General features: G+C 34.2%; 1 protein-coding gene and 1 long non-coding RNA gene across 5 annotated transcripts; both read right to left on the bottom strand.

The window, feature by feature from the left end:
* Nucleotides 1-26185: 26185 nt before the first annotated feature.
* LOC131641402 (uncharacterized) lies at nucleotides 26186-30421 on the bottom strand. Of its 4 annotated transcripts, none has more exons than XR_009295523.1 (9): nucleotides 29903-30421; nucleotides 29422-29482; nucleotides 29143-29215; nucleotides 28955-29014; nucleotides 28785-28812; nucleotides 27477-27995; nucleotides 27315-27376; nucleotides 26830-27073; nucleotides 26186-26736 (listed from the first exon to the last, which is right to left on the bottom strand). It is a non-coding gene; the product is annotated as an uncharacterized LOC131641402 (long non-coding RNA). The 4 variants fall into 4 exon arrangements; XR_009295507.1 differs by having other exon boundaries at nucleotides 29422-29486; nucleotides 29903-30420; XR_009295508.1 differs by having other exon boundaries at nucleotides 27477-27933; nucleotides 29422-29486; nucleotides 29903-30420.
* A 3909-nt stretch (nucleotides 30422-34330) lies between these two features.
* On the bottom strand, nucleotides 34331-38235 carry LOC131641394 (serine/threonine-protein phosphatase 7-like). The gene is made up of 5 exons (XM_058911698.1): nucleotides 37606-38235; nucleotides 36372-36866; nucleotides 36130-36276; nucleotides 34827-34934; nucleotides 34331-34678 (listed from the first exon to the last, which is right to left on the bottom strand). The coding sequence occupies exons 1-5, from the start codon at nucleotides 38149-38151 to the stop codon at nucleotides 34601-34603; spliced, it is 1374 nt and encodes a 457-aa protein (XP_058767681.1). The 5' UTR covers nucleotides 38152-38235; the 3' UTR covers nucleotides 34331-34600.
* Between the last annotated feature and the right edge of the window lie 33854 nt (nucleotides 38236-72089).

Genomic DNA, 72089 nt, shown 5'->3' with positions numbered 1-72089 from the left:
TACTGATGCAACCAAGAAGGGTGACGCCCTTAAGCTTAAACGTTTGAAGAATCAAGAAGCATATGACGAATGCGAGAAGAATATCAAATCCTGGAAACAGGAAATTAAAATGCTCGAAGAGAAGATAAAGGAGGCTGAGTCTCATCAAACAACAATTCAGCAGACCAATCAGCAAGAATTAACTGAAGTGGCGCAGTCAGGGATCCAACACTTCGAGGCTGCACAGAAGCTAGTGCCATAAATTGAAGAGTTAAAGAGACAACGGGCATTGCTTGATCTCCGTATGTCTTCGTGGGAAACTCAGTATTCGAAGATAAAAGATAATCTTCCTAGGGATTTTAATTAGTTGCTTCGAATCTTGTACTTTCTTTTTGTGCTGCGCACTTATCTTTTCTTTGTTTTGTAATCAGTTTCTCCAAGAATCTATGTACGTGCTATTTTATCTTTTAATCTGCTCACTCACTTTATTTGCATTGGTCATGAGTAACACTCTAGCAATTCTTCAAATCTTGCAAAAATATATTTTATTGTCACAGTAATCTTAATAAGTGCAAGCACGTGACCCGACTATCCTTCGCACTCCTTTTAGTCTATACTTGACGTTTCTACTCCCTTAGCCGTAACCATCATTAAGTGATGACGTCACTTTCTTCAAAACGTCTCTTTAAGACGTGCGTGCACCAGTTTTTCATGATTACATCTCAACTTCCCAAGGCGGGAAACGGCGGAAGCCATAACTTCTCTTTGGAATACCAAACGCAGTCTAATCAATCATTAAAATTGAACCGTTCCTTTATTGTCCCAGGTCTATATAAAGGATTAACATTACACTTTTTCCTTCACACTTGCTTCAAACTTTTGCTCAAGACTTTGTTTCTCTTCCTCCGTTTTCTCAAAACACAGAGTTTAAAAGAAAAACCTTTTCAACCTTTTTTCTTCTCCACATGGCGCAACCTCTTACCTACAATAACATTAGAGCTTGCATAAAAAAGGAGTTCAAACTCTCTGAAGAGGAGTTTGAGGAAAACTTCATAAGCATCAGTGCTCTTTTTGCCAATCAAGAACTCGATTTCTATTATGAAATCCTAGAGGGACCTGTTTATCCCAACATGCTAGCAGATTTCTGGATGTTTGCGTCTCTACGCATAGATCCGGAGGGTAGAACTACTATAGTTTCTGAGGTTCGACATGCCCACATCAGAATCACTCCTTCCACCATCTCTAACTTGATGAGATGTAACAACTCTGGTGAGACCTTTGATGACAACAACTTCAACATGACGACTCATCTTCTATTGAGGACTCTTATGGACAATGATCCTTACAGCGCCAAAGTCATCAGGGTTTGGCATCAGCTGCTCGTGGGTAACTTTCATCCACGAAACCATGATCAAAATAGCATCATGGTGGAGGATTTGGAATTTATCCTCTGTGCTCTCCGTGGGAAGAAAATCAACTTCCCCTTAATGATTTTCAAAGGGCTTGTCGAAGCCGTTTCTATGGCTGCTGCCCGTCAAGGGGTTGTAACCTGTCTTCCATATGGAAGACTCTTATCTTACATATTCCTTAAAAATGGAATAGTAAGGAGGATGCGCAACTCCGGATCCATGGACATGTTCAAGGCAGAGAGCTTGCCCCTGTTGCCCCTAGAAGGCTTAGACCAAAGGATCAACTAGGATGTGGTTTGGTTTAGGTTTTTATTTGTTTTAGTTTTTTTTTTTGTAACCTTCAATGTTTTGGAAACCAACCCTCCTGTAATGAATGTACTCTCTTAATATTAATGGAAGATGTTTTGAAGTTCCTTTGTCTTCTTTATTTGCCATGCCTGTTTGTTTGAACACAGAGCCATTTTGGTGTTAGTTCAACCATTTTGGCTTACGTAGTATACCTCAAATATCTACGTTTTTGTAATCTTTACTTCGTGCATGCTTGGTTTGAATCTCTTCAGATACTTCCCGTTTACTCTTAGGATCCTGCGATCTTCTGCTAACTCTTCTATCTCGTAAGCGTTATTCGAAAATACTTTCAAGATTCGAAAGGGTCCCTCCCAGTGTGGGGACCATTTACCAAGTGCTTGATTCTTTCGATGTATAGGTAAAATAACTTTCCAAACTAAGTCATTATTGACAAACGTTTTACCTTTCACCTTTTTGTTGTATGCTCTGGACACTCTCTCTTTTTGTCTTTTTATCATTTCTAACGCTCGAAGTCTGTCTTCGTCCAAGTCTACTAATTCGTTCATCATCAACTCCCAATACATGTTAGGAGGGATTTCTGCCTGTCTTTGTATCCGAACTGACTGCAAACATATCTCAACTGGGAGTACTGCGTCATGTCCAAATGTCAGTTGGAAAGGCGTAGTGTTTGTAGCTTCTTTTGGAGATGTTCGGCAAGCCCAAAGTGCTTGGTCCAGGGTTTTGTGCCAACTCTTAGGCTTTTTTCCCACATGTTTCTTTATGAGACCAATTATTATCTTATTCGCTGCTTCGACTTGTCCATTTGCCTGAGCATAGTAAGGTGTAGAAGTAAGCAACTTGAAACCCATTTCTTTGGGCGAAGTCTTGCATCTTTTGCCCAGTGAACACTGATCCTTGATCTGTAGTTATAATTTCTGGGATTCCAAATCTGTATATGATGTGTTTTTGAATAAACTCAATCACAGCCTCTTGGTCCACATTCGCCAGTGGTATCGCTTCGACCCATTTTGTGAAGTAGTCTATTCCTACTAGTATGTATCTTTGACCCTTAGAGGATTTAGGGTGAATTTCTCCAATTAAGTCTAGTGCCCAACCTCTGAAAGGCCATGGTTTTATTATTGGACTTAACTCATTTGCTGGAGCGTGTTGAATACCTGCATGTTCTTGACATTCTTGACACCCTTTTGCAAATTCTATGCACTCTTTTAACATAGAAGGCCAATACATTCCATATCGAAACAGAAGCCATTTCATTTTGTGCCCCGCTTGATGTGCACCACACGCTCCACTGTGTACATTTGAGAGAGCCAAATATGCTTATGCTTCACCCAGACATTTCAACAAGACTCCTTCAGGAGTTTTCTTGAACAATTCGTTCCCCATCAGGAAATATGACAAGGCTCTATACTTCACCTTTCTATCCGTGTCTGTCGAAGGATCTTTTAGATAGTTCACAATTGGGCTCCTCCAATTTGTGTCTGCCACAGAGTCTATATTTAATACTTCAAATTCTTCTTTGCAGGCGAAACCTAATTGTGAATTCTCCAAGTCACTTGGGGAAAGCTTGGTAGCCATTGCTTTTCCTCTTACTTCGATCAGTTCCTCTAATTTCTCTTTTGATACCCTATATCCTGAGGCTAACTGTGCCAGATCATTGGCTTCTTGATTCTTGGTCCTCGAGACGTGACTTAACTCCACATATTCGAATTTTTTAAGCAACCTATTTGCTATGACAAAGTACATGATCAAGTTTTCTTTGATGCATTTATATTCCTTCGTCAGTTGCTTAATAACTAATTCGGAGTCTCCTTTAATTTTGACTCTAGTTGCCCCCAATTCTAACAAAGCTTCAAGTCCAGCAATCAGTGCTTCATATTCAGCTTCATTATTGGAGCATAGGGGACCTTCAATCTTGTACTTGAGCTTTGTTGGAATTCCATCAGGAGAAATTATCAGCATTCCAACACCAGTTCCCTCTCTATGAGTCGAACCATCGAAGTATAGCTTTCAAGGCTTCAAATCTACATATTGTTGAGGGTTCTCAACCACTGCATGGTCAACAATGAAATCTGATACAATCTGACCTTTCATTGCCTTAAGAGGTTGAAATATCAGTGAGTACTCAGTAAGGGCTAAAGCCCATTGGCCAATTCGACTATGCAATATTAGCTTTGATAGCATATGTTTGATAACATCACAATGAGACGAAACATAAACATCAACTGGCTTTATATAATACTTAAGTTTGATACAAGAGAAATATAAACAAAGGCAGAGTTTTTCTATTGCGCTATACCTAGTCTCTGCATCATTGAGTACCCTACTTAAATAATAAATGGCTCTTTAGATGCCATTTTCATCTTCTTGTGCTAACATACTGCCTATTGTATTATCTGAAGCTGAAATATACAGGCGCATGTGCTTCTTCCCATTTGGGGGAGACAAGATTGGTGGATGGATCAAGTATTGCTTGATTTTATCGAAAGCTTCTTGATGTTCAGCACGCCATTCGAACTTTCCTTGCTTGAGTCGAAGTAGAGGGGAGAAAGCTTGCGTGCGTCCACTCAAATTAGATATAAACCTTCTCAAGAAGTTTATCTTCCCCAGTAAAGACTGCAATTCTCTCTTCGTGGATGGAGGCTTAGTTTCCATAATAGCCTTCATTTTATTCTGGTTAATTTCTATTCCCTTTTTATGGACTACGAAGCCCAGGAAATCTCCAGCCTGCACAAAGAAAGCACATTTAAGGGGATTCATCTTTAAGCCATGTTTTCTCATTCTTTTGAATGATTGGCTTAGATGATCAAGATGATCGTAATCTGAAACAGATTTCACAACGATGTCATCTATGTATACTTGCATGAATGTTTCTATAAAATCATGGAATATAGAGTTCATTGCTCTTTGATAGGTTGCCCCAGCATTCTTTAAACCGAAAGGCATTACAACCCACTCATAGGTGCCTATTGCCCCTGGGCAACTAAAAGCTGTTTTAGACACATCTTCTTCTGCAATGAAAATCTGATTATCCAGAATATCCATCCAACATACTTAGGTATTCAAAGCCTGCGGCTGAATCTACTAGCATTTCTGCCACAGGCATAGGATATTCATCCTTAGGAGTCGCTGCATTCAGATAACGGAAATCTATGCATACTCTTAATGAACCATTCTTTTTTATAACAGGTACAATATTGGCAATCCATTCAACATACCTTGTGGTTCGGATGAACTTGCAACGTAGAAGCCTTTCGACCTCTGCTTTAATCTTTGAATGAATCTCTGGCGCGAACCTTCTGGGAGTCTGCTTTATGGGCTTCTTCCCTTCCTTTATTGGTAACTTTAGTTCGACCAGGTCTCTCCCTAAACCAGGCATCTCGTCATAGTCCCAAGCGAAACAGTCTTTGTTTTCTTTTAACAATTTGATGACTTTTGATTTCAACGCTGGGTCTAATTTCGCACTGACGTGTGTTATCCTCTTTCGATCCTCGTCTCCAAGATTTACTTCCTCGAGTGGATCCTGGGCTAACATTTTTATGTTTGATGCCATTGGGTCCTTCTCGAATCCCAAGGGTTCTTCGTCGTAGATTGCGTCTAACCTTTGACTCGAATCTTCTCCCGAGATTTCTTCGACTCGAACTGAATCTTCAGGGGGTTGAGGGATCATGTGTATCCCAGAATCTGTTGATTCTTCCTTTCTTGGAACTGCATTAACCACCATATTTGATAATTCGGCTTCAAGAGCCATCCTTCTTTTGTTCTCGGCTATATAAGCCGAAATCTTTTCGAAGAATGAAGACTCAGACATCATCAACGTCATCATCCCAGCCTGTTGGCCGTACTGTTGGATCATGCTCTATTGGTGAGGTATCTTCTGGGCCGTCCATTATTTCTCTATTCCACTGGAATCCATTTGGGTGCAAAGATAAGTAATACAATGCATTCTTATTCGGGGTGTATATATCTTCCGCAGCATGGCAAGGCCCTATGTTTGCCAAGTTCCTATCGAAGTTAGTTTTCTTAACTTGATTAACTCCAGCCATGTAATAACTTTGATCCCCCTCAATATTCTCTACTATGCCATCTTCTCTCCAAATGGTTAACCTTTGATGCATTGTCGAAGGCACAGCAACAACTCCATGGATCCATTCCCTTCCGAGCAAGAGGTTATAATTTGCTTTCGCTGGTATGACCATAAACATAGTTGGCCTGGTAACTGAACCCACCGTTAGATTTACTTGGACAACTCCCAAGGTTTGCCCTATTTTGCCTTCGTAGTTAGACAAAACCATGTTATGTGGCCTTATATCAGTATCAAACATACCAATTCTTTTCAGCATGTATTGGGGCATTAGGTTCACCGCTGCCCCTCCATCTACCAGGACTTTATTAATGCCAACATTTTCAATCTTAGCCCTTATGTAGAGTGGTTTCAAATGATTTCGCATACCTTCATCAGGCCTCTCAAAGAAAGCATTATGCTCTTCAACTGCACCATTGTTCAGCACATAGTAACACACAGGTCTGTGTTTCGCCATCTCTTCGACGTCAGCCTCTTCACAGTCTTCGACTTCAGTTTCCTGATTAAACTCATGAGGGAGTACGGACACAACATTGCAGTTGAGATTTATAGATGATACCCCGTCAGAGTCAAAATCATTTGTCATTCTATCATCTTCTTTCCCAGGGCTAGAATGCATCTTTTCCTCTTCTTTCTCATTTTCAGAATTGAACAATTTGCGTTCTACTGGAGGTTTGCTTGACCTTGCCCCCTGTGTTGGGACTTGGTTGCTACTAGATTCTCCGATTTCCCTCGGTTTGTATTCTCTTTGAGCCTTCTTCATCCTCTGGTGTCTTCTCCATTGGGATCTGGACATAGGATTTTTGCCCTTGTAGTTTTCCAACCTGTACATCTCCCGATTTGAGGTTTGGAATTATCTCCTATACGCCATTGCAGTCCTTCCCCCTTGGTCCCAACTTCGCCATTTGTTGGTCCTTGCACCAGCTTGCATCCATCTGTCCCTAGGTATGTCTGCAGGGACCTTGAATGTGACTCTTCAAGCTCTAGGATGTGGACTGTCAGGTCTCTTCGATGGAGTCCATATATCGAAACCATACAGGTTAGGACGAAGTCCCTGAGTTTCTCTACCCATATAGCAATACACCCTTTCGAATGACCGTGCCTGCATTTCGTCATAGACTGCTCCACATCTGGGACATAGTGCAATTTCAGTGTTTTCCCTGTGGCATTTGACCAGGAAGCCCACCAAGCTTTCTTCCATCTTTGGGTATACCTTTAGCAAAGGATTTCCTCCTCTCCATGGTTGCTCCAATCTTTCTCGCAGGGCCCTTTCGAAGTTAGCCTGGACCCTTCGATTCAGCATGATCGAACACCTTGGACACATCCATTGTTTTCCGCCAGTCTTTTCATGGCAATTCCAGAGATAATCTTTTAGGGTTTCTCCTCTTGGCGGAATTTCAATATTTCCCTTTTGCCTTGTCAACCATTTTTCCAGTTCGTCTATTTCAGACAAAGGGCGTCGAACATTGACCATGTTAACAACTGCTGGGGGAACTTCAGAAATCTGAATTTGTTGAAGTTTCGCCCTAAGGTCCTCAGTGGCCTCGCTGGTTTCTTCTTTCAAAACTTCAATCATCTCTGTATTGGAGGATTCTTCAACATCAGTATTGAAGACTGTATTGTTATTTAGGCCTTCAGTAGCCTGCTTTCCAGTTGACATCTTTTCCGGTTCAGCAACTTCGACTTCAGACACCTCTACCATGTTGACATCAAGTGGTTCACACAGGTTAGTGTCAGCAATGTTCAAGGGGTTTGTGTCGACCTTCATGTGGCTTTTGGCCTTATCAGCAAATTTCAAACGTCCATCTCTGATAGCATTCTGAATTAGATCCCTGAAAAGAAAATATTGTGAGGTTTTATGGCCTAAAAAACCATGATATTTACAAAAGCCTCTCTTCTTCCGTTGTTCTAACGGAGGAATTTTAGAATTAGGAGGCACTATCATTTGGCCATCTTTCACTAGTAAATCAAATATTTCGTCACACTTAGTGACATCAAATGTATAAGTTTTCTTAGGAAATCTATCGCTCTTATCATTCTCTACTGGATTTTTTCCATTGGCAGGGGGAAGTAATTTGCAAGCATAAGGTGGTGCTTCTTTTAGTTCGGCTAGATCTATTTCGACCTCTTCTACACTATATGAGTCTTCGAAAGATTCGCTGTCAACGTCTTCTGCTTCGACGTACGCTACCCTTTCTTTCTTGTAGCCCTTGCTTGCCCTAGCCTTTTCTGCTTTTAAGCGTTCGACCTGTCGAACCCTGTCTGCCAACTGGGCCATATCTCTTAGGTATTGAGTATCCAGTTTCTTTCGAATTGAATAATCTAAACCACTGGCAGCCATTTCGACTAGTTCATGCTCCGGGACGGTCGTGAAACATCTTGATTTTAACAAACGGAACCTATTTAGGTACTCATCTATAGGTTCTGTGAATTTCCTCTTGATGCTAGCCAATTCTTTCAGACTTATCTTGGTTTGACCCATGTAAAATTGTTCATGGAATAATCTTTCCAAGTGTGCCCAAGCATCTATCGAATTTGGGGGTAAGGTAGTGAACCAAACAAAAGCATTTTTCATCAGCGAACTAGGGAAGTATTTAATCCTTAAATCCTCATTCCCTGCTAAATCTCCTGCTTCTGTCAAATATCTGGCAATATGTTCCACCGTTGATTCACTAGTGTCCCCTGAAAACTTTGTGAATTTAGGTACTTTGGTCCCTCTTGGTAATTCTGTTTGCATAATATAATCCGCTATGGGGGATGTATAATTTGGACGTCGAAGTCCAGTACTGAGGCCATTATTGGCCATAACTCTCTCTATCATGGCAGTTAGGTTATTTTCTGTAGCCAGGTTTTCTCTTCTGACTCTCTGAACTACTTCATCCGGGTGTTCGTTCCTACCTACTACCCTTAATCTGGGTCTTTCTTCCTCAAACTCTTGCTGGACGGGAACAGTTCTTTGATTCGAAGCCTCTAAATCTATTACCCGATTCCTTTCGACCATTGTTGTTCTTTGTGGAGGAATCACGCCAGCAGTGTTTGCACTAGGCGGAGGAACTGCATTTTGGATACGTTCTAGAATGGGATCCCCTTCTCGATAAGAGGATTGGTTATTTCTTCGCTTGGGTGGTTGAACTCCCATGAATTCTGCCATTCGGGTCATTTGGGATGATATCTTTTGAAAAGTTTCCATATTCTCCCGATTAGTATTAGCAATATTTGTTGCTAAAGGATTTAAGATTGACGCTAATTCTTTGGCCAGGATTCCTAACATATCATGGTTACTTGCGTCCATCTCTTGTCGGAATGCTGCTTGATTGTTTGTGGTAAAATTGGGTATTTGGGCAGAGAAGCCAGTGTTTTGTGCGCTTCGACCTACTGAACCAACATTTGGCGAAAACGCTGTCGGATTTGTGGTATATGTGGGTCCTGCCCCCCGTGTACCTGTCATGTATGGATTTGGCATGCCATATTGACTGTTTGTTCTCCATTCGAACGCGGATGATCCAGGGGTAAATAACTGGTTTGCAGCATTCGTCGAGGCAAGTTGCATTTCGCTCGCACTTGAGGATGGAGGCGCGGTAGTCGATACTGAAACTGGAATAGTCTCTGTCGTTGCTGTATTGTTTTCAGGTATAGCCTGGGAACTATCCATGGGTCTCGATCCATTCGGACCCGGTATGTTCTGCGCTCCTTGAGTAGAAGTCGAAACATGCGTAGAATTTGCCGCTCCTGTTCCTGACCCTTGTGGGGGATCTTGATCTCCCCCTGCACTGGTCGTAACGACCATTTTCTTGTTGTACCTTCGTTTGGGAATCGGTTGTGCACTGTTTGTTAATTTACCGTTCCTAAGGTTCATACAAGGTCTTGATATTTTCTAGACAAAACAAAACAATCGATTAATAACAATCTGCTTGACACAGTCCCACTGGGCGTGCCAATTTATTTACGGTGATTTCCGGTAAACAACCGCTAGTCTTCCAAACTATAATAAATATGATTTGGTTACTCGCAGGATCGACTAGATTGATCCTAGGACATAGTCAAAAAGGTTGTTATTCATGATAGTTTGAATTATGTCTATGATTGATGTGTCTCGAAATAAGAAATACTTGAACAAAGAAATAAAGATTAGCAATCACCTTGTTATACACGTAAATATAACACCAGTGAAAGGTGAGTTAAAGATAAAATATAAGACAAAACTGTAAAAGTGCAAGAATCTTAAAGTGCAGAAAAGTTAAATGCTTCAAAGATAAATGACATGAAAATAAAGAGTGCAGGAATGTAAATGACAGAAAGTAAATGAAACACAGTAATATCGAAAGATACTTGAATAAAGGAAAATACACATGTATTAAAATGGTGTTGGTGTCATACATACATTTCTCAGCGAACTCTTTCTCTTAACACTTGATACTTGAGCAATATGTGAGTGATTTGTACAAAATGAACACACGGAATCCTAATACTAAGACCCTTATTTATACTAAATTTGACCCTAACGGTCCTACACTAATCCGATGCCACGTTACTTTCGAGAATCCCTGGGATGCCATCTGTCTTTGTGCAGTTATACAAACTACTTCGAAATTCAAATCCTCCCGCCTGAATCCTCTTTCGACGCGTGGCAACGTAATTTAAAATCGAGAATGCCACGAAAACACACCAAGCTTCAGTACTTTGCATATTTCGCAAAAACGTCTAAGTCCCAAAGACCATTCTTCTCGAATTTAGCTTCGACGCTCACTATCTTTGTTCCAACTTAAACATCATTCTCGAAGCATGGCCATCAGTAGCCATTTCCTTCGAATTTCAGACCTTCGAAGGACATTCTTCCCAAACGAAATCTTCAGCTAACAGTACCACTGTGATGGCCATTAATTTAGGGGTCACCGTGAGAGAGCATTTTTACATTGGGGTCTTTCTTTATGAGCAACACACCTGTGAAAGACACATCATATATTCATTCAAAATCTTAAGGTAATAGAAGTGTGATTTCTCTCACTTATAAATGTTCAATTCTCCATTTTTTTAATCAATGTGGTACTTTCTCACACTTTGTTTCTCAACACTTCCAACTCACACTTATTTTTCTCAACACTCCCCCTCAAGCGGAAGTTCTTTTATCCACATATACTTGTACAAACGATGACATTACTCCACAACGGTGGACACCATCCACATTGATAGTTGATTTTATTCTTTTTATTATAACTACTAAATTAAGTTGTGTGAATGCACGAGTATTGATTTTGTATACGTATTTGAACACAAATATATTAAAATAGTAAAATAAATATCAAAGGGATTTGTGATTATAATTGAAATATATTAAATCATGGTTTAAAACAAAATTTAAAGTGAACAAATGGTAATTTGAAAATGATGTTATAATGAAACATTAATACAAATTGTTGTGAGTGAGGATGTTTGTGGTGTGGTTTGGAGGGTTTTGACGTAAAAAGTAATTCAAACCGCAAGAGAAAAAACATGTGATTCAGTTTGATTCAGTTGGCTTTTAAAATTAAAAATGAATCAAGTCAAATTAAATCAACGAAGTTTGGGTTGGTTCGGTTGGTTTGGTCTTTACAAGATTTTTATTGAGACATACATACACTATAGAGGTTTAAATAGTTTTATGTTTAGTCCTTCATACATTAACATAAAATAAATCTATAATTGTCAAAATAAGCTAATAATTTGATGCATAAATATAAATTGTATCTTACAATTTTATCATATGGCTAAAGGACAAAATACATAATATTACAATCTTAAATAAATTTGAAATAATATATTGTGTAGTTATAAGCAAGTGTGTGCATGTATGTACCTGTGCTAGCCTAATAACACTATAATTTCTTTTTTATTATCAATATTTAAACTTTTTCTTTTAATCTTAACCTTCTCAACGTTAACAAATTAAAATGAAAATAAAAATAAATATATAGCAATTTCATTTCAAATAAAAACAATAGTGTTTATAAATAAATAATATTTTGTTTTATATATATATATATATATATATATGTATATATATATATATATATATATATATATATATATATATATATATATATATATATATATATATATATATATATATATATATATATATATATATATATATATCATACAAAGAAGGCAAAATACTCATTTTGGTCCCTTAACTATACCCCTAAGTTCAGTTTGGTCCCTTAACTTTTTTTCGTACCAAAATGGTCCTTTAACTTTTTAATAGATGCATATGAGTCCCTTCCGTCTACTCCGTTAGTCAAAATCTGTTAAATGTCTACGTGGCAGTGACAGGTGGATTTGACCTAGTATTGTGATGGATTTATTGTCGGAAAAACCGACGCTAAAAACTATTTCTGGATTTTTTAAAATTATTGTTCATCTTCTTCCCAAAAAAATTTCCTTCAAAAAAACCCAAAAATTTGATGATAACAACAAACCATAAACCTTCATTATGCACCATTAACATGACCTTTGTCATCCTCCAACCCAAACCATAAACCTGCAAAATCTAACACAATAGCCACAAATCATCTTCAACTTTTGTCACTTTACCAAATCACAACAACAACAAACTCATGTAAATAAAACACATCAACATGACATAAACCTCACAAATTCAAAATCAACACCACCAAACTCACCTCTAAACACAATCTGATTCAAGAACCTGCACAAAAATAATAAATCCTCTTCGACCTCAATGCAAAATCTATGGATTAAAGCAAAATCAAAACAGAACAAAGAAGAGTGAGAAAAGAAAATATCATAAACGGAAACCACCGAAAGCATGGAAGCACCCTTCCACCGTCTACGGCCAAGCGTGTTCCATCCTCCCTCCGCACCAGATCTCCGTTGAAGCCCCCACCCCTCCGACAACCACTTTTTCAAGATGTTTCTGTTGCTTGTGATTTATTGTTGAGATTGCAGGACTTGATTGCATTGTGTTCATTTGGTTTTATAGAATTTGTTGTTGTTAGTAAGAGATGAAAAAGAGAGGAAGAGAGAAGTTTTGTTCACGTTTTATGAGAGAAAGAGATATGATGTTATGGGTGGAAGAGATATGATTTTATGGAATTTTTTGTTGTTAGTAAGAAATTTATGCTGCTCGCGATTTTTAGTAAGAAATTTTGAGTTTTTGTTGATATCCCCAAATTTTTAGGTTTTTTTTAAGAAAAATTTTGGGGAAGAAGATGAACAACAATAATTAAAAAAAATCCAGAAATAGCTTTTAGCGTCGGTTTTTCCGACGCTAAGTCCCTCACAATACTTGGTCAAATCCACATGTCACTGCCACGTAGACATTTAACAGACTTTGACTAACGGAGTGGACGGAAGGGACTCATATGCATCTATTAAAAAGTTAAAGGACCATTTTGGCACGAAAAAAAATTAAGGGACCAAACTGAACCTAGGGGTATAGTTAAGGGACCAAAATGAGTATTTTGCCTACAAAGAATGCGATAAAATATACACATAGTAGTTGTTGATATCTCTAAAGAATTAAAAATATAAATAATGGTGTGTAATATTTAGTAACATAATGGAGTTTGGTTTGATCCGGTTTGCAAAATACAAACCGCAAACTGACTAAACCGCGCGATTTTATTAGAAAATGGCTCATACACATATGAACCAAATGTGGTTTTTTACAGTTTGCAATTTGGATCGATTCGGTTAGCATTTTTCTATCGAGTCAGTTCGATTTTGAACACTCCTAGTTGTGAGGCAACATAGATGTATTAGTTCAACAAAATAAAAAGTAGGAAACAGTTGAAATGAAATAGAAAAGTAAAATCAGATGCATTAGTGCGTTTGAATTTTTTTGCATTTAAAAACTCCGATGGATTTACGACAGTAAAAGCAATAGTGTCACCAACTTTCAGTTTGCACTATTATTGCAAAGTCATACCAACCAACATCTATGCAAATCACATATTGTTCCTCATCTCTTGTTGTATGGATGACCTTTCAGAATTTCCAATGTGAATGAACGTCTTGATTTATGATAATAATATATTTTGATTCAGGAGTAAAACAACAATTTGTCACTCTTTTAGGTATATGCTGAAAAAGAAAAGTCAATCCGTTGATTTTTTTTAGAGTAGAAGAAAAGGTATTGAGGAATAATACAATAAATGTGAAACTTACCAAGACATTGTATCCTTTTTTGATAGTTGCAGTGACATCAAGGAGTTACATATCTTTAACAGACCTAGATTTTCCGATTGAGGAACTTGCACTTTGATTTTTCAACCGAGATAGTCAAATAGCAATGAAATGAAATTGATGTTAATAAAAAGAAAGGTTTAAGTACTATGATGAATAAAAAATGAAATTGATTGAAAACAAAAAAATCAGTAGATCATACCTAAAATTAGACATGGTGTTATTTATAAATTATTGTTCAAACAACTCTAATGAATAGTAAGTATGCATTTATGAGAGTTGTTGGTGTAAAATATTGTGATAAAATTAATGGATATGATATCACAAATTAAGCCATATTATATAAGTTATATAATAATACTTTAATTGTGAGGTGTTATATTTGTTGTTTAAGAAATGAAAATGTTAATATTGAATTTTAATAATAAAAATTTTTAAAACCACACACGCACTTTTAAGTGAATAATTCTTAGAATTCGAGGACTAAGAAACTTCCTAAAGAAGAAGAGAAAGGAATAGAAAAGGTAATTCATTCTCCCTTATATGAAAGAGATACAGTGCTTATAAAAAGAAATAACAACTTTCTAACAACTTCCACAAAAATATGGATTATTCCTTCCACCAAGTCGCCACTAACCCACTAGAATTGATTGGCTGAAACGTCTATAAGGATATTCATATGTGCAACACATAATACTTCAATTTGACTGGTGGTTGGACATTCCTTTTGAGCCTAGTATTGGGCTTGCCATTAACAAAATCACCACTGTCGTTGTCTTGAGTTATAACACACATAGAATCTAACAGACAAAAAGAATTGAGAGGCGTAGTTTGCCTTTGAATATAGAAAGTCTAAGTTAGTTAAATGGTGACTATTCCACAGTGAATCCAAGAATATATGTAATGTACCTCAACATAGATCCAGAACTACCTCCCACCATAAAGGCTACACTTAGTTAGACTGATGTGTTAACCAAAATTGTGATCATATTTTTTAAGAAGATGATTGATGACTGAGTATTTTTTGGTAGATTTTCATAAGATTATAAGATCATATGCACACAAAAAAAGGTGTGGTTAGAAATATTTGTCTTACGAATCAATATACGTGTAAGCTTATCCTGATCAACCAACATAGATGATTTTCTACTAAGTGTCTCTTTTTCATCAATACAAAAGAGCGAATGAGACAGAGGATCAAATTGTCTCACTCTTCTAGAGCAATAAAAAATATTATAACTTTCTCAACTATTATGATTAACAGTTTGGTTAAGTCAAAAATGGTAAGAATCTAATCACCAAAGTTTTGATCAAATCCAAAATTAACAAGAACTTTAATAAGATAGTCAATATGTTTGTAATGATATTAGTGATGATTTTGTATTGAAAATTTGCAAGTGCAAGATGTCTATAATGCTCAGTAGAATATGCTCCTTGTTGTTTAGGTATCAGAGTCACATTAATTGAATTGAGATTAGGAAGAATTCAACCTTGTTTAATTTATTCACTAAATTGATCACATATTTCCCCAGTATATCCGAATAGATTTGGAAAAAATATCCCTCAAATCCATCAAAGTATGGAGCAAAATTACCATCCATATTGTGCACTACATTCTTCATGTAAGTTAACAATTTGGCTGAGTCGAAAATGGTAAGAATCTAATCACAAAAGTTTTGATCAAATCCAAAATTAACAAGAAATTTAATGAGATAGTCAATATGTTTCTAATGATATTAATGATGATTTTGTATTTAAAATTTAAAAGTGAAAGATGTCTATAATGGTCAGTAGAATATGCTCCATGTCGTTTAGGTATCAGAGTCACATTAATTGAGTTGAGATTAGGAAGAATTTGATCTTGTTTAATTTATTCACTAAATTAATCACATATTTCCCCAGTATATCCGAATAGGTTTGGAAAAAATATCCCCCAAAGCCATCAAAGTATGGAGCAGAATTACCATCCATATTGTGCACTACATTCTTCATATAAGTTATGCGATAATTCTCTCTACCATATCAATATAATTGCAATTGTTTGTTTATTTCATCGTAGTTGTTACTTTGATACATATATCTCAACATTGTTACCAATAAGAATGTAATACAACATGTTATTTAATTTTAGTTCCAACAACAACGATTAGTGGTTAAATCCCTAATATCATTATTCTAGTTGAGTTTCAAGGCATCATTAGTGTCTGAAATGGTCTGATAGAATTTGAAAGGCCATTAAATTATCCTCTTCAACGTAATATAGCCTAATTGTAATAGTTGTTGTGAAATTGTATTTACAAGCCACTAAATAGGCATTCCTCGTGTGTGGTGCATCACAATTTAAATAAAAGAGTACTATATATCTTTTATGAGAATATAGATTATACAATCAAACATATATGTGATTGGATAAGGCATAAGATAATCACTACATTTAATAAACCATAACACAATGATAACATTTTATAAACAATACCTGTGTAATTGGGTATTCATAAACTATAAATTATTCATGTACACATTTTAATTAGTGTTGTAATAGAAGTGCCAAAATTAATAACTAAGTATTTGTAATAGAAATAAAAAATAAAAGAAGTATAAATTTCAGAGGACACCTTCTTTATCCTTCTTTTTTTTTGATTTCTGCATAGATTGTGTATGCTCTTAGGATTAAATTGTTTTCGAGTTTACACGTCATTAGGATTTTACTGCTTATAGTGATATAATGTTTAAGCTTATATATGTGTTAGATCTAGTCTTCTAATTTCTTTCTAGTGATTATTTTGGAAATCAATAATTCTAGATTATTGTACTAATTAATCAAATTTTATTTAAATGTCTTTGTTTGACTTTAATTACATTAATTACCATATTTTTGGTTGGTTAATTCATCACCATTTTGTCATTATTGAATTTATCTCTACATCTATTCAAACGTGAAATTCCTTTTAAAAATTGGGAATTTGTTTAAAACATAAAAATAACAACCGCTAACAAATACACCTTTACGGCTCAGACATGTCGAGCAACATGATCTCTTTAGTATAAAAGTAAGGAGGTGTCGTAGGACCCTCCTGGATAAGAGTATGCAAGTGGAGGGACACCATCATGTGCAAAAGGAGCTTCCTTCTTCTCTACGTGAGCCTGGGGTGAAAACTCATGTGACAGGCGGCTCCTAGAACTTGATGATTCCCCGTCATGAGGCCTAAGGACGATTCCCCGCCTAGCTCCGGCCTGTTCATTTTGAAGAGCCCTCTCACTACGAGCAGACGCGGTCATGGTTTCATGGACGAGTCTCATTCTGTTGTTATTGTTTACAGCCATTCTCTTAGGAAAAACGATAAAAAGACATCACTTTGCTATTCTGGTCATTTTCGGATATGCATTTTCGAAAACCAGAAAGAAACCAATTTGAAGATGCATCTCTAAAAAAGCTCGAGTTTGCATCAATGGTAGAAATAGTTACCTCTCTTTTCCTAACAATCCAAAATGCAACTAAATCATAGTGCATGTGTGTACAACTACCTAGTTTGAATTATAATACTACCTAATGCATTAAAAGTAAAGTATTTTACCTAATATATTATTCAAAAGTTAAAAAAATTTAAATGAAAAACTTACTCAAAAAAATATTGATGAAAATTAATAATGCTTAATGTATATGCGGAGTGAGTTGAGATTGGTAAGATTGAAGTAAAGGTTCTTTTGCTGTTTAAAAAAATGAGTCGAACATTGTTGCTCACGAACTACAATAAGAGATGAAAAAGTTTGAGAAAATAGAGAAGGAGAACAAGGAGGGTCTGGCGCGCGTTATATATACATTGAACGAGTTCGGAGATGCACCTTCAAAACTTTCCTTAATTTGAAAACAATCGTTGATCCGGAGATTCATCTGTGAATCAACTCTAAAACTTATACACAGATGCATCTCTGAAATATATTTTAACAAAGTAAGAAAAGCTCAACAATTTACATTTATTTTGTGTGAAAATATTGTGTCTTGAGATGCATTTTCAAAAACTGAGAGCGCTTTTTACTTTTCGCCATAGTTTAGAGAGAATGGGTAAAGATGAAAAAGAAATTGTCTTTTTCTTTATTCAAGTACAATAAACCCAGCCTGTTTCAAATTAATTTCTCTTCCATCAATCTCAACTTCTCTTTTATCACACGAAATTATCCCTCCTTCAAGTTCTAACATTTTTGAACTTATGGTCTAAATCACTTATTTTCCAAACAAAATATGTTAACACTAAAAAGTTTAAGACCCTATTTGTCATAAAAATATTTATTATGGGATTAATTCACTTAAGTAAAGGATGAAATTGAAACTGATTATGATTATTATCATTTAAGGATTAATATAAAAATTATGGTCGAGAAATATAGACACGATTTAAATATGTGTCTTGTATAGGGTGGGAATAGGCTGGGTCGAGCTAGGCTTTGCCAAGTCTGAGCCTGATTTGCTAAAATATTCAAAGCCTAAGTCTGGCCTGTAGCCTATCATAGGCTTTTTTTTTTGCCTAGATCTGGCCTTTTTGAAGGCCTGATTGGCCTATTAGCCTACTTAAAAGTCTATTTCATTTGAACATTTGTAAATAAGTCATTCAACTCGTCTTTATATAGACTAACAAATTAAAAGATCGGTGAGATTAAATGTTTGTTTGCATTAGTTTATTTAAGTTTACCTAGTAGCATAAACTTTGTGATATTATTTGTTTGAGAGAACTTATGGAAGCAACTTATGACATTGTTCATAAAAAAATTTTCATCTTATTTTCATAATTTCTTCAAGATAACAAAGATTTATTTTTATATTTTAATTCAAAGTAAAAAATATAATATAATAATAATAAAATTACTCATATTTATTTAAATAGGCTGGTCTCTTAGGCTTAAAAGGTTTTTTATGTGGCTTGTGGCCTAGCTTTTTTTAGCTAAATAGGCTTATAAAAAAGTCTAGGCCTTTTTTATTTATCTAAAAAGCCTGGTCTGACCTAGGTCTATGTAGGTTGGACCGTAGGCCCCTGTTAGTCGGACTGACCTATTCACACTCCTAGTCTTGTGTGATAGAAAATTAACAGAATTTTATTTTAAAAAATTTTAAATTTTGTTTGAAAATTTGTAAGGAAGAAAGAGAGGGAGAGAGAGGACTTCTAAAAACACCCTACGAATCTCTTAGCCACCTGACAAAATTCCATTTGTGTTCCTACTTCAGTAGATGTATCTCCGAAAATATTTTTTTATAAAGAAATTTGCTTTTTTCGTAGATGCATCTACAGAAGCGTTAAACATAAATCTTCCGTATCTACATCTACAGAAGGGTTTGAAAATAGAGTGTTCCGTAAATGTACCTACGGAATATTCTGTTATATTTTAAATCAATTACATTTCACTCCAAAACTCAATTTTTATAACAAAATAGAATATCAAATTATAGTAAATCAAAATAGTGCAATTGAGGTTTTCCAATTACTTTGATTTACTATAATTTGATGTTTCATTTTTGTTAAAAAAATTGGAGTTTAGGAATGAAATGTAGTTGATTTGAAAATATAACAGAATGTTCCGTAGGTATATATACGGAAGACACTATTTTCAAACTCTTCTGTGGACTGAAGATTTCATGAATTTAATTAATTTGGGACTTTCTCAATTAATTGATAAAATCTCAAGTTTAATTATGTTTTAACCTTTTGTAGATGCATCTATGGAAAAAAACCATTTTTTTTAAACAAAATGTGATTTCTAAGATACATCTACGAAAGCAGGAAATCAATTTTGTCAATTTACAAATGCGTGAGAGATTTATGGAGTCTAGTTAGAAATACATTAGAGTTATATGATTAAGCATAGATATTTTACAATAGTTTTAATCTATCAATTCATATAAGAGAATTTCTTTACCCACCTCCCTATCTTTTTGGTCACCTCTGGTGAAAAACCCAAAATACCCTCACTTCGGAAATGCATTTCCGAAACGTTTTTTTTTTTTAAATTTGTCTTATTTCGGAAATGCACTTCCGAAAACACGAAAAAAAAGGTGTTTTCGGAGATGCATTTCCGAAAACACCCCTTTTTTGAGTTTTCAGAGATGCATTTCCGAAAACACCTTTTTTTTTGGGAGAGGGGTGTCTTCGGAGATGCATATCCGAAATATTCCAAGACCAAATTGGTCTTGGAATGTTTCGGATATACACTTCCGAAAGAATTCAATAATTATTAAAAAAATTAAAATCAAGGTGAACCAATACAATTAATAGGTATAAAATCAAGGTGAATTAGTAAAATGAAGGTGAATCAATAAAATCAAGGTGAATCAAAATTTCCTAAACAATTTTAAAATTAAAAATTATTTTACTAACTTATATAAATCAAAAACATTTTAATTCCATAAGTAAATTTTGAATTATATAGAATTAAATATAAAATTTATTCATTAAATAAAATTAAGACAAAATTTTTTTTTAATTTTTTTAAACTAAATAAAAAATTATAACTCATTTTTAATTATGAATCAGAATAGAAATATATAAATATATAATAATAATTATTAATTTTGTAAGTGAAATATATAAATATATAATATATAAATATATAATAATTAATATATGAATATATAAATATATAAATATATATTAATTATTATAAATTAAAACACTCATTTTTTAATTTTTATAATTATTATATAAATATATAAATATATTTATAATTAATATATAATAATTATTATATAAATATATAAATATATAAATATATAAATATATAAATATATAATAATTTTTATAAATATATAATAATTATTATAATTATTATATAAATATATAAATTAAAACACTCATTTTTTTAATTTTTTTGAAATACATAATAATTATTATAAATATATAAATATATAAATAAAAAATTATAACTCATTTTGTAAGTGAAATTATTTTAGTTTTTTTAATTAAAATTATTTTAAATTTTAAAATATGAATCAGAATAGAAATATATAATAATTATTATTCATAACTCATAAATTATATCAAAATATATAATTATTATTATTATTCATTACTCATAAATTATATCAAATTTATGATATATGAATTAATTAATATCCTAAAATTAATTTTTGGGATTTTTAGATTTTTTTTTGTTTTTTCGGAGATGCATCTCCGAATTAATCAAAATCCCAATTTTTGAAATTTTTTTGGAAATGCACTTCCGAAATCTGAAAAAATTTAGAAAAAAAATATTTCGGAAATGCATTTCTGAAGCAGGGGTAAAGTGGGATTTTCGCTGGGGATGACCTAATAGGGAGGTGGATAAAGAAATTTTCTTCATATAAATAAATTATTCAATCATTTTATATCAATAATTTTAAAATTTACAGTTTGACGGACATAATATATAATAACTAGTTAACCGTATAAACTAAGTGCATATTTCATTTTCTCACAATAATAAATAAATATTTGTTAATATTTTAAATTTTAGAATAATATATGTAAGGTTGAAAAATAAAATGACAAGTATTTTTTTTTTCTTGTAAAATTTTATCTTTAAAACTCGTCTGACATAGCTATATACACGTCCCTGTCACTATTTTGCATGACAAAAATCATTATTTGAATGGGAGCCACGAGACAAGAACACAAGGGCACAAGGCTATTCATGTACGGTGATGTTTTTAGTTTGTTTGTACTTGTTTTTGGTAGCAAAATTGTATCCGTCTTTCTCTTGTTCAATCAATTTGAATTTATATTCAGAAATTCTGAAACCAGCAATTTGTCTTTTAAGATAAAGATATACATACGCATAACGCATGTTTAATATTATTGGAATCAAATTTGACGGCAAGAGTTCAAAATGATATATAGTTTAAATTTGCTTATGAATTAATTATAAAAAAATTATTTTGTTTTTATTTGTTGGCCTATCACCCGTTTTGTATGTTTTCACGTGGCTAACATGTGTAATTTTTTATTGAGAAAATCAGAAGTGAAAAGAGGTAAGGTTAAAAAAAAAGGTTTTTATATCAAGATTGATATATTTTATCATATAAACTATTTTTATAATAATAAAATAAATCTAATATAAAAATATAACATAGTATAATGATTAAGGTCATTCCCTAATTACCAACACACCAAGTCTAATAAATCCGAATTCCACGTTGAAAAGAGTATGAAAAGTTAGACTTAATATAAAGTCAAATCTGTACAGAAAGTTATGCCATGAAGAGAATAATAGATGTTGTTAGAGAGATTTTAGAAGAGAGGAGAGGAGAACACATTCGAACTTAATTTAGATTTGACAGGAAAAATTATTTTAATTGGGTTTAAATTTTAATTTGAGTTTTTTATTTTAAAATACAAAAATGAGTAGGACTATAATAAGTAGATTAGAAAAAAAATCAATTAAACTCACAATCTAAACTAAAACTAAATTGAAAAAAATCGATTATTTTTTGTTCGGTTTTAAAATCGAAGCGAACCAATAAAAATTGAAGTGATTTGGTTCGATTCTCGATTTTAGTTTTTAGAAACTGTCAAACCGATGAATTGAATCATGGCTATAATTATGCTTTAAATTTTTTATTCTACCTATCATTAAACGCAAATTTTGTATGGGTCCAACTGTTCTCCCTTTTTGTTTACACTTCCTTCCTTTCATCAAAATACATCTAGAACTAAAATTCAAAACATAGAAAGTAGAAATTATAAGTCATATAAATTTGCTTTCACCGAAGAGCTGCTCTCGCCGCTTGCCACCACTGTTGCTCTCTCTATCGTGATTCTGATATGTTTTGGTCGCCTTCTTCGTGTTCAAGTTCTCTTCATTAGTTTTCTTTTTTTTTTAACCTTTTTTTAATTTCTTCAACAAAATTCCTTCTAATCTTGTTACAATATAGTTTTTGATATGTGTTTGAGGCGTGAAACATTTTAATTTATGTGTATTGATTTTTTCTTTGTTATTATTATGTTTTATTTGTTCAGCTTTCAAATCTTTTCCTTACCTTCTAATGCTAAGTGCCAACTTTTATATTTAACAGTGAATTTATTTCATGATGCAATGAAAATCGTGTCGCTGTTTTATATGGGTTAAGAACAACTTGTAATTTATTTGAAAATAGAACATAAAATGAATTATTTTAAAAATAATAGCATAAAATACATTGAAAAACATGATATTGGATAATAGACTAACGAAGATAATCTTTGAAAAAACAGTGTAAATCGATCAACTGAATCACACCGATTAGTTTGGTTTGATTCCATTTTTGAAAAATACTAATAACCGAACTAAACAAAACCAATGAAGATATCATCAGTTTGAATTTTTTTTTGACTAAAAACTGGTCCAAATCGAACCGATAGCATCCATAGAGATGAGATGAATAATAAAGACATTAGTATTCATTCTAAATCCATTCTCAAAACTCCGCTCCATTGATAATCGAAAATTTTTATATTAATTATTTATAATATTAATTATTTAGTTAATACTTATACATTGATATTTTGATTTGAATTTTATTATTTAAAATGTATGTTAATATTGTACTAAATGTACTCATTCTTTAGATTTTAATATATTTTTTCAATGATTGGCCTTTTGAGATTCAAAGAGAGTTTGTAGAGAATGCTAATGGTATCTACTTTGTGAGAAGTGTAGTTAGGATTGTTCATGGTATAGTTCGTGAGAAAAATTGAATCAAATCGAATCAAATTATAGTAAAAATTTACTTGAATTAAATCGAACTGTTTCAATTTACTGAGAACCAAATTGAACCATAATTATTGGTTTGGTATATCATTTCAAAATTCTGAACCATATTGAACTGTTGGAAGACAATTTTTCCAAAATTGAACCGTTTATCACATAACCAAACCATTAAGCTATTTTTCAATTTCAGTTTTGGTTCAGTTCAGGTTCTGTTTCAATTTAGTTCAGTTTCGGTTAGAATTTAGTTTTAGAACTGTTTGTGCATAAAAATTTGGTTCACTAATCAAACTTAACGGTTCGATTATTTCAACTTTAATTTGGTTCGGTTCGACAATTCAATTCAGTTCTTAAATTTTTTTAACAACCTTAAGTGTAGTGTTGTAATTGTCTCTTTTGGGTGAAAGCCCCCCTTTCTTCAAAAAAACACATTATAAAAAAAATTATTTATTTAAAAAATATATTTTATATTTTTTTTGATAATATATATATATATATATATATATATATATATTTAAATATATTTTATATTTAAAATTCTTAAATAGTATTCTTAAAACACTCGTTAAGGATACGTTATAATATATTTGAATAAAAGAAGTTAAATCCTCGGCTTAAAAATAAATAAAACCACCTATAATAAACTAGTAACAAACCCGTGCGTTCGCACGGGTTCTGGTACGGGACACGCATTTAATTCAGATATATATTTTTTAATAGAAAAATTGGTTACCCGTGGAAAAAAAAATAATTGAAGATATAATTAATAAAAAAATATTTTGATCAGTAACTTTATATTCCGTTAATATTCAAAATTTTGATCAATAACTTCATGTCTCATTCGTAATTATTTATAAGCTTTAAGCATTTTTTTCCTAATAATATACATCATTTTCAAAATAAAATAAAATGCAAACTACATTTAATTTGGTTTCTCTTTGATTCGTAACTTCATGTTCTCGTTATAATTGTTTTAATTTTGTGTTTAAAAAAAATTAAAGTTATGATTTGATCAAAATTTGATTTCTATAGTTAGTAAGCGCATTTATTTTCAAAGTATAATAATAATAAATGAAAAAAAGACTAAATTGTTGAATCAAAAGAGTTTATTGTTTTTAAAGAGATAATAAATTGGTGCCTATAATTTTTTTCATATATAAAAATATTTGAATCAACAATATATTTTTTTCCGTCTATACAAATAATAAATATTATATTTGTTTGGACTTTATTTATAAAAATGTTTGAATCAATTGTAAACTTAGTCCCTTTTATAAAAATGACCTTGTTTAAAAACATTTAAATCAATAATAATATTTTTTACCTATATGAATATATTTGGATAAAAGTAAAATTTTAAATATTGATATTATAGTCATTTAAAGAGTGAATTTATTGATTTATATTTTTCTAGATAAATTAAAAAAATCGTCAATAAATTTTTATTATTTAATATTTTAATCAGTAAATTTATTTTCCCCGTTATTTTGACATTATTTACAAAATAATTTGACTCAATAGTAAACTTGTTCTCATTATTATTCAATATTTTGATCAGTAGTTTTATGTTCCCGTTATAATTGTTTTAATTTGGTGTTTTAAAAAATGATAAATTATAATTTGGTCAAAATTTGTTTTTTTATAGTTAATTAATATCATCAAAAACATTAATACATTATTCAATATTGGGATCAGTAGTCACATTTTTCCGATTTCATATAATTTTTATGCTATGAAGAAACAAAATTTATTAAAATTTTACTAACTCACTACAAATATCATGACACGTTTACAAATATCATGACACGTTTACTAAGAATATAAAAATAAAACTATTCATTAGAAAAATACAATAGCAACCATAAAATAATTTTTTAAATAATTTTTTTTGTTTGTTTTGATAAATTGATCTAAAGTTTCCTTTTATAATTCAATTAAAATATTTATCTTTTGTATGTTCAAGCACACCACAAATAATCACAACACTATGCTTACTATTATTTTTTCTATTTAGAATTAGCAGCAGGAATCGCACAAGTAAGTTGAAAATCTACAATAGAGTAGCTTGTTATGATGGAACTTTTTTGTCCATCTCAATCTCTTGAAATTTGGAACCTGTAATAAGCATTTTCATTTTTTTGATAAACTCTGGCCTTGGTTTCATGCATTTTTTTCATTCTTCTGCTTAGTTTTAATACTTGGTTTCTTCTCTCAGAGTTAAACTGATATAGCAGGGGAAACTATGTCAATGATGACTTGTACTTCACATCAATGAAATTGAGTTGGAAAAAACCTTGATGGGTCTGAATGGCGGATGCAATATATAACTCATTTGAACAACATCTGTAAAAATGACAAATCTCATTATAGATAATTTCTAACGCTAAAAGCTTCATATGATTCACCGTGAAAACGCGAAAGTGACTAAGGATTAGTAAAGAATGATAATCCTTACCTAAATAATGACTAATCATACAACTAAGTAACATCATCCCATCATGCATATATCATATGATTAAAAAATATTAGCTCTTCATTCCAACATCTCATCATGCAAATATCATATAGCTACTACAAAAGTACTATCTAGGCATTATAACTATAACTACTATTATTTCTCAAAAATATAAAACTGACTATGGTTAGGCCGAGTTAAGAGTTTCGTAACATGAGCATTCTTTCAGCACACAGCATCATTTCAGGTAATTATTTGTCACTATTTGTAATGTCAATTACAAATGAAATAACCTCTAAGAATCCTCCAAGCATGCTGCTTCAGATAATTCATTAATGCATTGGGAACACTCTGTAGAACCTCAAGGAAGAATCAGGCCACCTAAAGCATCATCATGTTTTACAGAAATAGCATCTTCACATAAGAAGAGCCAAAAAGTCTCAGGAATAAGGATCCGTTTAGCACCAGGAGCTTGCTCAGGCATCAATAGACCATGTGGACAACTAACTGAATTGCAATCCATAATGACAAACTCGATATTTGACGTTCAGCGCAGGAACATATCCCGGGTATATCAATATCTCACTGCTTATAGTGTGCTTTAGTTTCAACTGCATCAAATCAATAATATCACTCATTATAGCAATGACTTTTTTTCTCGTACTTCAAATATGCATCATGATAAGAAAGTAAAAATAAAATACCTCGACCGCACCAAATGAGTAACCATACATCTCACTGATCCACCCGGTCTCATATATGTCTCGTGTTATATTTCTTGCATAATGAGCTCTATCAGCTCGAACCTCCTCAGTTTTATGCAGCCATAGCATCGCGAATTTTTGGAGATTGTCTATATGCATAATGATCACGCCACCAACTTTGTCGCAAGCCTAGGGATGTCTAGTATGTAATTTTGCAAGTTCGTTGTCACAGCCGATAAGGTAGCTGGCAAGTTAATATTATTAAAACACAGATTACTCATTAATTCGAAAAACAACGATAAAACATATGTAAAAATAGAGACCAATACGTTTGAAACCATGAAAACTGAAGTCATCACCACTGCATTTAAATCAGCATAAAAGAAGCAGAGCCTATTACTATTAGTAATGCAGTATGGAAGATAGGATGCCACAATATTCAATATTCATCTATAATTTATGGACTGTCAAGTAAAGTACAATACCTTCCAACACTTTGATCAGAAGCTGTAACAACTGATACATCCTCACCACCTCCAAGAATCACCTACAAAATAACATATGTTAGGACCATAACTATTCATATGAGAAATTTCTACATAATGATCTATTATTCAATAGCTAATGCAAGATTTATGAATCATTACCTATTCACTACATGGAGATGCAGAATGACCTCAAAAAAATTCTTTAGTATTAACAGCAAAGCTGCTTCTGTTGGTGCAGGTTTTAGTAAATCTTCATTGCTGCCGATTGATACTTTAATGCCAGAAGATGTAGTAGCAAGTCTTCCATGTCCGATACCACCGCTATGCTGATGATCACACTCTTCTTTTCATCAAACTCTCCTCTTTAGAACTCAATCTCGGACTCCAACAATCGGGCGAATCACCAGAAGAACAATTGTTCTAGTGTTGTTGTTGTTGGCCACTATTCAAACTGAAGCTATTACTGCCAGAAGACTCTTGATCCTCACAAAGTGAAAATGAACCACCTCTCTTAACAGTAACATACTTATGCAAACTTGGTTCCATCACATCATCACTCACAACAACGTCATATTCTTCTACAAATGATGATTCAGGAACAACATTGTACTCGTTTCTAGAGAAAACATTTTTCACAAAACCGGTGGTCACCAACTATTCTAAGATGGATAGTGCCTTCTGGTAGTCAGAGATTGCAAAATTGAAATTGAAATTGCAATCAAATCAAAAATTGAAATTGAAATTGCAATCAAATCAAAAATCCACATGTTAATTTTAAACTCCATTAGACATCAGCTACTACATATAACAGTTTAATATTATGAGACTAATAGGTATTTGGTTAAAGTGTGTCATTTACTCATTTATGATCAGAATCCTCGCTGATAAAGAGTTTGTCGTAAATATTGTATATTCTGCTTCGGCTCATTAAGTTAAAATGATCTATTTAAATGAGTTAGTGTTTGTATCCTAGTTAGAACTACTTCAAAATGTATCAGAAAAATTTTCTACAGCTTTTTTTACATGAAACAAAATTGTATCAAGTAATAGGTAACGATTCGGGATGACATTAGAATCCCGAAAAATCAGCCATTTGAAAATGAAAAGCTTTAAAGCTTATTAAATGCTCCAACAATAATATCAATCTCATAGAAGAAAAGAATAGTTTGAACATCAGATATGTTACTTCTTTGAGAAATTCCTACATATGAGGCCCAAACTCTTAATCCCTACTGATCTGCTGCTCCTTAATAACAGCAAGGAGAGTAAAGTTCACAAACTTGTTACAAATATAAGTAAACATAAATTTTTGTTAGAATACTACTTGGAGCCACCCAGCTAGATTTAAAACTAATTAGCCATCATACACCTATATTGAGTCAGGTTTCAATAGGAACTAATAAATTTTTAATTGCTCTTATTCATACAGTTTAACATAAAAAATGTTAGAAAAGACTTGATTCTTACAGTTTAGCAGCCATTATCGAACATATACCTGGAACACGAAATAGATTAGGTTACTTAATGGATGATAAAATTCAGCCTCGAATCCGTAACAACATGATCAAACAGAGAGAGGAATTTTGATATAAATATTAAGATATCTAACTGATCAAATATTGACACATATACATTACCTTAACACCGGCTTCAGGACATACTCTCACAGTATCTTTGACATTAGGGTGACAAGAATCCTAAAGACACAGATTAGTTTTAATTCAAATGAAGGAATTTAGGATATTCAACATAATTTTCAGGTATTTCTAGTTCTCTTCCAGATGAACTTAGCTGTAATGATTCTCAAGATAAAGGTTTTGCTTACAGTTCCACAGATATGGAAAGTTTCAAACTTCCTGCTTCTACTTTTTCATCGGCAGCATCTACTCCCTCATCACCTTTATCAGTATTGATAGAGCAAAATTACACAAAAAATTTGATCAAAATCACAGCTAACATGTTCAACAATCGATTAAACAATTAAAAAAACCCTAATAACAAAATTTGATAGACCAAATAAAAATCAAATTTGTTTTAATAATTAATTGATCGAGAGAGCACAAAACTCTAATAATCAAAAGATTTGTGAGAATTCTTTCACCACCTCCTCAGTCTAATTATTTGAAGTAACTAAATCGTTGATCCGCTCGAATTCGGATTCCATACTTTCTGAAAGAACAAAATGAAAAAAGTCAAATACGAAGACATGGAAGCACGGGTAAGAAGACAATATATCACAATAATCTTTGTCGTATATAACGCTATAAACAACATGGACAGTTTGAAAGTTACATCCAACAGTTTTGTTTTTTATGTAACTACCAACAATCAGTTCCATAATAAGTTTTTTATCAGACGGTTTTGCAATTTACATAGCTATCAATCACATACACCTTTGGAAAAATATGACAGAACAAAAAACAACATACGAAAGTCTTTTGAAAGCTACCAAAGAACATACACCATTTGAAAGCTACCAAAAACACACCTTTTGAAAGCTACCAAAGACCTCTCTAAATGCGACAGAACAAAAAGCAACATAATAGAATCATAAAAATATGAAACCGTAAAGGGGCGTAACCTACATCCTTGTCAATGAAAATCATTTCAAAGTGTGCTTTCTTGTTGGAAACGACACTCCATTTATGCTCAACTCGAACCGCCACCTTCCACAAATCCTTACCGTGGTTGATGTCGGCAACGCGCTCGAACGGTCTTGCCATGAGGGAGGAGGAGAAAGGAAGAAATGAAAACTTTGCTAGGAAAAGAAAAAAAAAGACTTTCGAGAGAGAGAGAGAAGATGAGAGAGAGAGATGAAAGAAATGAAGAAGAAGTTGGTTTAACTTTATGAAGGACACTAAAGAGAGATAGGGTTTGTATTGAAATTTACAAAACCATAGTTGCAAGCAATCAGAAAAGTTGAGTCTGCAGCTTTGATTGGGAGAGATTATCATTGAGTGAAAAGGGGGATAGGGTTTGTGAAAAAAGAGAAGAAAAAAGAGAAGAAGGAAAAAATGTGGGAAAAATAGAAAAGTACCTGTGCAGAGAGAGTGTCCACGTGTGTAGTCCAAATGAACAGGATTTTAGAAAAGGGTAAAATGGGTTTTTCAAGAACAATTAACTTTCTTATATGATAGATAAGAAAAAGCCAACGATTTCACACTGTGATAAAACTCAAATTTCTATTTGAGATCGATTGGTCTATATTACAGCTTTAAAAAATCAATATAAATTAATGTTTTAAAAACTAAAACAGTAATCATACCAAATTATTGGTTCATTTGTTGATCTATTGGGTTATTGGTCGAATTGCGTGATTAAATTGAATAACTTAGTTGAATAAATTAGTCTCTATGATAAAATTATATATTTATTAAATCAATTGAATCAAATGACTCGATTTTTAAAAAATATCATAATTTCACATGTTCATTTTTTAATATAAATTCTAAATATAATTATCGCTCTCAATAAAATAAAATAATATAAAATATAAATTTTAAATAAATTTTGAATTAATTTAATTGTAAATAAAAAAATTGTTTTAATTAAGTTTATTCTACTTCCTATTTGTAACAAAAAAAAATAAGTTTATTCTATATTAATATTATCTTTTATAAAAAAATTTATGAAAACCGTATCTTTTTCAGAAAAAAAACATGCATTTTTTGTTTTTATCAATTTTGACCAATTCAATAGTATATCTAGTCCAACAATCAGATCAATCAGATCAAGCTAATGATGTTTTTAATTTTCGGTTTGTCCAATCTAACTAGCCGATTCGGTCCAATTTTAAAACAATGATACAAAGAATCTTACACATTCAATAAAATGGCAATCTCTTATGCTGTCCAGAAGCATATTTCAGAGACACGTATAATTATTTAGGGAATAGAAATGAGAGAGGTGTAGAAAGTTGCTCTCAAATAAGAATGCAGAAAGGAATTCATAAAATAAAAAAATCTACAGGGCTCCGTAGAAGGTGAACTTGACACCACTACAAGTGAGGCAATTGAGTAGAATATTCTTTTAATTAACAAAAGATAAATTGCTCCGAATTCTTTGAAATTATTTTTATTTGTTTAATTTTTTTTACCCGCAGAATTAGCATGCAGATTGCCAACCAGCATTATCAAAACCATTGAGGCTTGGACCAGAAATTTCATATGGAGTGGTAATGTGGATCAAAGGAAAATTATTACTGTGTCATGGAAGAAATGTTGCAAGAGAACTAGTGAAGGTGGACTTGGAATCATCTCTTTGAAACAATACAACAAAGCCACAAATCTCTTTTTATGTTGGCAATTCCTAAACAAAAGCAGTGACTGGGCCAAAGTATTAGCTTCAAGGGTGTTTAAAAAGGGAAGAATGATCAAATACTCAGTTAGGTCCTCTTTATGGAAAAGGCTTCAAGGAGCAATACAATGTGGTTAGGGATAACACTATGTGGACTATTGGGAATGGAAAAAAGGTGAACTTCTGGATGGATGATTGGACAGGAGAATCCTTAGCTTACAAATACAAAATTCCTGCAAAATACCATGCTAACCTAGTTTCTGTTGTGGCTGACTACTGGAAGAATAGTCATTGGTCTTTACATGAAAATCTGATGATTGCTTGGCCAGATTTGTTGACAACCATTTCCAAGTTCAAAATCTCAGAGTTGGACATGGATGACTGACTGGCTTGGAAGGAGATAGAAAATGGTAAACTTACAATCAATCATGCCTATAGATTTTTAAACAAAGCAGAGGAGGTGTTCTCTTTCCCCTGGGACAAGGATGCAGCACCAACCCACTCATTTTTATGTTGGAGACTTCTGCACAACAAAATTCCAACGGATGAAAATTTGAAGTCTAGAGGTTTTCGATTTCCCTCTATGTGTTCTCTGTGCTGTGAGCAGACTGAGAATTCCACACATTTGTTTTTCGATTGCAAGTTTGCTATGAACATTTGGAACTGGCTCAGTGCTACTCTTTCTTGCCTGAGTCCCATAAGGTCTTTTAATGATTGTTTTATGGTTTTGAAGAGACCTTGGAGCCCCCAGGCTAAAGCAGTTGCTAGAGCTAGCATGCTTCATGTTATTTATCTGATTTGGCAGGCTCGGAATCTTCTCAGGTTTGAAAACAAAAGTACTCAGTGGAAGACTTGTGTTAGCATGATCATAGCTAGAGCTAAAATGGTTGGTAATTTCACTAAAAGAAAAGCTGATGATTCTATGAGCAGTTTCACGTTTCTAAAGACTTTTGACATAAACATCCATCCCCGTGAGACGTTTAATTTGATAGATGTTATCTGGACCCCTCCGGTCTTTGGTTGGATAAAATGTAATGTTGACGGTATGACAGCTGGGCATGAGGCTGCCTGTGGTGGCATATTTCGAGACTGGCAGGCTAATCACATCTTAAGTTTCAGTGCGTACATTGGTGACGGCTCCCCGGTGATGGCTAAATTTGTTGCTACTGTCATGGCTATTGAAAAGGCTCGGCAAATTAAGTGAAAAAAATTATGGATTGAGACGGATGGTAAATTGGTTGTCAAAGCTTTTGCAAACTGTAATTTGGTGCCTTGGAAATTAAAATCTCATTGGCTTATGTGTTGGAACTACACTCTTATCATTGATTTTAGAATCACTCACATCTACCGTGAAGCCAATTTTTGTGTCGATTTCCTGGCTAATCTAGGCTATAACAGCAAAGCGATTTCTTGGTTTAGTTATGTGCATAAGGATATTTTTAAGGATTACTTGTTAGACAAGAATGAAACCCCTAGGTTAAGGCTTTGTGCTTAAGAGGTTTTGGTTTGGTGGGACCTCTTGTGTTTCTTTGTAATCCTTTTTTGTTCTAATATATTTATCCTTTTGATTAAAAAAAAAACATGCAAATTGTAGTACTTATCTGCGGATATTCTCTGATTTTTAACTATATATATTTTTATCAAGGACTGAGACCTAATCTTATATTTTTTATGGCAGTTTTTAATGTGTCATTTGAATGTTTTTTTAAAAATTCGATATTTGACATTAAGTTTTAGCGTAGAGAACATAAACAATTCTTAGTGTAATTGAGTAGAGTAAATTTTTCTCTCGCACATAGGACTCGCAATGAACTAAGTCAACTAAAAAATAATTTAAAATTTGATTTGACATTTAAATATTTAAATAAGGTTCATTAATCAAATGAGCTGCATATGAGTTAAGAATTAAGTACTTACGTCAACTAAATGAGTTGAACTTTGAACTATACTATATATGACATGGATTATATTGTTTTTAAGGTTAAGTTTAAAGATTTATTCTAAAATATTGTTTTTAAGGTTAAGTTTAAAGATTTATTCTAAATCTTTGATCTATATCTTATTTTAAGAGTTAATAGTCATTTACCTCTCTACAATATAGGCGTGTTTTAATTTACCTCCTTTAAAAAAAATTAAATACCCCTGGTAATTTTGGAGTACCCCTAAACGTATAAAAATCAAGGTGGTAAATTAAAAAAAAAATACAGGGAGTAATTTTTCTATCTGGGAAAAAAAATATTTATTAGAGAGATTGTTTCCAATAAAATTAAGTTCAATGAAGAAACGGAAGGATTTTATCTAAATTGTGTTTCATAGAAACGTTTCTTTTTAATGATATAACCTATACAGATCTAAATTATTTTTTATTTTTTCAGTCACGCCTAAAAAATATCATGTACGTGAATCAAGTTTAAAACTTACAGAAATTAAATTCTCAAATAAAAGGTTAACTTTTTTTAGTGTGAAGAATATTTCAAGAATGCTTTTGATTCATGTGATTTGAACCAGTAGGCTCGGATGCTTAAATCTGAGTTTCAAAAAAAATTATGTCGGACTCGAGTCAAGCTGATCCGATTTCTAGTCATCCATTTTCAGATAGCGCCGGGCGTAAAACCATACCACCATTATGTTATTCCTCTATAGCATGCTATTGAGGACATAGATTTCAAAGCAAAATTCAAGAACTCAAACTAAGTTGCCACAAAGGCTAGTACAAGTTTCTCAAATTCCAACTGTAAGAGTGTTTGAAACCAGTTTGGATCTGAATGTCATAAGTGAAAGATTGGAATAATATGAAGAAACTAATCAGTGAAGAGTACTTTCAGGGTCTTGTTTAATTTAAGGGAGAACTAGTATCACAAACTTAATAAATAGGGTGAGAATAGTAAACAGCTAAAATTTAATGATCAAAGCTGTTTCTCAAAAATGATGGTACAAATTTTACAAAATCTCACAACTTCAAAATATTTACTTCTTGCAAATACCTCTCATGAAGTTACCATGGAGGCCAAGTCCAATTCTCCGTCCGAGTCTATCACTTCTTCAAAATCATAATAGGGATTCGCCTGCACCTCAGACCAACGCCGAAGTTAAAAAGTTTACACAATTTTTAACAAATTTTACAAGATATCTTGTGTACCAATAAAAATTTACTTCTTTAGATGTATGGGTGATTATATATTGCTCAACAAGAAGATGAGTGAGATTGTTTACCTTTGGCCTTGGAGTTACCGCCGAAAATCCATGGAATATAGGAGTGTCGAAATTTGGGGGCTCAAGGACAACATAAGCACCTTTGTTGTTATACCTCTCTTCAGTTGCCTGCAGCCGGAAAAAACAGTTAGGAAAATTATCATTATCAGCATTTGAAGCAATGCCTAAACACCAATCTGAACTCAAACAAAGAGTGAGAAAAGATCAGTGAATGAAATGTGATATTACTGTGCTTCAAATATGCGAAAGAGTAATGCAGCAAAAAGCGAGGTTTGAAATTTGAAAAACAAGATTTGTCTCCTCTAAAATGTCATTCCTAAGGCTGATCGCAGTTACAAAAAGGTTGAGAAAAATTATCGAATCAAATTGATGTGTTAAACGCAGTTCAATAACCTCAGTTATAGCAGTTCAGTTTGGCATCCGATTTGCTGCCGTAAAACACGGGGAGCTGAATGTTATACAGTGTATTGAACCAACAAATTGTGTTCATCAAATTCACTTTGTATATAGGATGAGGCCATACATATACACAATTTCTTTAGAGAGAAAAACAGCATAATATTTTAAATTGTATTACTTTTTTTCTTCACAAAAAATCAATAGTAACAAGTTTAACGCAAGATAACTACTATTTTATTACATATATGTTCACTTGTTTTCCTATAAGCATGTTAGTCAGAATTGCAATCCTGCTCGTCCAATTCTATGATTCTGCTAAGCCTGGTTAAGATCTTCTGATCCGTGTTAAGATCCCTGGTTCCCAATCTCATGACCCCTCCCCAATCCTATGAATGATCTTGATTCTGACTACCTTGCCTATAAGCGCTTGTATATACCATACAGCTACAAATTCCGTGTTGACAAAAAATTAACAGGATTATAATCAAAATATGAAAAATGCACGAGGTTCCCACCGATGTGGTGACCGTTGAGGTGGACAGATTAATGCAGCTTTATGTAACGAGCAGAAAGGCTATTACCACAACTAGAAAATATGACAACCGGAAGCAATATTACCATCGTGCCAAGTGTTACCATCAATAACCGAATCCTAGTGAAGATACTAATCATAATTATAATCATATATTACATCTCATACAAAATAAGTTCATATTTTCAACTCCTAATGACACTATAATGTGAGTACTTGATTTATAGATGTTATCCCTCTCAACAGAAGAGTTAACATCAGAAAAATCTGTCTATGCCTATTAAGGATTGTAATTCACATCTAGTTATAAGAACAAAGAACATACATTAAACATTGGAGTGTAGATCATGCATGTCTAGCCAAGATAATTACCTGAAACTGCGGGTAATCTGGAGCACTAAAAACAGTGACCAGCTTTCCAGAATCTACAACATGATCAATAGTGTATCCTTCAGCCATTCCCTCAAAACCATCCCTCTTTTCCCTAGCATCAGGCCCTTCATGCGACCTGATGATTAACTGAAATGAAAAATACGTTAATATCCATATATCGATAAATTCTAGCAAGAAAATTAAGTGTGTCACCAAAAAGTTAAAAGTAACTTGCTTGTTACCTTCAGCTGGTACTTTTTCAAAAATTGTTCAGTACAATCGGGACCCCACATCAAACCGATGCCTCTTTCTTTGTTTGGAGAAAGACCGTTGGTTTGTGAAGGGTCAGACCACAAAACATCACCAGGAATCAAGTTTTGTCCTTCCCATGGAGGATCAAGAACAGAACGTCGAGCCCTTGATAACTCTTCCAAAGAACCAAGCGATAGCCTTTTGCTGTCAGTATTAACATTAATCCTACGATTCTTCTTTCCTTTTAATCGCTTAGCAGGCGTCACAGTTACACTACGGAAAAGTCCTCCATGAGCCGTGTATACACACCCTGCTATAATAGAAGCCAAAGGAAGTCCTTCAAAACATCCTAAACATTTTCTGTATACATGTTTACCACTGTCACTATACTTTACCATAACTTCTTTCTCAAAACCATAAACAGATGTGCAATATTTTGATTCGTGATTCCCTCTTAATAAATATATGTTCTCCGGCATGAATACCTGATGTAAAATAATGATAGTAAAGTAAATATTCGAAAACAACATAGAAAAAACAAAATTATGTTTTTTTAATTGCAAGTTAGGATAAAACATTGTTTCAAACCAAAGCTCCTAAACCTTTCGGACATAACAGTTGCATGCATTAGGCAATCTCAGTCACCAAATTAAAATCAAAGGGCTACGTTTTAATTGATGTCGGCTAAAACTACATTGCAAAACATAAACAAAATTGAACAACTTAAGGCTTGTAACGCAGTAAGAACAGGGAATCCATTTCCAAGCCTTTCCAAGAACACATTAAAATAATAAACCCTAGCTTAATCAAGGTAGTTAGAAAAATAAACATAAAAGTAGTACTATTTCAATTTCCAACAGTAGGTAAAACAAAGCATCATAAACTTTTAGAGCATGATATCAATATGAAGCATAGACACTCCGAATACTACCCCCGACACTAACACGGCGATCCATGTAATAATTTGAAAAAGCAAATAAATTAAATGTAATCGTAAATGTCGGTGCAGGTGTCAGACCCCGACACGGACACACTTTTTTCCCAGGTGTCGGTGCTACATCTTAACTAAACTCTCCACATTCAATCACTTGAAATTATTATAGCACATTACTCCATATAACAAAAAGCACAAAATCCAAGCATTAAAAAACTGAACTTTCATGAAAATAATAATGAAAAAAATTAAAAACTCAAACTTTCCCAAATTTTTCAAAAAAAATTTACCTTCCAAGCCAACAAGAGCAAGAAAGTTTCGAGTCCCCAAGCTCCACGATCAACATAATCACCATTGAATACAAAGATTCGATCCCGAGAAGGGTACCCAGCTTCTCGGAAGAGGAAAAGAACATCGTGCAATTGACCATGAACATCTCCAACAACCACAACCGATGCAGAAGATTCGGGTTCGGGACGAAAGGGTTGTATAGGGATGCAATTGGGTTCCTTGTGAAGCATCTTGGAGGCGATGAGGATGAGAGAATCGAAGACTTGAACGGGGAGAACGGAAGGGAACTGGGAAGGTGGTAGGTTTTTGGAGGACCAATCGAAGCAGAGTATTAGGTTTTGGATCCATTCTATGGTTAGGTTTCCGTCTTCTGGCCAAGATATTGGGAGTTGAAGTTCCGGTGGTGGTGATGATAATGATGGTGGTGGTGGTGGTGATAGTGGTGGTGGTTCTAGGTTTTCATCCAATGTGGTTGTGCCGTTGATGGTGGCGGTGAAGGTGGCGGAATCTGGTGGTGGTGGTTCTGGATCAGTGTAAAGGTCCATTGTAAGAGTGACAAGACAATAGATGGAAGGAATAATGAAGAGTCTTAAAAAGTGGTGTTAAGGAATCATGTATAGTGTATATTTTCTCTCCCTCTGTTTTTCGGTCATTGTCTTTTGAAAATACAATGTAATATTCCTAATAATTTGTAAATGAATATTACATTTAATCTTAATTGTTTAATTAAAAAATGGCTTAATTGTAATTTTAGTCCCCTATTATCAATTTTTTTGGGTTTTGGTCCTCCTACTTTAAAATCCGAAATTTTAGTCCCTATGTTTTAGTTTTTTGAGGATTTTGGTCCCTGCAAATTCAAAGGCAATTTTTAATGAAATGACGCTCACATTGATGATGTATCAGTGTCAGTTCAGCATTAAAATGTTCAAAAAAACTACTTTTATTTAAGATTTATGTTGAACATGTCATCAATGTGAGTTCCATTTCATTAAAAATTGCCTTCGGATTCACAAGGGGACCAAAATCCTCAAAAAACTAAAATAAAAGGACTAAAATTTCGGATTTTAAAATAGAGAGACCAAAACTCAAAAAAATAGATAATAGAGAGACCAAAATTACAATTAAGTCTTTAAAAATTAACTTTAAAATTTTTTTATGTATGTTGTAAAACGAAAGGTTTAATGGAGAATTGGAAAGAATTGTTAACATTAAGTTGGCAATAAATAACTACAGGTAAAATCAACTTCAACTATCTACCCATTACTAGGAAATTGCCCAAACTTACTATTGTGCCCTTTCACTTTTTTTTTTCCTCCCTTACAAAAGGTTAATCATGTAATTAACAAATTCAATATTCACCTATGCCAATTGTATCTTTCTTATTGGTCCATTCTAACCACTTGTCCCAAACACCATTTTTATTTGTTTCTCTTTCTCCTTTTCTGATATAAACTTTTTCCTTCTCTCTCTATCAGTTCTCTCGCTCTCTCATTTCTTCTTCTCTCTTCTCTCTCATGAAACCCTAAAAATTTCTGGAAAAAAGCCACAGACCCCGCCTCACTTAAACCCTTGGCCGATGACGAGAAGTGCCAGCCCTTCAACCACCGTCTCCGTAACTGTGGTCGGTTTTCTCCTCCTTTCTTTCACAATTTTCTCTTTTCTCTTTTTAATTCGTTTGATTTGTTCAGTTTATGGATTTGATCATGTGTTGTTCTTGTGATTGATTTATTGTTTTTGGTTTGGGGATTTTTTTCCCCCATTTTATGTTTTCTCCACAAACCCTAGCACCCTAGCACACAGCCGCTCTCTCATTTCTCCACAAACCCTAGCGCAGCCGGTCTCTCATTTTTCCACATACCCTAGCGCAGTCGTTGCTTTTGTCACCTTCTTCAAGTTCCTTCTTCAACACTATCGCTTGATTAGGATTGCGGAGGAATTCAATATTGCAGTTTATATGACAAATCAAGGTAAATACTTTCTGACTGATTTTAAGCTTACCTGAGCAAACTCTAAATTTTATTCATTCTCATGTATTTTATGTTTTCCACTATTTTAGATTGGTTTGATTTTCATATTCTGTTGCTGTGATGAAAACTCAGGTTATAGATGACATTCATAGAGTATGATTTGATTTCCATATTCTGTTGTTGTTGCTTGACTATTGCTGTTGTTTTAGATGGGAAGAATTATGTTTATATTTTTGGTAATTTTATTTGGCTCTGTCTTTGATATTTGTATGGATTTGTGGGTCACTCTTGAAAATTCATGTGTCTGAGTTTTTTTATGTGCTTTAGGTGGTGAATTTACATCTCCAAATCAAGAGAGTTTCCATCACTACAAGGTTAAAGCTGCACTTCCTTGCTTCTATTTGTGATTAAGAAAAGTATGATTTCCTTTATTGATTTTGACTGTTTGGAGATGTTGCTTTTGAATTTTGATATCAAGCAACCAGAGGTAGGTATTATGTAACAAAATTTAAGAAAAGTATGATTCCCTTAACCTCTAACTAATGATGTTTTTTAAATTTGAATTTACATGTAGGATTTTTTTGAGGTATATAAGATAAGAAACATAATCCAGTTCATGAAAATGTTCTTCAGAAACATGTTGCTTTCTTTGATGTTATCAAAAATGGTCTTATTTATCCATGAGACTTTCTGAGGTTTTTGTTTTGTTTTTACATAAATTCTTTTACATAATAAATTTGGTTAATAGTGAATGAATGAATGAACAACAACGATGCGTGAAATCGGAAGTGGTGTTGCAACAAGTTTCTGCTGCTCCTAGCTTGGAACATATCCTTCTATTCGGCTGATCATGATGCAATGTTTATATGCAGATTCATGGCGAATCTTGTGTTGCATACTTGGCCAGTTTAATGGTGACGAGAGCTTGAGTGAAACCCACCAACGATAAGGTCAGAAGCGAATTCGACGCAGGTATGGATCGTTTCTCATTCAACAATAATACTTTGCTCAGAAATTTTAGGTTGCACATGTATTTTGTATTTTGATGTCATCACTTGTCTTCAATTCTTGGTAGCTTAAGTGCAAACCGCGACACTATAGTTTGAATACTTCTGATGCATTTTCTTCCATTTTCTTTTGCAACATTTTGCTTTGTGTGAATGCATGCAGGTAGTGAAATGCTGAAATCACTTTTGCGCATTTTTTATTCTTGGACCTTTACGGTTTACGTATGAGCTCATGTTTCTCTTCTCTTTGCTTTGTAGGTTATGATAAAGCTTTTGGTTTATAGATTTGGAGGAGGAACTTCAGAATTTGTGCATAATTTTTTTAGATCAATTTTCATCCTCTTTTTGATCTGGTTTTGAGCAGAACTTTCTTTAATTTTCCTCCTCTCTTTACATCTGTTAAATGGTCTGCTTTATTGGCTAGGTGAGTGAGGATTAGGGGATAGAATGGGGAGTGAAGTAGAGGAGTGGATAAGAAGGAATTGAGGGCAAAAGTTTGTTGAATTTGGTGAGCATTGGAGATGATTTGCAATGAAAATGATTTGTAATATGTAATAGAATTTTGAAATGTGGATTTTGAAATATGAAATTTCGATGGATTTTGGATGTGTAATGTAACGTTTGTTATGAAATTAAAATTTACTGCTTTTGTTACTGAAAACGTGAAGTGCTATGTTGCAATGCAAGGTGGACCATAAACCGAAATTTACTGGTTTTGAATCTAAATTTGTCTTACTGTCAAATGTAAATATGGAATTATGAATTTCTTTACAAATTGAATGGAGATAGAAGTAGTAATAAACTTTGAGTGTTAATTTGGAATTAGTCTGAATGCAATGTCAGAAATTAATTTACTGTAAGTGCTAAATAGTAGTAACTAATTGGATACAATTTAAAGAGAACTTGGAATGTTAAATTGGAAAGTTGGTTTGCAATGTTAACGAAGCAAAAACGTGACTATGCTCACTCTCACATACTTATCTACATATACCAACTAACTAAGTTTTCTATTTCTTAAAAAAAAAATAAAGTGTCCTTAACTGAATTATTCATTAATTTAATTAAAAAAAACCAACAAAATAGAAATATTTTGTTTTAATTTTTTTCAACTAAAAAAACCGGAATGAATATAATCGGAGACGTGAATAGCCGAAAAATAAAAATGAAAATATCAAAATAATCTACGTGTGATGAAGCTTAGAAAATTGGAAAAAAGTTCAAAATATGTAAAATCTCACGGGTCACTAATAAGACAACATTTATTTTAGTTTAATCAATCATTATTTTAATTTAATTTTAATTTAAGAGACAAAATCTTTAATTTTAAATATTAATATTTTCTCCATTTCATAAAGAGGCTTCATTTGAAGTGGTCGCAAGGATTTGGTTGCCTTACCGTGTGAATATACTCAGGAGATGTACAGGAGACTCGAGTACATTTTGTGCACTTTCAGCTTCATTGTAAAAAAGAAAAGTCTTAGATTCACGGGATAGTATTTTAAAAAAGAAAGATGTCTTTTTAGTAATTTTGTTTAAAGGTGGTAGACATTTCCATCTTTTGTGTATTTTAATCTTAAATTTCCAAATTTTGTAAGGGGCATTGGAAGGAACGCATTATCATTGATTTTGGTACAGCCAGCTGTAGACAATTAGCTTTCTATTTTACGGATCACTATCTTTATAATATTTATTTTATTTCAATCATCAACTATATTTATTGTGTTCTTAGAGCATCTCCAATGGTGCAACTTACATTTGAGTTCTTTATAGGACCCACTAAGCCGCATCATATTAAAATAATTTATTTAATTTTAGCTTTAATAAAAATCTGATATGGGTCCCACAACTTTACCTCATAACTTGATTTGATTGGGTACTACAATCTTTTAGTTGTTGCATTGCAATGCAACTCTATTATGACATGGCAAATTTTTTAAATATTTAATTATTAAATTAATGGTACATGTGGAGAACTCAATAGAAGAAACTACCATTGGAGATGGTCTTAACATATCTTAAATATTTTTTGTGGATCATTATTTTAACTTAAAAATTAATTTTCACACTATTAATATCTTATAAATAAAATGTTTTTTTAAATGGTTAATTTTCATTTTACATTTGCAATTTGGTCAAACTTTTTTACTTCACATTTTTTCGTATCGTTCAAAAAATGCAACACTATAAATAATGCACCCGGGCGACATAATAATATCTTAGTAAAATATAAAATAACTCACCTTTTCCTTTTCCATGTATAGTAGAATTTGAATAAACTACTATTTCTGTGATCAGTTATTTCACGGGTCATTATCACCGCATTACCTTTCTAATATTTGCAGTTATTAATTATTGTACTCTAAATTCTCAATAATGTAAATAATCATATTTAAAAAGTCTATATTATATATGAAAACACCTCTCAATCATAATTCAAATTAATTAACATATATAATTAGTCATCATTGTATACTCACTACACTTAATATTAATTTCACATTGACTTGGACTTACAATAACCCTTAATTAACTTTTTATCGGCTTATTTTATGTTTTATTATTAATAATCAAAATAATATTATTTTACGAATCACTATTATCACAATTTCTTTTTTATTTTAATCAACAAAATATTTGTAAATACCATAGTTATTAGTCATATTATTAAATGGTCTAAACTATAAATGAACTTACCCGTGCGGCAGCACGGGTCTCTTACTAGTTTAGTGTTTAAAGGTGAATTTGAAAAGTTTTATATTGGAGAGATACCACGTTTTACGGTAGATTGGTTACTTGGGATGTGTTTCAAGAGATAGCAATTTTGTGAAAGGGTGATAAGGTATAAAGCATTCAAAATGGGCTATTTCATATGGGTCAGTCTGTCCGATCTGAAAAATTATAGAATTTGGGCCTTAAAATTAGAGCTCATATTTTTCAGAGCCTTTTTAGCCGAGCTCTGAAAAGCCCGCTGTAGCGGTAAAAATGTGACTCGACGCGTTTTCACGCATTCGAAGTACAACAGAGTCGCCACCGAACTTTATTTATTCCAAGAAGGAAAGGGAAAATATCGATAAAACCCATGGATAAAAAAGAAATGGATAAGATGGTCATCGCAACCAAGTTTAGGTTCGGGAGTCGGTTAAGCAAGGGGAAGGTATTAGCACCCCTCACCTCCATCGTACTCGATGGGACCCATTTAGTTAATCTTGTGATTTATTGTTAGCTTATATCTACTTGCGTTTATTTATTAGGTTGGAAAGAAGAAAGGAACAAAAAAGGTTTTTTTTTATTGTGCTCGCCAAGACGTTTGTATCTTGTGCCTACGTATTCCCTAGTGCAATGGGAAAGTCAAAGCAATCGTAGTTCGGGCTAAAACTATGAATTTGTTGGTTGATTTTAGCGAGAAGTACTCGATCGCATTCAAACAATACTATGCGCACATGGATAAGAGATTGTTTGCATCACTACAAGAATGGATAACTAAATCAAGATTAGAACAAGATTTTGGCCATCATCGCATTCGAGTGGAAAACGTTCGATCTTCACATGTGGAAGTATAATTGCATTTGAATTTTGACTAAGTGTCTCGTTTTATAAAAAAAAAGGTTTTAAAAATGAAAGATGTGAATAAATTGAAGTTGTTTGTTAAGAGAAATCAAACATCTAAACAAAGGCTTAACGGCCATCGCCTAAACGCTTGAAAGAAAAAATTGTACAAGTACGTACAACTCCCTCGTGGGTGATGAAAAAAACGATTCGCGCTAGGGCGAGAGAAAGATATTTAATTGGATTCAAGTATTTAAACAAAAACTTAACGGCCATCGCTTAAAATACTTGAAAGAGAACTCGTTAAATCAAGTTTTATGAAGTCTTTTAATGGAGTCTACGCGCTTAAACAATGGCTTAACGGCCATCGCCTAATTGCTTAAAGAACAACTTGTACAAGTACGTACAAACCCTTCTTCATTATCCATTATAGACTTAATCAATTAGATTGTTAAAGGAAAGCATTTTGTAAAAAAGTGAGTTTAATCGAGTTTTTTATGGAGCCTTTAATGGATTCCAAGTATTCGAATAAAAGCTTAACGGCCATCACCCAAATACTTTTAGGACAACTCGTACAAGTACGTACGAACCTTCCTTGATTCATCCATTAAGACTCAAAATGATTTAATTAAAAGAAAGTGTTTTGTAAAAAGGTGAATTAAGTCGAGTCTTATGGAGCCTTTAATGGAATCCAAGTATTCGAACAAAAGCTTAACGGCCATCACCCAAATACTTTTAGGACAACTCGTACAAGTACGTACGAACCCTCCTTAATTCATCCATCAAAACTCAAAAACTCGAGTCGATTAAAAAAAACTATTTTTGTATCATTTTAAAATATTTGGAAAGAAATTCTATATGTACAAGAATATATTTTATTTTGTCCCTTAATAAATACAATAAATAAAATAAATAAATAAATATATTTTTTTGTGACTTTTATATAAAAAGAAATCTAATAATAAAATGCTAATTGTTAGTTATATATATATAATAAAGATAATAAAAAATAATAAAAATAAAGAAATGGGCCATGGGGGTGTTAAACCCGGATAGGAGTGAGTAAAGCCCAATTATTAGAATAAATAAAAACTAACAGCCAAAAAATAAATAAAAAACGAGCTGGCTGGGCCGGAGCTGGGTCGGGCCATGACCCATCTTATTGCAACATAGAGTTGGGTTAGAAAACCCTAAAAAAAAAGGAAAAGAGGCAACGCCTCTGTATCATGAACAGAACAAAGGGAAAAAGAAAAAAAAACCACTCTCAGCCCTCACTTTCGGTTCTCTCTCGGTGCTCATGATTTCAGTGAACAATAACAACAAACATCACACAATCATGAACCTTAAACCCCAATAAAATCCCAACATAAATCCCTAAACCGAGCCCCAAATTTCACTATGATTCTGAGGTTACATGATACATCAATCAGAGACGCAATGAAAACAAGATAAGCTACAACAATAAAAAACGGTACCGACAGATAACTGAGAATTGTCTTCAGGTACGCAAACTCGAATCCCTTCTTTCTCTCGCCTTCTGTGAGTTATGGCTTGCTGTGCGCGTATTGATGATCCGGTGAAGTTGCTGCTGATTTGTGGTGTGTTGTGGTTAGGTTAATACGTGTTTGAAAGTGAGGGTGTTTGGTTGAAGTTTAAGGAGAGATTTCTGCAGAGGTTTTTTAAGTGAGATTGAGTGTGTGATTTCTGTGGTTAGAGTTAGTGTTGAGTGTTGAAGATAGAACTAGGCAGAGTATTGTTAAGGATTTTCGTGGCTGCCTTTTTTTCGTTGAACTGTGGCCTCTTTTCCTCCCCTTTGCTGTTAACGAATGTCCCTTTTTATATTGAAAAGATTAGGGTTTTAATGTGAGCTTCAGATGAAAATTGGGGGGAAATTTTGGTGAATTTGAACAAATATAGCTAACTGATCTTGTTGTTTTATTGGTTCAGGTTTTGTGTAGCCAATTTTGTGCAAGGTTTGGAGTATTGTGAAGCTGTTTTGTGTTGCAGGTAGCAGCAGAGTATTGGAGTGTAGTGTTGTTGCAGAGCTGAAGCAGAGGCGTGGGAGAGAGTTGAAAAGAAGACAAAATGTTGCAGAATTTTGTTGCTTTTTTGTTTGACTTTTGTGTAAAAATGGGCTTTGAAAAAGAAACAAATTGGACCAAGTTTAAAAAAGAAATCAAAAAGCTTCCCTTTTTTTTTGTTTATTGATTTTGTGTAAATAATAATAATAACAATAATAATGATACTAATAACAATCCTAAAAACTATACTAAAGAATAATAATAAAGATAAATAAAAGAGATTAGAAACAAAGAATAAAAAGATCAAGAAATACAAAAAATGGACTTAAAGACAAAAATAAGAAAAAATAATTAAACTACCAAAACAAAACTAAGTTAGAAATAAAATATCATAATTCTTTTATTTGAAATGATAATGAATAAAAACTATTAACTATTTTTTATTTATGCAAAATTTATGAAGATGCGAACTATTTTTGTCGACTTTAATAAGTCTATTTTTTTTAGAATAAGCAGGAATTTAATGATCGAACAACGAACGCGTGCAAAATAAAATATGCAATACGTTCGTATGAATGAAATGTATGGGGCAAAAATTAGGGTGCTACAGATGCCCCTATTTAATTATCTTGAGCCAGACGTCAATGGCGGAAAGTAATTAAATACCAAAGGATCCAAATTTTTGTCCTTCATATGCAGATGAAATGCAATGCATGGATTTTTTTAACATATTTTGAATGCAATATGATATGAGACAGAAGTTGAACTTTGTGGGGGATCGGGTGCCACAAAAGACCAACTGTTGATGGAGAAACTTGGAAAATAGGGATAAAACTCTGGGTAAAAAGGTAGTAGGAATGTCTAAGGGTGGCATTAGACGACATCAAAAATCAGATAAATTCGAGAGTGACATTGAATGAGGTGAAAACACTTTACTGGGGATTGTGACATCCAATTGTTCGCTTTTGGATGACAACAAATTGAAAGATTATGACATCCGATAACAGGCTTCGGATGGCAATGAAAGATTATGACATCCAAGAACAGGCTTTGGACGACAATGAAAGATTATGACATCCAATAATAGGCTTTGGACGACAATGAAAGATTATGACATCCGATAACAGGCCTCAGATGGCAATGAAAGATTATGACATCCAATAACAGGCTTTGGATGAAAGAAAGATTATGACATCTAATAACAGGCTTCAGATGGCAATGACATCCGATAACAGGCTTTGGATGACAATGGAGATTTATGACATCTGATAACAGGCCTCAGATGGCAATGAAAGATTATGACATCCAATAACAGGCTTTGGATGAAAGAAAGATTATGACATCTGATAACAGGCTTCAGATGGCGATGAGAAAGATTATGACATCCGATAACAGGCTTCGGATGAAAGAAAAAGATTATGACATCCGATAACAGGCTTCGAATGAAATGACATCCGATAACAGGCTTCGGATGAAAGAAAGATTATGACATCCAATAACAGGCTTCGGATGAAGGAAATATTATGACATCTGATAACAGGCTTCGGATGACAACGAAGGAAGCATGACATCCGATAACAGGCTTCAGATGGAAGAGAGGTTATGACTTCCAATAACAGGCTTTGGAGGGCAACAAGGATATGACATCCGATAACAGGCTTCGGATGATAAGAAAGAAGATTTATGACATCCAATAACAGGCTTTGGAGAGCAACAAAGAATGACATCCGATAACAGGCTTTGGATGAAAGAAGATTATAAATCCAACGACTAGCTTTGGATGAAGGGGCAAACAACGTTTCGGTAGATGCCAAGTAAGTTGGGCTTTGATGACAAGATAAAGTGTTGATAACAACGAGACCTCGAAAGAATGCAAATGAGTATGAATATTGTTTCGATGCATGATATTGAATTTCTCTATGCATGATATGTGAATGATTAATGTAATGCATTTAGTTATGACAACTGAGGTAGAATCTTTTGTGAGGGTAGATTGGGATTCTGATTCCTCAACACAAGAATATTGCCTAATCTGCTTTTGTCACACCGACGATCCTTTTGAGAATGACTGATAAACTGCTTGGGGATTGCTGAGGATGAATGCCCCTGACTGATTTGAAATGACTGATGTAGATAAACTGATCGTTGCTTCAGTGCTTGAAATGAATGTAGGGAACACATGCCCCAGTATAAATCTTGAACAACATAATTTTGAAGTGACGTGCCCCTTGATAGGATCACTGATCAAGTTTCTCGACTGTTTGAACTTCCTTGAAAGATGAGTACTTGCAAATAAAATGTTCATTCAAAATGGTAATTTTAATGCAATGCTCAAAGCATATTTTGAAATCAAAATCATTTATTGGAATGATGCTATTGATGTAAAGCAAATGAATCAAAGGTCTAAACACATTGTTTTTAGACATTCAAAGTGATGGATAAAGCAAAAGGTATGGTAAAACAAATGAATTGCAAAAATCTTTAGGAGTCAGGTTAACGCTGTTAGAACAAGATTTGTTCTTATCAATTATCTTAGTTTTGATGATAACAATAATATGAATTTTGCTTAAGATAATATGGTACTCTAATCCAATGCAATTTCCCTTTCAGGAAATATATATAAAGAGTACGCATAATTCAGCGCTCAGAAGTTGTGTCTCAAATGGTTCAGCATGCAACATCAGAACATGGTCTGGCAAGACATCAGAAGATGGTCGAAGCAGAAACAGAACATGGGTCTATGGAAGCATCAGAAGAACATGAGATCAGAAGCACTGAAGATCAGAAGATGGTATCACGCTCAGAAGCACTTCAAGGTCAGAAGATCAGAAGATGCTATGCACCAAGCTGTTTGACTCTGATGATATTCAAACGTCATATTCACAAACATCAGATCAGAAGGAAGTACACGTGGCAGACTACGCTGACTGACAAAAGGAACGTTAAAGCTACTAAAGGCAACGTCAGTAGACACAGCGTGAACAAGGCTCGAGGTAGTTGACAAAAGCGTATAACATTAAATGCGATGCTGTACGGAACACGCAAAGCATTAAATGCATTCAACGGCCATCTTCTCAACGCCTATAAATATGAAGTTCTGATGAGAAGCAAGGTTAACGATTCTGCACCAAAACAACTTATATCAAACTTGCTGAAACGCTGTTCAAATCAAAGCTCAGAATCTTCATCAACTCACTACATTGCTGTTGTAATATCTTAGTGAGATTAAGCTTAAACGATTAAGAGAAATATCACAGTTGTGATTATCGCTTTTAAGAAGCATTTGTAATACTCTTAGAATTACATTAAGTTGTAAGGAACTAGAGTGATCGTGTTGATCAGAATACTCTAGGGAAGTCTTAGGAGTGAACTAAGCCTAGAGTGATCGTGTTGATCAGTAGACTCTAGAAAAGTCTTAGAGGGTATCTAAGCAGTTGTTCCTGGAGTGATCAGTGTGTGATCAGAAGACTCTGGAAGACTTAGTTGCGGACTAAGTGGAAAACCATTGTAATCCGTGCGATTAGTGGATTAAATCCTCAGGTTGAGGTAAATCATCTCTGCGGGGGTGGACTGGAGTAGCTTCGTTAACAGCGAACCAGGATAAAAATAATTGTGCAATTTATTTTTATCGTCCAAGATTTAAAGTCACACTTATTCAATCCCCCCCTTTCTAAGTGTTTTTCTATCCTTCAATTGGCATCAGAGCGCCGGTTCTAAGGTGCAAGCACTTAACCGTGTTTAGAAAAGATTCAGGAAGAGAAAAACGCTTCAGTAAAAGATGGTTGATGAAAGTGAAAAGTCTACACCTACACCTGCATCTACATCTGGCTCTGCTGAGCAATACAACGGTAACAATGGTTATACTAGACCGCCGGTATTTGATGGTGAAAACTTTGAATACTGGAAAGATAAACTGGAAAGTTACTTTCTGGGTCTAGATGGTGATCTATGGGATCTTCTGATGGATGGTTACAAACATCCTGTAAATGCCAGAGGCGTAAAGCTGACAAGGCAAGAAATGGATGATGATCAGAAAAAGCTTTTCAGGAATCATCATAAATGCAGAACTGTTTTGCTGAATGCTATCTCTCATGCTGAGTATGAGAAGATATCTAACAGGGAAACGGCCTATGACATATATGAGTCCTTGAAAATGACTCATGAAGGAAATGCTCAAGTCAAGGAAACTAAAGCTCTAGCTTTAATCCAGAAGTATGAAGCCTTCAAGATGGAGGATGATGAAGACATTGAAAAGATGTTTTCGAGATTTCAAACTCTGACTGCTGGATTGAGAGTTCTTGACAAAGGATACACCAAGGCTGATCATGTGAAGAAGATCATCAGAAGCTTACCCAGAAGATGGGGTCCTATGGTGACTGCATTCAAGATTGCAAAGAATCTGAATGAAGTTTCTCTGGAAGAGCTTATCAGTGCCTTGAGGAGTCATGAAATAGAGCTGGATGCAAATGAGCCTCAAAAGAAAGGTAAATCTATTGCATTAAAATCTAATATCAAGAAATGCACTAACGCTTTTCAGGCCAAAGAAGAAGATCCTGAAGAATCAGAATCTGAAGAAGAAGATGAACTGTCCATGATTTCCAGAAGGGTAAATCAACTCTGGAAGAGCAAGCAAAGGAAGTTCAGAGGCTTCAGAAGTTCAAAGAGATTTGAACATGGAGAATCTTCTGATGACAGAAGATCTGACAAGAAGAAGGTCATGTGCTATGAATGCAATGAACCAGGACACTTCAGGAATGAATGTCCAAATCTTCAGAAGGAGAATCCCAAGAAGAAGTTTCATAAGAAGAAAGGTCTTATGGCAACCTGGGATGAGTCAGAAGATGAATCAGAAGATGAGCAGGCTAACTGTGCGCTGATGGCGACAGAAGATGACGGATCAGAATCTACATCAGAATCAGATTCTGAAGAGGTATTTTCTGAACTTACTAGAGATGAGTTAGTTTCCGGATTAACTGAACTTCTGGAATCCAAGTCTCAGATTTGTATTAAATACAAAAAGCTGAAAAAGCTATTTGAATTTGAAACAAAGAGGCTTGAATTGGAAAATTCTGAATTGAAAGATAAACTTTTAAAATTATCCAATGATGTTGGATCTCCTTCTAATTCAGAAAAATCCACTCCTAGTCTAAACCATATTTTGAAAGAATATGATTTAAGTTTCAGGAAGTTCTTATCTAGAAGTATTGGCAGAAGTCAGCTAGCTTCTATGATATATGCTGTGTCTGGAAACAAAAGAGTCGGCATTGGTTTTGAGGGTGAAACCCCATACAAACTTGAACCTGTTGATGAAATGAAAATTACATACAAGCCATTGTATGATCAGTTCAAGTATGGCCACTCCCATGATATTAGGCACACTTCACATGCACAAAGTTTTCACATAACACACACCAAGAAGCATGTGACACAACCTAGGAAATATCATGAAACTCATATTAAAAATTATCATGCTGTTCCTCCTATCGCTTATAATGTCAAACCCAAGTTCAATCAGAACTTGAGAAAATCTAACAAGAAAGGACCCAAGAAGATGTGGGTACCAAAGAAAAAGATTATTTCTTTTGCAGATTCTCTTGATAACAAAGAAGACAACATTCAACATGACATGACACCTGGACTCAAGTTGCTCTCAACACTTGAAGGGAAGAAAGTTTGTCTTCCAAGTTCTGGTTCTTAAATCTGTTGAAGAAACTATGTTTGTAGAAATTCAGAAAAGAAGCTTATTAGTCTTGGAACCATCTATGATGTTTGCCTCTAAGGCTTTGATGTTTCTTTCTTGATTATTCTGAATGCTCTAAATGCTACAGAATATACAACATTGAAACATTGATTGTGGACAAATCAATAAACATCTGTTTTGATGATAAACTTGTTTCTGATGAAACAAAGAGCTTAAGAATTTCTGCAGATACAGTTTTGTCTTATCAGAAGCTGCAGAACAAAGAAGTGAACCTCCAGAAGCTGTGTATATCAGAAGTAATGGATCAGAAGATCATTCAGATTTATATCAGCACACTTCAGAAGGAGTGATTCCAAAAGAGAAAGTAGATCAGATCAGAAGCAGTAATCAGAATCTAAAGGCGTAAAATCTCTCTGATATTTACAGCTGTCATCTATTATCTGATGATGAACACGTGTCTGTACGGTTTGAACAAAGCGTGCAGTTGAAAAGACGCCGACCTAGGTAACTGTATTAAATCATTTCATTTACTGTGTTCTCTCTCCTAATGTCATTTCTCATTAAATGCATAATGATTTCTTTTTAAATCTTTTAAATAACCCGCTTCATCTTCATTCCCTCTTTTTCTCTCTTTCTCTCTCTTTTGTGCATTCACCTCGTTGCATCTCTCTTCAAACCCTAGTTCTTGATTTGATCTCAAAGCATTATCATAATGAATCCATCTTCTCGTTCATCAATCTCTAAAGATAGTATCACTTCCACACAGAACCGTTTAAGCAAAAATGATGCTCCGTTGAAAACATGCTTAATACCCACGAAAGAACTGGAAGTTCTATGTGAATCGGCTGTGGACGTCAACAACCTTAAAGCTAATGGCTTTCAGTGTGATGCAAGAATCTTTGAGCAAGGATGGTCTAAATATCTTGATAGATTGGTTGGTCCAATTTATCCTGAACTTGTAAAGGAGTTTTGGGTACATGCAACAGTTACCCCAACTGCCATCATTTCATTCGTGCTAGGGCATGAAGTGACTATCACTGAGAAACTCATCAGAAAGCTGTACAATCTTGATGATGAAGAAGGTTGGTCTGAGTTTCAACCCCATACAGTTGACTGGACTTTAGTTGAAAAACAAATCTCTACGGTTGTTGGAACTGACTCTCATTTTACGGGCAACTTAAAGCCTTTTTATAAAGTATGGGCTGAGATTATTCTGGGTTCTCTTCACCATAGAAAAAAGATGCGCTGCTCCTCCTACATCAGTCCGACTCACAAGTATACTCTTTTCTGCATTGGAAAAAAGATAGAGATCAACATCTCTCATATTCTATTTGAGAATCTGAAAACCTCTATCTTTGATTCAAGAGAAGATGAAAGGGCGAAGTACCCTCATATTCCAAGAACAAACATTCCTTTCGGAAGGATGATTTCAGACATTCTGATTGAAAGCAAAGTGGTGGACTCCATCAGAAATTGTAATGCCTCGCATTTTCTTGGAGTAACTCAAGGTCCCATCTTCAATGGTGTTGATCTGTTCGGACTGGAAGTCATTAAGAATGTACCTGTTATGTGCACAAGCTTTCCTGACATTCTGTCAAGAAGAATTGCTGTTGAAGGATTCATATCTTTGCATCATAAAGAACTTGATCAAGTTGTCAAGTTTTACTTGGAAGATTGTGTGAGGAAGCAATCAGACGTTGATCCTGCTTGGATCCGTGGCAGAGTACTTCCATCCAAAGATGATATTCTGAAGAAGGATAAAAAGGAACGTCAGGCAAGGCTAAAAAGAAAGGCACAAGAAGATGAGGCTGAGAGAGCCAAGAAGTTGAGGGTCACCTATGATCCTGACAAGGTGGACTCTAAAGAACGAAGAGATAAAAGGATCAGAGATTCCTTTCGCAGAACCAGATCTTCTTCTTCTTCTGTACAAATCTCCAGAAATGTCCTTACTCCACCTCCTTCTGTCCCTAAACCATCTTTCCAATCACCTCCATCTGAACCAAAGGTAAACTTCACTCTATCAAATCCTTCTCCATCATCCTCCTCCTCTCCCATTCTAAACCCCACACCTTTAAGTATTCTTCCCCCAACTCCTTCTGATAAATCTCTCTCACCAATTCCCTTTTCAAACACTCCATCCTCGTCTCAATCCATCATTTCTGATATTCCATCCTCATCAGTCATTCTCTCAGATATCCCTTCTTCCTCATCCACCGTACTTCCAACTTCTATATCTCATCCCTTACCTATCGAAAATTCCGAACCTTACTGTCTTCTCTATCCTGACTACAAATTCACCTTCAATCCGCCTGAACCTGAACCCTATACCTACCTGGAACTTTTCAGACTTGAGGTGATTAGCAGTCTAGACCTTCTGAAGGATGCATTCCTAAATGGTCTGGATGATGTTTCTACAAGAAATCTCTGGAGAAGATTTCGCAAGGATTTTCAAGTAGAAGCAATAGCAGTACAGAAAAGACTAGTGGCTGCTGCCCCTGGTTACCCTGGTTACCTTCTGGAGGGAAATAATGGTATATACTACCATCCTCTCAGAAATTGTGTTGCTGCTGAGGAGAAGCCCTTTGTGGATGAGATGGAACAATTGATACTGGCTGCTGCAATGGAAGCAAACCCATGCAGGGACATGGTTATCTGGATTCCTGAGTATCCTGTTCTGCTCGGAGATTTCAAGACTCTCTTTGACTATCTGAGGGAAAACCCGTCTGAGAAAGATCCAAACTTGGTCATTCCAGAAGTTGTTGACCCACCAGTAGTTGAAGGTCCTTCTGCTCCAAGGAATCTAGCTGCCATTCTTCAGGCACTTAAGAATGGAGACTTGGAAATTCCTGCTGCAGAATATGGAGATGCTTCTATGCAAGAAGCAGATGCTGAAGATCATGTTGCCAAAACTGTTCCTGTTGAGGAAATCCCTGCAAATGATCTATCTATGGAAGCTGCAGATCAACATGCCATTCCTGTGGTTGAAAGCGGTGAAGCTTCTTCTGGTGAATCTTCTCGTCTTGAAAGGACTCTAGAAGAAATTCAGAAGAGACAGGATGAGCAAAGCTCACTCAATGATCAGTATAGCGCTTTCATGGTGAGGCAAGAAGGACACAACAATATGGTTCAAGAGATGCTGACCAAGATCTTGTCAAGACTAGGGCCATCTTAGATTGAGTCTATGCTGTTTCTTTCTTTTCTTTGCATCTGTTTTGTTTTTGTGCATCTGATCTTTTCATTTTGTACTTCTGTACCCAATGGTTGAACCTTAATGAAATCATATTCTTCCTCCATGTGTTCTGTTTTATTCATCTGAATCTTTTCTATTTTTTGATGATATGACAAAAAGGGGGAGAAGATAAATGATAAATGATTTGATTTAATCAGTTGCATTCACTAACAAGAACTGCAAGTTCTATATGGTTTAAGTGTTTTGCAGGTACAGAGAAGTGAAGTGAATCTTCAGAAGCAAACACTAGAAGCAAAACCATAAGAAGCGTTATTCTGTAAAAGGAATAAGCTCTTGGAAACTGAAGCAAGCTGAGTGCTGTCAAGCTTCAGAGATCAGAAGCAAGAAAGAAGAATGAATCAGAAGCACTGATAATAGAATTTGAATATCATTGTCTATCCTGTTCTGACTAAATTCTATTTGCTCTGATACATATAATGTTATGGCTCTGATACATTATTTGCTCTGATACATTATTTCAGCCTATATGGCTCTGATACATATAATGTGTTCAAACATACATTTTATGTTCTAACTCGTTCATGCTGACTTTTGTCGTTTAGTTTTTGTTCTGTAACATTTCAGGATGTAGAGATGCTCTGATGATGCTCTGGTACATTCAACAATGTTCTGATACAAATCTAGCATGAAGTGATGATTGGTAGACATTCAAAGTTCTGAAGCTATCCGAGGGAAGCAGAAATCAGAAGATGTGAATGTTCTAAAAGATCCAGAAAACTCAAGTTCTGAAGCTGTCCTGAATGGAAGCAGAAGTCAGAAGCTGTGAATGTTCTGAAGATCAAAGAAATTCAAGTTCTGAAGCTGTCCACGATGGAAGCAGGAATCAGAAGCTGTGAGTGTTCTAAGGATCTAAAGAAATTCAAGTTCTGAAGCTGTCCAATGGAAGCAGAAGTCAGAAGCTATGAATTCTCTGAAGGCAGAAGCTTATATGATCGTCTCTACCGAAATAATCAGGGAAGTCTTTTATCAAAGTTCTTCGAGTATTTATTTCAGGGGGAGATTATTTATCTCAGGGGGAGATTGTTAATCTCAGGGGGAGACATATTCATATGCTTATGCTATAGCTGTGTAATTTGTCTTTTGCCGTCTACTCTTTCTGATCGCAAATTCATATCATTTATATATGTTTTTGTCATCATCAAAAAGGGGGAGATTGTTAGAACAAGATTTGTTCTTATCAATTATCTTAGTTTTGATGATAACAATAATATGAATTTTGCTTAAGATAATATGGTACTCTAATCCAATGCAATTTCCCTTTCAGGAAATATATATAAAGAGTGCGCATAATTCAGCGCTCAGAAGTTGTGTCTCAAATGGTTCAGCATGCAACATCAGAACATGGTCTGGCAAGACATCAGAAGATGGTCGAAGCAGAAACAGAACATGGGTCTATGGAAGCATCAGAAGAACATGAGATCAGAAGCACTGAAGATCAGAAGATGGTATCACGCTCAAAAGCACTTCAAGGTCAGAAGATCAGAAGATGCTATGCACCAAGCTGTTTGACTCTGATGATATTCAAACGTCATATTCACAAACATCAGATCAGAAGGAAGTACACGTGGCAGACTACGCTGACTGACAAAAGGAACGTTAAAGCTACTAAAGGCAACGTCAGTAGACACAGCGTGAACAAGGCTCGAGGTAGTTGACAAAAGCGTATAACATTAAATGCGATGCTGTACGGAACACGCAAAGCATTAAATGCATTCAACGGTCATCTTCTCAACGCCTATAAATATGAAGTTCTGATGAGAAGCAAGGTTAACGATTCTGCACCAAAACAACTTATATCAAACTTGCTGAAACGCTGTTCAAATCAAAGCTCAGAATCTTCATCAACTCACTACATTGCTGTTGTAATATCTTAGTGAGATTAAGCTTAAACGATTAAGAGAAATATCACAGTTGTGATTATCGCTTTTAAGAAGCATTTGTAATACTCTTAGAATTACATTAAGTTGTAAGGAACTAGAGTGATCGTGTTGATCAGAATACTCTAGGGAAGTCTTAGGAGTGAACTAAGCCTAGAGTGATCGTGTTGATCAGTAGACTCTAGAAAAGTCTTAGAGGGTATCTAAGCAGTTGTTCCTGGAGTGATCAGTGTGTGATCAGAAGACTCTGGAAGACTTAGTTGCGGACTAAATGGAAAACCATTGTAATCCGTGCGATTAGTGGATTAAATCCTCAGGTTGAGGTAAATCATCTCTGCGGGGGTGGACTGGAGTAGCTTCGTTAACAGCGAACCAGGATAAAAATAATTGTGCAATTTATTTTTATCGTCCAAGATTTAAAGTCACACTTATTCAATCCCCCCCTTTCTAAGTGTTTTTCTATCCTTCAAACGCAACCTTGTTGTAGTATGCTTTCAAAATAAACCTTGCTTCAATTAGGTCTTTTGAAGGTTGTAACGTGGCTTGGTTCACGGTTTCAGAAACAAAGGATATAGGCTCAAAGTATATTTGTACCCACCCCACTCTTCGTGATGAACTTCAGTCCTACGCTCAGTTAATTCAAATTATGTATTCAGGTTCCAAGAGGCTTTGGAATTGCACCTATGATAATGATGATGGTATAAAGGCCAAGGGAATCTTTGAGATGGCAGTCACCTCTTCCTTTCGATAGTCACAACGTTTTATTGTTGTTCAAGGAATTTATTGACTTCTTTTTTATATCCCTAACTTTTGCCTGAACTGTCTTCATTTTAGGATTACAGTCAGTGGGATGCCCCAATTTTGCCTAAGTCTCCTTTGTAGGTTTTGACTTAGCGGGTTTTTTTTTCTTTTGAAATATACTTTTTGTATTGGAAAGATAGTGATTGCCTTGAGAACGATTAATGATAACTATCTTGATCACTTTTGATTGAAACCCTTATTGAAAGGTGTACTTAATGATTTTCTTGAAATTGAATGCACAATCGAATTAACTGAGAACTACCCTGCCCCAGGTTAAAATTGCGGGTTTTTCATTTAAAAAGAAACTCCAACTTCGAAGGCTCAGAGGGGTTGACGAGGGATTAACTTCCTTATTTCTCCAGTGTTTGGGGATTGAAACAATGCCTGTACATCATCAGCAAAGTTTTATTTGAAAGCATACAATTCAACGATTTGAGTATTTTGTTTTCATCATCCTCCCTCCAATCTTTGCATAAACAAAAGCTTGATAAAGAAAGTGAACAAGAGATATATTTTTGTTTTTTTTGTTGAAAGATAAAACATAAAGAAGCACATAATGGATGTAAATGGATTGATTCAAATATGCAATGCTCATTTCATTAAAATTAACATTCAGGAACAAACAAAGTTCAATGCAGTACACAATACAATATAAGGAAATTGCAAACAGAAGGAAACAAGGCCTAGTGAATAATCAGTGACGAGGATGAGCTGCCTTGTCTGATATATTGGCTCTTCAATTGGATAACTTCTACTCTTAGCAAATCTTGGCCTCGTTGAAGTTCTTCCATAGTCTTCAGATTCATGCCTCCAGTTCAATGTGTGGAGGAATTAACATGACGGTAGACAGACCACTTGAGGGTGAAGACAAATGAAATGAGTCTTTTGTTGACAACTTGAATGTATGAATGCAGATGCATGATTTTTTTTTTACATGCAGGAATGAATGCCATGTTATGTCATGTAATGGATTTCAAATCGTATGGAACAGAAAGATTCCGATTTCTCAGCACAAAGTGGCACACAATAGGATAGTTCTAAGGTTCTTTCCAACAAGGTTCTAGACACGGTTCTCAGAGTTACGAGCTACTTTTGAAAACTTGATCACCTAGCAAATAACTTCCCATTCCACCTCGTTTTCAAATGAAGCTTATTCTGAGTGTGGTTTTCGCACTTACCCACAATAATAGTTACGTTACGCAAGTTGGGTGCGAAACCACCATTTCCTAAAAAGTCATGGTTTAGGGTTTTTCTAAAGGTCCCTAGAGTTAACGATCCAAATTGAAAACATCATCGCTCAAGTAAATAACTTACTTAACCAAAGACATCTTCTCAAAGAACCTACTCTAGGCGGGGTATTAGTACCTCCCACTTGACACTACGTCAAGCAAGTTTAATACTAAACCACCATCTTATCTTATGTGTTTCTTGAGCTCGGGTGTAGAGCTTTGTCCATAAAGTGCCAATAATCAAAATATTCAAACCATACAATAAGAAATCAACCAATAAAGGAAATAAATAAGCAAGTAAATAAAGCTAACAATAAAACAAGAAAAACTAAACTAGGGTTGACTCTCTTAGGATATCCCCAGCAGAGTCGCCACTTTCTGTAGCGGTAAAAATGTGACTCGACGCGTTTTCACGCATTCGAAGTACAACAGAGTCGCCACCGAACTTTATTTATTCCAAGAAGGAAAGGGAAAATATCGATAAAACCCATGGATAAAAAAGAAATGGATAAGATGGTCATCGCAACCAAGTTTAGGTTCGGGAGTCGGTTAAGCAAGGGGAAGGTATTAGCACCCCTCACCTCCATCGTACTCGATGGGACCCATTTAGTTAATCTTGTGATTTATTGTTAGCTTATATCTACTTGCGTTTATTTATTAGGTTGGAAAGAAGAAAGGAACAAAAAAGGTTTTTTTTTATTGTGCTCGCCAAGACGTTTGTATCTTGTGCCTACGTATTCCCTAGTGCAATGGGAAAGTCAGAGCAATCGTAGTTCGGGCTAAAACTATGAATTTGTTGGTTGATTTTAGCGAGAAGTACTCGATCGCATTCAAACAATACTATGCGCACATGGATAAGAGATTGTTTGCATCACTACAAGAATGGATAGCTAAATCAAGATTAGAACAAGATTTTGGCCATCATCGCATTCGAGTGGAAAACGTTCGATCTTCACATGTGGAAGTATAATTGCATTTGAATTTTGACTAAGTGTCTCGTTTTATAAAAAAAAAGGTTTTAAAAATGAAAGGTGTGAATAAATTGAAGTTGTTTGTTAAGAGAAATCAAACATCTAAACAAAGGCTTAACGGCCATCGCCTAAACGCTTGAAAGAAAAAATTGTACAAGTACGTACAACTCCCTCGTGGGTGATGAAAAAAACGATTCGCGCTAGGGCGAGAGAAAGATATTTAATTGGATTCAAGTATTTAAACAAAAGCTTAACGGCCATCGCTTAAAATACTTGAAAGAGAACTCGTTAAATCAAGTTTTATGAAGTCTTTTAATGGAGTCTACGCGCTTAAACAATGGCTTAACGGCCATCGCCTAATTGCTTAAAGAACAACTTGTACAAGTACGTACAAACCCTTCTTCATTATCCATTATAGACTTAATCAATTAGATTGTTAAAGGAAAGCATTTTGTAAAAAAGTGAGTTTAATCGAGTTTTTTATGGAGCCTTTAATGGATTCCAAGTATTCGAATAAAAGCTTAACGGCCATCACCCAAATACTTTTAGGACAACTCGTACAAGTACGTACGAACCCTCCTTGATTCATCCATTAAGACTCAAAATGATTTAATTAAAAGAAAGTGTTTTGTAAAAAGGTGAATTAAGTCGAGTCTTATGGAGCCTTTAATGGAATCCAAGTATTCGAACAAAAGCTTAACGGCCATCACCCAAATACTTTTAGGACAACTCGTACAAGTACGTACGAACCCTCCTTAATTCATCCATCAAAACTCAAAAACTCGAGTCGATTAAAAAAAACTATTTTTGTATCATTTTAAAATATTTGGAAAGAAATTCTATATGTACAAGAATATATTTTATTTTGTCCCTTAATAAATACAATAAATAAAATAAATAAATAAATATATTTTTTTGTGACTTTTATATAAAAAGAAATCTAATAATAAAATGCTAATTGTTAGTTATATATATATAATAAAGATAATAAAAAATAATAAAAATAAAGAAATGGGCCATGGGGGTGTTAAACCCGGATAGGAGTGAGTAAAGCCCAATTATTAGAATAAATAAAAACTAACAGCCAAAAAATAAATAAAAAACGAGCTGGCTGGGCCGGAGCTGGGTCGGGCCATGACCCATCTTATTGCAACATAGAGTTGGGTTAGAAAACCCTAAAAAAAAAGGAAAAGAGGCAACGCCTCTGTATCATGAACAGAACAAAGGGAAAAAGAAAAAAAACCACTCTCAGCCCTCACTTTCGGTTCTCTCTCGGTGCTCATGATTTCAGTGAACAATAACAACAAACATCACACAATCATGAACCTTAAACCCCAATAAAATCCCAACATAAATCCCTAAACCGAGCCCCAAATTTCACTATGATTCTGAGGTTACATGATACATCAATCAGAGACGCAATGAAAACAAGATAAGCTACAACAATAAAAAACGGTACCGACAGATAACTGAGAATTGTCTTCAGGTACGCAAACTCGAATCCCTTCTTTCTCTCGCCTTCTGTGAGTTATGGCTTGCTGTGCGCGTATTGATGATCCGGTGAAGTTGCTGCTGATTTGTGGTGTGTTGTGGTTAGGTTAATACGTGTTTGAAAGTGAGGGTGTTTGGTTGAAGTTTAAGGAGAGATTTCTGCAGAGGTTTTTTAAGTGAGATTGAGTGTGTGATTTCTGTGGTTAGAGTTAGTGTTGAGTGTTGAAGATAGAACTAGGCAGAGTATTGTTAAGGATTTTCGTGGCTGCCTTTTTTTCGTTGAACTGTGGCCTCTTTTCCTCCCCTTTGCTGTTAACGAATGTCCCTTTTTATATTGAAAAGATTAGGGTTTTAATGTGAGCTTCAGATGAAAATTGGGGGGAAATTTTGGTGAATTTGAACAAATATAGCTAACTGATCTTGTTGTTTTATTGGTTCAGGTTTTGTGTAGCCAATTTTGTGCAAGGTTTGGAGTATTGTGAAGCTGTTTTGTGTTGCAGGTAGTAGTAGAGTATTGGAGTGTAGTGTTGTTGCAGAGCTGAAGCAGAGGCGTGGGAGAGAGTTGAAAAGAAGACAAAATGCTGCAGAATTTTGTTGCTTTTTTGTTTGACTTTTGTGTAAAAATGGGCTTTGAAAAAGAAACAAATTGGACCAAGTTTAAAAAAGAAATCAAAAAGCTTCCCTTTTTTTTTGTTTATTGATTTTGTGTAAATAATAATAATAACAATAATAATGATACTAATAACAATCCTAAAAACTATACTAAATAATAATAATAAAGATAAATAAAAGAGATTAGAAACAAAGAATAAAAAGATCAAGAAATACAAAAAATGGACTTAAAGACAAAAATAAGAAAAAATAATTAAACTACCAAAACAAAACTAAGTTAGAAATAAAATATCATAATTCTTTTATTTGAAATGATAATGAATAAAAACTATTAACTATTTTTTATTTATGCAAAATATATGAAGATGCGAACTATTTTTGTCGACTTTAATAAGTCTATTTTTTTTAGAATAAGCAGGAATGTAATGATCGAACAACGAACGCGTGCAAAATAAAATATGCAATACGTTCGTATGAATGAAATGTATGGGGCAAAAATTGGGGTGCTACACCCGCTACCCATTAGGGCTAGCACATATGGGCCGTGGGTAGTCCATCAGGCCCGCATAATTATAAATTTTAAAAAAATATATTAATATTTATATTATCTTACTTCAAAATAGCATATTGAATTTTCTCACTTCACTAAATTTTATCTCTATTTTATTCAATCTTTCTCTTTTAAATATTATACATTAATATAATCAACATTTTTTCATCATATTATATTAGTTTTTCTCTTATAATAAATATTCAAGTATTATTTTATACAATTTAGACATATACTGTATTTAGAAACACATTATAATATTTATAAGAGATAATATAGTTCTTAAAAATGTATTATGTTTAAAATAACATAATTTTTAATTTTATTTATAATAAATATTATGGAGTTTTTATTTTAATTTTTTTTATAAAATAAAATCCATTTAGGGTCGGGTAGCCCGAAACCCATCTAGAGCCGGGCTCGGGTAGTAAATCTCGAGCCCATATTATACAGGGCCTTTTTGGCCCAACCCTGAAAAGTCCAGGGCCCGCTAGGGCCGACCCGTTTAGGGGCGATAAAACGGGCAGTGGCCGGCCGGGGCGACCTGCGCACCCGCTAAAAAATGGCGGATTGAGTTGGGATTTGGGTCCGCCACCCATCAAAGTTTGTCCTGCCAAAACCCGACGTCTGCCTAAGCTCACCCCATCAAAATTCATCGCCCTCTAAAGCTCGCCTCACCTATTCGTTAAGTTCGTCTCGCCTTAAGTCCGTCTTCTTTTAGTTAATTCTAGTCATTCAAATTTTTTATGGTTTTATTTTATATATTTATTTGTAAATATATGCAATATTGTTTTAGGTAAAATTTGTTTAAATGATGCTTTATAAAAAATAAGTGAAAAACTAAATTGAAAGGGAAAAAAGACTAGTAATCTATTGAAAAAATGAAAGAAAAATAAATTAAAAAATAGGCGGGCAAAACCGCCGCCTGCCAACCCGCCACCCTGTCGGGCGGGCATGTCCGCCCCTCTCGCTTTTTGGCGGGCTTAAGACGGGGTGGGGTGGGCGGCCCATTTTGTCGTCCCTACATGTGTGTGTTTGTCGGCGTCGTGTCGGAGTCGTCTAGCTGGCTTGACTCGGTTTAGGCTTAGGTTTGGGTGATCCATTATTTTTTGGTATAAAAAATGATGAAAATTATTTAATATTAATTAATTTTATTAATGTGTGTGTTGTATATTGATTATTGGTATTTTGTAAATTAATTAATAATTATTTAATAATTTAATAATTAATTAATGTTAACCAAGTTTTTGACCAAGCTTCCACATTTTGTCTACCACGTTTCTATGTTTTCTTGCTGATCAAGTTGCATAACGGCTACTTTTAGATCAGATTTATTTTATCCCCTCCCACGTTCTCTCTCATTCAGGTCATTTTTTGCATATAAATAGAGACTTTCCTATCTCATTTTCTTCACTCAAGATTTATGCATTCTGAAATCTCTCTTCTCTTTCTCGCCTCTACTTCTTCTAAATTTTCTTTGTACATGTAGTTAATTATGTTAAATCATTGTTGGGCAACAACTTTGATATGAGAGACTTCAGAGAAGTCAGTGTAATTCTTGGTATCAAGATCACTATATCCAAACAAAGATTTTCTTTGGACCAATCTTATTGTGTGGAGAAGATTTAAGAAACTATAACTACTTTGACTATAAACCTGTTTGCACACCATACGATACAAATGTAAAACAGTTTAAGAATACTGGTGATAGTGTATGACAACACGAGTATGCGAGCATCATTGGCAGTCTCACAGACAATATTATAAAGATGAAGTTTTGGTTGTTTCTAACAACAACAAAAAATTCAGTGTGATTCTGAAGCCATTTGAAAAACCACTTAAGAATCAGAACCGCAATGTTGTGAGTCGAACTAAGAATCCTTCTAGGGCCCTAATTGCCTAAATTGCTAGGCAGAATCTACCACCTCAAATAAATGATGCTCTTGTTTTCACTTGATTTAATTATGGAAAAGCAAGTCATATGGCTAAGAGATGTAAGTAAGAGCAGGCTTAAACCTATTGGTGGCTCTAGTGCACATGTTAACCTAATTGATGAGAAATCCATTACTATGATCACTGAAATTAACATGGTTGGTGGATGTGATGATTGGTGGATAGACACTGACGCCCCTTGTCTTGTTTGTTATGATTGTGTTATGTTCAAAACATACATGAATATTGTTGAAACACTTTTACAGGATAAGTATTTTCTTTATCGTATCCACAGAGATTGAGTGATATTACCGCCGTTCTATAGTTGAAATTGTTTTAAGCAAAGGGTATGAAAGGTTTTAGTTTCAAAATGTAACAGTTGCATGAAAATTATTAAATGACGGTAAAAAGAGTTGAGGTTTTACGATTGCTAAAACCATATCAAGATTAGGGTACATTAATCTAGTTTATATGTATTTTCTTAAAGAAGCATGTGAACTTGTTTCCAATTAATATAAACATGTATCCTCTCAATGTGTTTCATGTCTAAAACGGTATTGTGAGTTTTTATCACATTATCCCTTAGATGATGTCTCATGCTAACTATCAATATGATAACTTTGAAAGCTCAATACAAGTGAATATCAACTCACAAACTTATTTCAAGAGTTTGATTGTTGATAGATGAAAACTTAGGTTAAACTTGAAAAATTATCTTTCAATGATCAAACAAGCTAAGATAAACCAAATAAAGCAAAGTTAAACATCTATATTGATCATCAACTTGTCCACATACAAAATATCAAGAGAAATACATACAAATAAAGATCAACCACCTTTAATCTTGACACAAAGATTAAATTAACTACCCATAACCATGGTAACTTGATCGACAAGCAAGGAACAAAGCTTTAGTAGCATCAAACTTGAATGAATCAAAGATTGAAGCATGAAAGCTTTGATTTTGAGTAAGTAATGAAGAAAATAGCTCTTTTTCACCTTAGGTCAGAAATTTGAGTGTTTGGAAATGATAAGAATGCCCAAAAATATCTAAAAGTAGCTTATAAACAAGTTCCAAAAAGTGTAAGCGCGCTTAGCCAACTGACCGCGCTAAACGGGCTTGTGAAAATATTTGGTTCCATTCAGGGGACCGCGCTAAGCGAGTTAGGCAGGCTAAGTGTGGTAAAAGAACCCTCTTTCTAACATAGTTTACCGCACCTCAAACGGACTTACGAAGCTCAAGTTATGTGTGATACAAGATAACCAACGCATGACTGGAATTAACTATGTCGGGTATAAAAACCATATAATTACTATTGTTGTAGTGATTCTAGACCCAGTTTCTCCACTTCAAAAAAATATTATTGTGTTAGATTTCTAACACAAATGACAACACCTCAAACAGACTTACGAAACTCATGTTAGTGATAAGTGCCAAAATGTTGTTATTTTGAGTATATAATTGTGGCACTTATCGATTCTATTCATTTTGATTTTGTAATAAAATCCCCACTTTTGTGTATATATTCGCATACTTTAGTTTTCATTTGTTTTATGTATCATTTACTAGCTTTTCTTTATATTTTTGTAGGTATTTTATATTTTGGGAAGCTTGGAATGAAGCGGGCAATTTTGGAACACTTTGGAGCAATTTTGGAGAAGTTTTGTTCAGCAAGCTCCGCTGAGCGCCCGTCCAGCGCGCTTTCTAGTGGCGAACCAATTTTCCTGGCCACTAAGTGGAGGCTTTGGCCGCTAAGCGGAGCCCTGTTTACTGTTCTAGATATTTTTGTAATACGTGTAGTCCGCTCAGCGAGGTTTGGCCGCTAAGCGGCCGTAGCAGAAATTGTGTTTATATTTCTTCATTTGTAACATTTCTAGGGTATGGTTTTGGAGAGTTTTTGGTTCCAACTCCATCATTTTCATTCTTAGATCAAGATTAGCTTAGAAAACAACACCGGGTCATGCACTTGGAAGATCAGAGGTGGATTTCTCATCAACCGGAGCTGACAACCCACGAGATGTTTGGTTTATCTCTTCTATTCATTGTGTATTTCTTTGTGTTAGGTTTGTTTGTATAGTTACTCGAATCATATGTATATTTACCGATTATAATGTTATGTTTAACTTGCTTTACAAATTTGTGTTGATGTTATCCTGGATTTTTGCTCTATGCTGGGGATTTGGGTTGCTTTAGAGATAAACTTCTTGAATCCTTATCTAGGATGATAATATGTTGGTTCTGAACTCTAGAGATAGATTTAGAGCTAGCATTCACTGTGGGTATCTGTACTTAATGCTTTCGTGTTTGAGCGGCGCGCGAGAGATCGCCGACGCGAGAACACGGATGTTCTCGCGACTTCGAGTTAGAGATAACCTTAGTTGTGAGATGATCTCGTTTGTGCTCCAGAGATGGACGCTTATGTGAGAGATACGTGATGACATAGATGAGTACCGTAGGTTGAGTATAACGGGTTGGTAAGTGTATGTTTGTGAAGAGTGAATATATTTACATTCCTGATAAGTTCTTTCTCTTCTAAGAATATGTTTATTTTTACCTGTTCATATCTTTTTTATCTTTTGTTCATTCAAACCCAAGCTCGAAACTATAGAAACTATTGAATGGCATCTCTCCATCTCTGTGGACGATAATTCCCGGATCAATATTTCCAAATCTTTTTTGTTGCTTGCCCTATACTGCATTCAACAAAATGGCGCCGTTGCCGGGGATGGTTATGATTGCATCGCAATAGATTCCGGGGTCTTGAGCTTTGTATATATCGTATATATTGTATAGTTTCACTTGTATATATTTACTTGTACATGTTTACTTGTTTATGTTTACCATATAAGTTTACTTGTATATGTTACATATAAGTATACTTTTATTGGTGAATGTTGGTGAAACATGTTGATCTCGGATGCGCTCTTTACTAACAAATCGTCACTTTTCAACTTGTGAATCCAACATTCACTAACTTTTCTCTTTTTATATGATAACAGTTGTTCGTGTTCCATACTTGTGCATATGTGTTGGTTTGTGTACATAATTGTATACTTGCGTTTTCTTTTATGTTCGTATAATTGTTGTATATATTTGTACCCGTAACGTTTGTTGAGTGGTTGGTTAGGACACTTCCTTTAGGTTTGCGCGGTGAGACGTTACCATGGCATGACGAAAGGAAGCTACTTTCCAAACACCAAAACAATAAAGGCGTCGAGCTAATGACGTAAAACAAGCACTTGTTGGGAGGCACCCCAATGGTTGTAAATATTGTTTATATTTCTATTTATGAGGTATTTAGGTGAAGTGGAGGAAAATTGGAACAGCTGTTTCTGTTCTGATTTTTCTGGTTTTTCTGTCATCCGCTAAGCGAGCCTAGCTCCGCTAAGCGATGACAGTAAAATTTTGTTTTTCTGCTCTGTACCAGTGGGGTTCACATTCCACTTGGTTCACTCATTTTTCCCACTTTCACCAAGGCTATTTAGTAGTAGATACTAGTTTTATTTTTCTAATTCTTTTATTGGTTGTTTGTACTCGAATTTAGTCGGTAATTCGAAGATTTTTGAGGTGATTTTCCAAAGCTTGAGTGTTTCAACTTGCGGATGTATGGTAGGATATTGTTTTTGAAGTCGTATCATTCAAGGTACTCATTTATCGCTTTCTATAGCATAGCATGTTTAGGAAACTTTTCATTTGTACAATTACCATGTCATTCATTCTTTTTCATTACTTGCTTGTTGATTGAATCACTTTAGTTCCCAAACCATAAATGTGAGGAAGCTTTCCATTGTTTACATATGCTGGAGGCCACAATCTTTGTTTTAACTGGATTTTATTATGCTTAATCTTTTGTTTATATTGATTTTACGAAAGCATGAAAAAGATCAAGGCATTTTGTTTCATTTTGAGCACAACCACCATAACCAAATAGTCAATTCACCTTGTGAGTGTGTGATCATTTGTTAACCCTTTTGAGCTTTTTGTCAATGTCCATGTTGTTTTTGCTAAATGCTTATCTTTGAGTGTTTAGTTCTCATTTTTGCATGGATGATTGATTCTTTGTTTTCTTGAACCCTCAACCATGATTTTTGGTATGAATTTTAACCTTGCCTTAGAAAGTAGGGAGTATTCACATGATGATGTGGTTGAATTCAAGTTGGGGAGAAAAATGGTTGCTACTTATGTGGTTGTTGCTATGAGGTTGAAAATAAAGAAAAAGAAAAAAAAAGTGAAAAAGAAAAAAAAGTGAAAAGAAAAGAAAAGAAAAGAAAAAAAGGAGAAAAAGTTTTGAAAAAGAAAAAGAAAAGAGAAGTGAATAATTGTGCTAATAAGTATTGTGATTGGTTTGAGAAACTTGTGGTTATAGAAGAAGTTTAATCGAGGTTTTGTTGTTTGAATCTTTGGTGGATTGATCACTCCCTTAGGTTTAGGCAAGTTTTTGTTTCGATTAGCCTTAGGACATATCCCTTGTTTGTTAATCAAGCCACATTACAACCTTGAAAAGCCCTTGTGATCTTGCTTTTGTATCTTCAATGTGATTTTTGGATGAATACATAATTTAATCTTTTTGTTTGCAAGATTGTTGGATGAGTGTTAAACGTCCCTCACCTTTGTATGTTCTTCATCCATTGATGAAATTTTGCTATGTGTGATTCATGAGATAGCATGTATTGGTTTAGAATGTTTTGCATGATTTGTGTACTTAAGATTAGTTTCATTTACATGTTGTCGTTGTAGTATAGTGGTAAGTATTTACTTTGTTTATACGTTTTTGTATTGAGCCATACATTTATTTTTGGTTTTCAAAACTTGTTGATTCACGATTCTTTGGTTTATTGCTTTTGATTCTTTGATTTATTTGACATTGTTGGAGGACAAACAAAGTTTCAAGTTGGGGAGAGTTTGATAAGTGCCAAAATGTTGTTATTTTGAGTATATAATTGTGGCACTTATCGATTCTATTCATTCTGATTTTGTAATAAAATCCCCACTTTTGTGTATATATTCGCATACTTTAGTTTTCATTTGTTTTATGTATCATTTACTAGCTTTTCTTTATATTTTTGTAGGTATTTTATATTTTGGGAAGCTTGGAATGAAGCGGGCAATTTTGGAACACTTTAGAGCCATTTTGGAGAAGTTTTGTTCAGCAAGCTCCGCTGAGCGCCCGTCCAACGCGCTTTCCAGTGGCGAACCAATTTTCCTAGCCGCTAAGTGGAGGCTTTGGCCGCTAAGCGGAGCCCTGTTTACTGTTCTAGATATATTTGTAATACGTGTAGTCCGCTCAGCGAGGTTTGGCCGCTAAGCGGCCGTAGCAGAAATTGTGTTTATATTTCTTCATTTGTAACATTTCTAGGGTATGGTTTTGGAGAGTTTTTGGTTCCAACTCCATCATTTTCATTCTTAGATCAAGATTAGCTTAGAAAACAACACCAGGTCATGCACTTGGAAGATCGGAGGTGGATTTCTCATCAACCGGAGCTGACAACCCGCGAGATGTTTGGTTTATCTCTTCTATTCTTTGTGTATTTCTTTGTGTTGGGTTTGTTTGTATAGTTACTCGAATCTTATGTATATTTACCGATTATAATGTTATGTTTAACTTGCTTTATAAATTTGTGTTGATGTTATCCTGGATTTTTGCTCTATGCTGGGGATTTGGGTTGCTTTAGAGATAAACTTCTTGAATCCTTATCTAGGATGATAATATGTTGGTTCTGAACTCTAGAGATAGATTTAGAGCTAGCATTCACTGTGGGTATCTGTACTTAATGCTTTCGTGTTTGAGCGGCGCGCGAGAGATCGCCGACGCGAGAACACGGATGTTCTCGCGACTTTGCGTTAGAGATAACCTTAGTTGTGAGATGATCTCGTTTGTGCTCCAGAGATGGACGCTTATGTGAGAGATACGTGATGACATAGATGAGTACCGTAGGTTGAGTATAACGGGTTGGTAAGTGTATGTTTGTGAAGAGTGAATATATTTACATTCCTGATAAGTTCTTTCTCTTCTAAGAATATGTTTATTTTTACCTGTTCATATCTTTTTATCTTTTGTTCATTCAAACCCAAGCTCGAAACTATAGAAACTATTGAATGGCATCTCTCCATCTCTGTGGACGATAATTCCTGGATCAATATTTCCAAATCTTTTTTGTTGCTTGCCCTATACTGCATTCAACAGTTAGGCATGAAATAAAATAGTCAATCCTTTCTATGTCTACCTGCAATTTTTTGTGCTTTTCTCTCTATCGAAAGATCCAAAACTCGCATATTTTTCCTATTAGAATTCTCACAACCCCAAAAACATACAGATAAACATAAATATGACTCAAACATCAGAGATTCAACTTCCACCTTATCAACACACACACACACATATACACACACACATACATATATATATATATATAGGGGACGACTCAAGTGAGAACACTTGGTTATTATGAGAAATGAGAACAATGAATCACGGCCATTAAATTTGATTTTAATGGACTGGATTGGTTCCTCTTTCTAAGATCAAGTCCATTAAATATTAAGGATCTTAAAAAGAGGAACCAATCTAGTCCATTAAAATCAAATTTAATGGCCGTGATTCATTGTTCTCATTTCTCATAATAACCAAGTGTTCTCACTTGAGTCGTCCCCTATCTATATATATATATATATATATATATATATATATATATATATATATATATATATATATATATATATATATATATATATATATATATATATATATATATATTAATGACATCCACTTTCAACAGTTTTTCCAAAGGGCACAATCACAAATTATTGTACACAAGAAATCAACAAGAATTCAAACAACAACAATTATAAAATTTCATAACACATAACATATTTATGAGAGTAAGGGAAACCTATTAATATATGTCCCAAATGGTTTTCCCCAAACCCTTTTTGACCTTAAACACATAAGAAGAAGAAGAAGAAGAAGAAGAAAAATAAGAAAAGTGGGTAACGATCCCCCATTATCTGACTACCTAAACACCCATGTGTAAAGAGTTTCCCTTACCTCGAAATATACGATCGATGAACTTTTAGCCTTTGGAATATACGCTCTCTTCCTTCCCACGATTGCTTAAAGTCTTTTGCCCCTTTTTCCCAAAATCTCACAATTTGCCTAATTTCCAACTTTTGCACATATTGTACAAAAGTCTCCTCACGTTATCTATTTATTTAACCTAAAATTCTCAGTTACTTCTCTCACCCATCAACTTTTCTCACGCCCTCACAAAGCTTCTATTTTTCTAATATTCAAATTTAATTCAATAAATAATACTCTATTTAAATAATTATCTAATTAATCTAATAAACTCAATTATCTTAATAAACTAATATTTATATTATTCTCACTAAAATTTACCACACCCTTAGCTCTTTACTCAAAACACCTATTTCTCTCTAATTTTAAATAAAATTCTATTATCTTCTCACTCTAAAATATCTATAATTTTCTTAATATTTCTAATCTCATAATTAAATTAATTAATTAAAAAT

This window comes from Vicia villosa, linkage group LG1, assembly GCF_029867415.1.
Source record: "Vicia villosa cultivar HV-30 ecotype Madison, WI linkage group LG1, Vvil1.0, whole genome shotgun sequence".
Lineage (NCBI taxonomy): Eukaryota > Viridiplantae > Streptophyta > Magnoliopsida > Fabales > Fabaceae > Vicia > Vicia villosa.
This window is presented reverse-complemented; position numbering and strand designations above follow the sequence as displayed.

Bases quoted from the DNA above. Each gene is read 5' to 3' on its own strand.
- LOC131641394 (XM_058911698.1), bottom strand. From the start codon at position 38,151: ATGGACCTTTACACTGATCCAGAACCACCACCACCAGATTCCGCCACC. The intron at 34,935-36,129 runs GTAATTATCTTG...TTCCGGCTGCAG, and splicing joins CAGATTACCCGCAGTTTCAG to GCAACTGAAGAGAGGTATAA. The intron at 34,679-34,826 runs GTAAACAATCTC...TCTGAGGTGCAG, and splicing joins CGGTAACTCCAAGGCCAAAG to GCGAATCCCTATTATGATTT.